Source organism: Rhamphochromis longiceps, linkage group LG20, assembly GCF_057381845.1.
Source record: "Rhamphochromis longiceps isolate RC_006_pf linkage group LG20, R_longiceps_female_GT1.1, whole genome shotgun sequence".
NCBI lineage: Eukaryota > Metazoa > Chordata > Actinopteri > Cichliformes > Cichlidae > Rhamphochromis > Rhamphochromis longiceps.
Window position 1 is genome coordinate 28,064,767 of NC_140576.1, and position 57,423 is coordinate 28,122,189.

General features: G+C 39.2%; 2 protein-coding genes across 2 annotated transcripts; one reads left to right on the forward strand and one right to left on the reverse strand.

The window, feature by feature from the left end:
• Window positions 1-1,630: 1,630 nt before the first annotated feature.
• b4galt5 (UDP-Gal:betaGlcNAc beta 1,4- galactosyltransferase, polypeptide 5) lies at window positions 1,631-34,351 on the reverse strand. The gene is made up of 9 exons (XM_085393659.1): window positions 33,823-34,351; window positions 13,593-13,712; window positions 12,917-13,030; window positions 12,348-12,475; window positions 8,252-8,368; window positions 7,904-8,091; window positions 7,690-7,812; window positions 7,136-7,237; window positions 1,631-5,887 (listed from the first exon to the last, which is right to left on the reverse strand). Exons 1-9 carry the CDS (start codon window positions 33,926-33,928, stop codon window positions 5,740-5,742), a joined length of 1,146 nt encoding a protein of 381 aa, XP_085249785.1. The 5' UTR covers window positions 33,929-34,351; the 3' UTR covers window positions 1,631-5,739.
• Window positions 34,352-35,143: 792 nt separating this feature from the next.
• Window positions 35,144-54,587, forward strand: slc9a8 (solute carrier family 9 member 8). The gene is made up of 16 exons (XM_085394233.1): window positions 35,144-35,496; window positions 35,873-36,057; window positions 37,197-37,277; window positions 40,162-40,220; window positions 44,653-44,736; window positions 45,197-45,298; window positions 45,589-45,623; window positions 46,593-46,736; window positions 49,795-49,936; window positions 50,039-50,144; window positions 50,244-50,360; window positions 50,447-50,529; window positions 50,614-50,725; window positions 51,920-52,140; window positions 52,866-53,015; window positions 53,581-54,587. Exons 1-16 carry the CDS (start codon window positions 35,258-35,260, stop codon window positions 53,692-53,694), a joined length of 1,974 nt encoding a protein of 657 aa, XP_085250359.1. The 5' UTR covers window positions 35,144-35,257; the 3' UTR covers window positions 53,695-54,587.
• The last annotated feature ends 2,836 nt before the right edge of the window (window positions 54,588-57,423 follow it).

Sequence of the window (57,423 nt, forward strand, 5' to 3'; positions counted from 1 at the left end):
GGTTGGTCAACAGATTTATGAATGCTGGAGGGTAAGGAGATGACATAAAGGGGTGTTAGTGTTACTGTAATGTGAACTGGATAGACTTTCCATTGAGGGAAAAAAAAGAGGTAGAATTCTGTGTGAAATATATCTGTAGCTATATAAACAGAAATATCTGTTTGCTATTTTTATTTGAACTCTGATAAAAGTAATAGAACTGTGACTTTTGTTTGTTACAGTGGCGGTAAGGAAGAGGTTTCCCAATGTGTCAAGAGGGGCTTTGGGGATTGCAGTGAATTTGAAGCTGGAGGAACTGAGACTGATGGAAAAGAAAACAAATTACATTTTAAGTATGTTGATTTATGTTCACGCACGCACACACACACACACACACACACACACACACACACGGACTGCTTTTACACAGCAGGAGAGAAGTAAGTATGTTTTTTGCATACTTCCAAGCACATCATATAATAAAGCACACCCCTCTCCTTGTGCATGTGTAGTTTATGGGATCCATTGTGAGAAGTGGTGCACAAAGTCCGTGGAATTCACTCTGAGTTCCTTCCCTGCCTTTTTGCATTTCCTTTTCTGATAAGAAAATTCAATATCAGATGTCGCTTGTGTTAACCGCTGGAGATACTCAGCTAAATGTGCTAAACGCCATAGGGCTGGAGCGGCTTTGATTAAATGAGTCTTAAATGACCTCACTGGGGTTTTACTCATTTTGTTTTTGTTTTTTCCCCCCACTGGGTGATAGGTCAGAGGGTCTGAATAAGGATCATTTTTGTCTGAGGATCCAGTCTGTACAGTATTAACTGACAGCAGAGCATTCAGAGTGACATCAGTGGGGAAAAACAGGACTGCACTTAAAGAAAAAGAGGAATCTGGCCCCAGCATACTGGAACTTTGTTGTTAACTGTGAATAACAAGATCCACAGGCCAAAAATACAGACAAAAAACCTCTGTTAAGGAAGGAGTTTTAGAAGGAACAGGATGCCGTTTATATCCCCTGCTGTCAACGTAGAGCCCTTCTGTACTTGTGCATGCATTTATGTTTTTAGTAAAATTAATTAAGGAGCCTAGCAGAGGTCATTTCAAGCTACTGCATGCAACTTCCAGCTGAGCTCCAGTATTGGCTGCTCTTGACCGACTTGGCCAGTTTGTGTTCTGCATCTTGTTCAAGTGATGAAATATAAACTGAAGGTCTCTTAAGAGCAAGCGTGTCTGCGTGTACGTGTTTACACTGTGAAGTAGTCGTCGTGTGCGAAGTGTATCCTTGTTGTGATTTATAATATTTAAGAGTCACTGACCACACTGGGAAGAGGCAGCCGTTCCAGTCAGCACACAGAATGGAGATTGATCTCAACACAGACAGAGAAACAAACACACAGGCAGGCAGAAAGCTATCTTTACAAGTTTTACTTTTATTGGTGTATTCTGACAATAACAATGATGGTATAAAAGAAAAATCTCCATCATACAAATTTCAATAATCAAAAGATAATATGCCGATACACAAACAGATCCACATAAGGCTGACATCAAGTTTTGACAAGTGGCTTCAAATGGCTTCAGTTCAAGGAGATCGTCTCTCCTTACAATCAGAGGAGATAAATTTTAAATTTAGCTGTATTGTTTCTCTTTCTTTTTTTTTTTTTTAATAGTTAGCTTTCATACAAAAAAATAATTTATGTGGATTTTGGAGTGGATTGTGGTCGCTGGTTTGGGTGCCTGTGTTTCATTGCATTGTAAGCATAAGGTGTTGTTTTTTTTGGCTGAAACACTGCTATCCCGCAGCGCTCTCCTGTGACCTGCGCCTTATCTCAGCTGCTGTCACTATTATAAAGAAACATCACGTGCAGACACAAGGACAGTTAAATTCATCAAAGGATTTTACGTCTCCGTCTGCCACGACATGTGCCTTGCATTGCGACAGCGCGTTAAAATACAGGGAGGTCTGCGGGATGCAGAACACCTCTGAGATCGTGAGAGGAATTGAAAATTTGTGAAATGAGGTTATTCTTTCCATCAGAAACAAAAAGTCTGTGCTGGGAAGCAGTGATGTAAAAACATTGATGTCACTCTGTAAGCTTTACTAGCACTTAAATGGCACCGGATAAACCCACAAACCAAACCCTCCCGAAGCCTTGTTCTTTAGCATCTGTAGTGAATTAAGACCTTATAGAATTTCTAAAACACTACACACAACAATATTTACAATGATAATTATCTTGATATGCACTTTTTTCAATTTAAATATTTTTGCTTATAAAAAAATAAAATAAAAACTTGAATGGAAAAAAAACAAAACAACAAAAACAAGAACAAACCCAAAAAACACTGCAATAAATTAAGAAGCTTTAAGGCTGCCAGTTTTGTCAGATGCCCAAAGAATGGTCCCTTCATTTAAACTGGCACAGAATGGATGAGGTGAGATAATGGAACAATGAAGACTCGTTAGTGAGCAGCAGTCTTGGTCTGGGTCTGGACTGACACCAGGTTTATTTTATTTATGTAGATAGAACTGGAACAAGACTAGCCAACATGCTCTTATCACCAAGTGAAATCAATCTACTTCCTGTTTTAGATAAAATCAGAAGTACTGACTCACTTGTCCTTGTTGCAAGGTCACAAAATAGCCAAAGCTGTGTACTAGTCTCCTCAAAGATGGTGTTGGCTTATGAAGCTGCTCATTCTTCATTGTGGAGTATAGAGCCTAATACTGACCCTAACCAGGCCTCAATCAGAGGGCCTCTTTGTATTAAGAGGGCCCGTGTGGTCCATCTCTTTACCTGAACACTCAATTTAAAACCATTTGGCTTTTGCTATAAGTCCACCTAGCTTTTAATTTAAAGCAATGAAACATAAAAAAGATATAATATACAGTGCATTATGTAGGTATCAAGACCTAGAATAATAACCTACCAGTTGTTCACAACAAGGTCACTATAAATAATTTTGTCATCAGTGCTGCAAAACCAAAAGGAAAAAACCCAAAACAAAACAGAAACTTTGAAACCTAGGAGGATAGGTAGACCTCGGAAAGGTTTAGCCATTTCACTCAAACGCACGTGGAAAAGAAAACTCAACTAAAATGCTGCTACTGTCTGTGACTTCCACTGGACACCTCCTGGGTGATAGGCTAGGAAGTAAACGTGCTTCTGCTTGCGGCAATTTGGATCAACTTTAAGGTGGAAAGGCAACAGGCTTACAAATGTATGGATGTAAACATGCTCAACATCTGCTCCTGTAATTGGAATTAAAATATAAAGTTTGAAGGATGTTTTGCCTGTCAATACCAGCCTCTGTGATGTTGGGATTGGTTCCAGTAAGCACGCAGAGAGAGTCCCTGGAAGGGACCTCTGGAAGGTCAGCACCATTGATCATCAATTAGTATAATGGAGGTGATCAGTGAAAGACAGTGACCAGTAGCATTGTCTGATTCTGTGTCTTGCTCTTCCTGTGGTTGTCACACAAAATGGCCTCCTCCAATATGTCTGCTCATGAGATTACAATTTAATACCAGGCTACAGGTCCCATTCCATTTCATTAGAAGCAGTTATCTATCTATCTATCTATCTATGCTTTATCTTAAGAGGGAATCTGAATCTGAATGAAATGGAATATACCTCATTTACACAGACCTGAACCTCACCGTCCCGCACAATTACGCATGACTACATTTCAGTGCATCTATATCAGTTTGTGTCACCTATTAAACTGTCACATTAACTGCAAAATAAAATAAAAACTGAACAATTAAGGAAAATAATCCAAAAAAATAAATAAAATGAGGTCCAGCCTCTTTGCTCCATATTTCATTGTGGGAACAACATTAAGTCAACCACCAATATTTTCCTCAAAAAGGTACATGTTAAGTAATGCGTACAAGGCGATTTGTGTGAAATGAAGTAGCTGCATGACTAGAGGACAGACAGTGAGGACAGTAAAGTCTGTACGATATATTAAAAAGGAACTTCATTTACAGTATTGGGATTTTACTGAAATCAACACTGTCAAATACACAAATCAGAGAGGAGCATTACACTTCTATGTACTGCCAGAGTCTGTGTCTAATGCACAGTGAAAGGCTGCATGCCACTGAACATAAACCTCTGTTTAGAGCAACTCCCTCCACCAAAAGAAAAATGAATTTCACAAGAAATCTCACGAGCCAAAGCCTGGCCACAAGCTAACAAAGCTAATCAGTGGTTATAACCTGACACTTCAGATAAGGATTGAGACAAGCTGTATTTTTTTCTCCCCCAATCGAAATGTTGATAAAGAAAGAGGTGTCATTTAAAAAGTAAAGGCAGCCATCGAATGGTAGTTGTATTTTCACAGGGCCCAAAGTGAAGCAGGGCTGGCTAACAGTATTACAAAGACTACACAATCTGCAAAATAACAAAGCAAATGCTTCTGTAAACACCAGTGACAGTTACAGCAATCAAGTATTTTCTAATTCCAATTCTCTTTTGTCACAATGAAGGTGAGTAAACATTGAAGACACGAAACCTAAAAATAAAAAACGGCAAGCGTTTATCTCTCCCTGGCCCGAATTCACACCCGCATGCCAAGTGAGGTCTGCAACCTGCCAGTCAAAGCTTCAGAAGCAAAGGGACCTGGGAGGTCACCCCGATTACTTTGAACCGACAACGAGATACATACAGGCCATTTGCATAGCTCTCCCTCACTTACACACAGACACGCAAACAGGCACACACAACTTCTGAACAGGGTGGCATGTTTGCTTAGGCAAAGTTGGGTTGAGTGTGAAGTTTGCATACGCAGTCACTTCTTCTCTCTAGTCCAATGAGGGCATGCTAGCACCCGCGCTATTGCATCTGTATAGTGAGGAAGTCAGGGCTAAAGTTCTGCTGTCTGATATTACAGCTTATTGCTAACAGGATGAACATTGCACTCCAACATACAGCCACTTGCAGGCAGGCAGGACATTCCATGCAATTACGCAAACATCAGTCTTTAAATCGTGTGCTTGAAAGACAAAACACAAGAGATGGTTAAGGAAACAATATTCTCTAAACTCAGAAAGAAAAACTATTTCACATACAACATATAACCACAGCCTCTAACTCCCTATGTCGTCTTCTCTTGCTCTCTTTTCTTGTAGATTTGGCATACTGTATGCAGAACCAGCTGCAAGAGTCCACTCGCTTAAAGTTGATGTGTCGTGTTATGTGTGCATGCAAATGTTTTCACAGGCGTACTGCATTTATGAAAGAAGTGCAAGAGAAAAAGTAATTAAAAAAAAAGAAAAGTCATAGCCTTAGGACAATGTCAGCACATTTAAGCCAAACTCTGCGTGCATGTGTGGTGTGTGTGTGTTTATACGTGCGTGCACTTAAACGTATGTGTACCATAACCTATCGAAATCATCGAGCACAGAGGTGCCACGTGGAGCTAGTGATGGACAGAAGAAGAAAATGAATTGAGGAATGAATGCTGAAGGCCAAAATGGTGCAAAAGGCATGTGGAGACTGAAGTCTAGATAAGCCCAGATGAGAGGAGTGATGGACTGTGGCACAAACAAGTGCAGCATTTATCCCTATTTTCTTATATGATTTATCAAACATATGCTTTTGATTCTCCTTTTTTTTTTTTTTTTTGCATACAACCAAAATAAACAAAGCAATAAATCTGTAAACTAAAAAGTCCTAAGCAGTGTTGCAACTGGTGAGATATGGCTGATGTCCCAAAGGACTTTGATTTTGCAGTCCAGCTCTGCCTACGTCAGTAGTCAGTTATTGGTGCAAGCTTTCTGCTCAAGCTGACTGTGATGTTGGTGTAGAGAGGCCTTCTGGACACTAGGGGGGAGTAGTTTAGGTTGTTAAGACCATCCACCTTCTGTCTCTCCTTTGAGTGACGGAGAAGACTATACCTGCAGGTGCAAAATGAGAGGAGAAAACAGAACACTGTAAGAAGCACTTTTCTCTCATTACATGTGAAAAGGATGGCAAAATGTAAAAAGTCCAGTGTTTGTGCCAAATGGAGTGATTCTTGTCTAAACAGCCAAAAATACCTTATTTGTGGCCCAGGATTGTAATCTACTACTTATGTACATCACTAAATGTGCGAAGCTACAAGTTTGACAAAGAATGAGCAGTTGCTTCAACAAAACTAAGCAAGAGCCCACTGCCTCTCAATCAGCCACTGATTCTAACCACAGCGGTTTTTTTAAACAACTCTAAAATATCTCAGAGTTGGCATGGGGGGAGTCTGCTTCAGGCCTAACACAGACTATATATACACCCTTGGACTCTTTTAGTCTCCTGCTATGTTGTACCATCGATTTCATACATTTTTCAACAGAAGAAAACTTTTGCATACTAGATGACTAAAAAGCTGGAAAGTGCTTTGGATCAATTCATATCAGGGTGTGATATGAATAAAAGTTACTCGACTTCATTAATGGAAACCACCCTTCACATTCAGGCGAGCTGCCAAAGTACAGCTCTGGACTGCAGAAATTCCTTAACAAACAGCTGCACTATGTGACAAATATCCTCATTCATGTAAATTAAAGGAGCATTGTGCTGTTTCAGTGACATTTTCACGCAAAATGATCACAGACAGTTCAAGTTAGAAGTGTCAGAGTAAAAGTGAAAGCTGACTAAACTGAGGCAGAGGGCTACACCCCTGCTGCCTCAGTTTAGTCAGGCAAAGTGACCACCAGGCTGGGCTTAGAAGAAAAAAGCGCTAAAAAATAATATTTCAAACAGGGGGGGATAAAATAATTTGACATAAAATGTGCAAACGTATTCTAGTAGATCCCTAAATGATATGAGTATATGAGTAGCTTAAATCTAAGGCTTATTTTAAAGTTAAATAAGTGAAAAATAAATTCCACTTAGTACTGTGGTACTATGTAAAACTATATGAAAGAAACATTTACTCTTTGGGCCATTTTTAAGTTACTCAGGAATTTTGCCCTGAAGCATAGAAGCATATCACATGCAAAGTCTTTAAAAGAGTGGAAATTCTATCAAAGGTACTGCTTTGGCTTTTCATGTGACTGGCTTACATCACATGAGTCTAAGCCTCATTGCAATTATCAGCTTCCTCCTTTGGTTGGGAGTGTGTATTATGTACTGTTTGTAAGTGAGCTGTGAAAACCTAGGACACCAACCTGCCCAGGAACTGCACTTCTCCACGATGGTGATGTGGAATGGACATGTAGCGTCCCAGGTCTCCTTGTGGTCTGCTTACTGTGTAATTGGCAAACTGCACCCTACGGAAACATTTTTAAAATTTTAATCCATATTGTACACAGTTGGGAGGAAAAGGCATTGTGTTTATGATCCTGCTATAATAATTATCACAATAATGCCTCTGATAGCTGAGCTATAATATTTCAAATAGTCAATAACATGCTCCAAATACATCAGAAAGATTTCATAGTAAAGGCAAAAAGGAAGGATTTCATGGAAACAAATATACAAGAGAATCAGTATTTACAGTACACACAGATTTACTCTGTGTGTACAGCTGCCTGTGAGTTGTGTAGGTGGGGGAAACGCTCTGGGCCGAACTGGGAAAAAACAATATAATACAAAAGCCTTCTATGTGCCAAATGGCTTACCTCATCACTTGAGGATGCCTAATGTCAACACTACTGTTAACAACATGCTGCAGCTCTATCAGAAAGGCCAGTGTGTGTTTGTCTGTACAAGTTGCCCTCACCTGTTCCACAGGTCATCGTCCTCTCCTCCCCAGCCCCAGAACGCATTGGGAAATCCATTAATCTTTTTGAACTGCTTAACCATCAGGCCACTGACACCGCCGAAGAACTCATTATACGGCAGCCTTTGAGGGACAGTTATACATATTGAGATTCATTTTTTGCGTCCGAACACATGTACTCTGTAATTCCCCAAAGACAATAATCAGGACTCACATGTAAGAATACTTGTCCAGTTTGACCGCAAAGTGTCGGGGCATGTCCGTACAGCCGTAGTAGTTTCTGTCATTCTCCATTAGATGGTCTACATCATGGAAGATCAGACAGTCCCAGTTCAGGTCCTTCATAGCCTCCTTGTAGCCCACATTGAACAACATGGCTCGGTTAAATGGCTCTGTACCCGCCTAAAGAAAAAAAGATGATACTTTGGTATAGCTGCCTTTTCATAAAAAAAGGGGCAAGATAATGGGTTATAACTTCCATAAAACAGTGGCTTGAGATGAAATTCATTTAGTTGTTTACCTCTGAATTCAATTGATTGATTGTGAAAATAAGTGAACCTACTTGTTCTATTATATAAAAGGCAAAGTGGAGTCTCTGTTTCTGCAGCACTGGCACCAGGTGTCTTAGGAGAATGGGCAAGTGTTCATGTCGGTTCCTGAAGGGAACTAGGATTGCCACCTAGGTACACAAAGGAGAATAACATGGGACTTGAATAAATTGCAAAGATATAGGGATAAATTTAGAGTAGAGTTAGAGTTAGAGCAGATAGCACCTTTACATGTCCAAATCAACACTAATACTGAAACATGTTTCATTATACTACTTTCCCCAATGTCCGATGTGGACATCCTGATCAGTATCTTAGTGTGTGCTGTGTGAAACCACTAAAATATTCCAATTAGCACCTGACTCATCACAAGATTGGCGGATTTGCAGAGTGTCATTTCCACAACGAGAAGTGACATGGATCAGTCCAACTCCCCCCCCCCAAAAAAAAAAAAAAACCCCACTGAGCAGCTGAATGACTGTGTAGCGTTTATTTGTAATAATGGTTGTTCTTGTTTTGCACTTTCTTTTGAAGATCAATAAAAAAGTGAAATATTCACAGAATATAACTGGCTAGGATACGCTAAGAAAAGAGACAGGTGTAAAAAAAAAAAAGAGAGAGAGAAAGAGACAGAGAGAGAGAGAGAGAGAGAGACTGCTGGCTAATGAGATAAACAGGGGAAAAAATGCTGTCAGACCATACACGGTCCTTTGGGGCAAAGGAATGTGAGAGAGATACAGACAGATGGAAAGCAAGATCACTCTACTGGGCACAAAAAAAAGTACTGTTAGGCTAAAGATTAAAGACTGAAACAATACTGCAAAGCACAAACACGAGCTGTAATTTAGGTTACTTCCTGTACTTTGTGTTTATGTGTACTTTTTCTGGAATTTGAATGTCAAATAGAAGAGCTCCATCAATCTTATTTGCACAGGGAGCAACAGAATAAAAGAAAGGGCATAAAAGGAAAGGTACACAGAGGAGAAATTCTGATAATTCCTCTCATCATTTCCTTCCCATGGTGAGATTGAAGCCCTGTTGAGGTAGAGAATAGGGCTGAACGATATATCGCATTTGCGATAATATCGTGACATGATCAAGTGCAATTTTCTAACCGCAAAGGCTGCGATTATACTCTGGACATGTCCAAATTCATGGGCTGCATCCTCCTGAGGCCGCATTTGTAGACCGATTACGTCACAGCGACGCGCCGAAGGCTGTCCAAATTACTACCATATCCCAGAATTCATAGCGCGGCCCAGCCAAACTCCAGTTTCCAGCAATGGCGGCCGCTACTAAGTTTTAAAATTACTCATACTAATCTTTCTGGGTCACAAAATAAACTTTTAACATATTTTCAGGCGAGAAAGTAGTTGTGTAAACATCAAATATCTGCTCGGTTTATCAAGATATCCCATATTTGCAAAAGTGCTTCGACGTTTTCAGAGGCGTCTGCTACCCACCAGCTCGACAGCTAGCCGGGAGCTCGAGGGTTACTGATGCGGCCGAGAACGGCACAACTCCCGGCACATCATTTTCAGATCACCGCGGAGTTTCGCTGCTCGGGTTAAACGTAATATATAAGTCACTTAGACAACCTAAAAATGTTATTGTTGGGCTTTTTTCAGTGTTTTGTTTGTTCGTGAGTAAATCGGTTTGGCTGAGATTAAAGTTATTAGATTAGATAAAATAAAACTTTATTAATCCCCCGGGTGGGTTCCTCATTGGTTTTCACACAGCTGACTAAACGTCAAACAGAAAACTTATTAAACAGAAGTATGAGACAGTCGAGAATTTACACCAGTGTCTGGTTATATTTTAGATAGCAAGAAGCAGACGGCCGAGTTTATTAAACTCCACCGAGACAGCGGTGACGCTAATCAGAACTAGACCGTCCAATTTCACGCCTTTAAACTTTAAAGGCGTGTTTGTGTGTGTGTTTATACAATTGCTATTATGTTTGCACTTTATGTGTAATGTTACTGACTGCAGAGATCAGTAAGATGTGTGTATTTTTTATTTATTAGTTTTATTTATTTAATATTATTTTTTAATTGAATGACTGTCTAGTAGTTCACAGATGTCGAAAAACTGAGTGTGGTAAAGCCACTGATTTTTTTTATGTATATTTCTGCAATCTGCACATTGCACTGACTTTCATTTTAATGTTTACACCAGGGTTCCTTGTCAGCACTTTATGCTCAGATGTTTGTAAGCTAAAAATAAACTATTGTGTATGTTCAAATATACTGTTGTGATTGAAGAAGTTAAATAAAAATGTCAGTCATCAATTCATGCATCACCTCATGTCATCATAACAGAGGTCTGTCTTCCAGGAAAGAACAGTTTAAAATTAATGTAATATAGTATTGGCCATACTATATGATGTATTGCTTGTCTTTGTTTAATAATACAGAAGACAAAGACCTTAAAAAAATAATCGCATATCGCATCGCAATCGCAATATTGGGGCAAAAAATCGCAATTAGATTATTTTCCATAATCGTTCAGCCCTAGTAGAGAATATGTTATTGTGCTGTCTTTACTACTGTTACAGTGATAGTATTTATTAGGGGTGGGGGAAAAAATCGATACTGTGTAGTATCGTGATATTTTGTTTGCTAATAATGTATCGATACAGGGACAGCAGAAATCGATATTTTGTTACAAAAAAAGTTTTTGTGGACTGGAACATGCTCTGACTTCAGAGCATGTTGATCCTTTTTCTGAGCAAGAATCCTGACATTCCTTCACTGTCCAAATGTGTTTAACTTTTTTTATTGCAGCAATAAACATGACAGTTTGCTTATTTTAATTTAAGACATGTTTTATTTTAATTAAGTTTAAAACTTTTTTATTTAATGTAAAATTATATTTTGTTTTAATTTACTTTCAAATTCTTCAGTTGCTGAAGGGGCTGCATAGTTTTCACAAATTGCATAGTTCAGAATAGCTATAATTGTACCAGATGGTTGCATTCAGTTAAGTTGGACTAGACTGTAATACAAACCGTTCAGTTTGTCAACAATAAAACTGACTGAAATGAGAGAAAGACTGAGTGTGAGACTTTGATATTAGATAAAATGAATATTGATAAAGTTTACCTTTATGTACAGAATCTGAATATCGCAAAATATTTTTAAAAATTGCAATAATATCGTATCGTGCGTTAAATATTGTGATAATATCGTATCGTGGGATGTATGGTGATTCCCACCTCTAGTATTTATGGCTAAGCTTCACGTTCTTCACAGCTTCAAATCAGACATGCCGGAATCAGTCACAGTACTTGACCGATATTATGTGTGCTAAACACACGCATAGACGTCAACAGATCAGACCATTATTAAACTGCTATTGCTTATTTATTATACATAATACTCATTTGCTGTGAGATCGATCCTGTCTCAGTGTCTGATAATTTATCATAAGTAATTTATGAAGTAACTCCTGCTATGCTATGCTCTGTGTATAAATAAACACACCTTTCTCGTGTTCTCATGGAGAGTTTCTGCTGCTGTCTAATGCCCCAGAAACGCAGAAAAAAATGAACTTTTGTGGAAACAATATTTTTGTCTTCATTGCAGTTTTAAGGTTTTGCTGTTCATTTGACATTGCTATGCAAACTCTGCACTGAAACACTGAACACTGAGAATAGAAACTCTTGCATTACTATTGCCAACATTACTTTTAGCAACGTGTTAAAAAAAACATAGCAACTAAGCATCCACATATATCGGTGTTATTGTGGGGCAAAGGCGGGTTTTAGCAGGTCCAGCGCTACAAACCTAATGCTGCTGCACTGTGTGAGAGGCATGTTTTATATACAAAATGGAAAAAGTCATGCACAACCATTCGACTATCTATAAAAAGGTGACAATTCAATAGAAACCCAAGTGTGCAGAGCACATGCATGTTATAACATGCAGGGCTTGAATGTCTCTTTGCAATGTCACAGGAGGGTTAAGCAACATTCCTCAAAAAGTTCTGTTTGATGTGCTTTTGCTGAGCCATACTTTAACAATATACAAACCACTCTATGAAGCCACTCTATTTCTTGCTTCACCGGCCACATTACGCACAAGATTGTTTTTTTCAGTGGGCACTTACCTTCCAGCGAGGTAAACAGTCTGTGGGCTTCCAGTAGCCTCCAGGGGCAATGTTGGGCTTTCCCTCCAGCAAAGATCTTTCCACTTCTTCAAGAGATATCTCACTCATATTCACTTCCAACCTGCCCTCTGTGCGTGGGGGAAAGAGAGAGTGAGAGGGAGTCAAGCAACAGTCATGAAGCAAGAAAGGTCAAGAGCGTGGGGGAGAAAATAAGAGACACGGTGTGCGAGTAAAGAAGAACAGTAGCGAGAGGAAAAAGATCATAGGAATGTGACTAAGAAAATGTCAAAGCCTGCAACATTTGAGAAATCTGGGACATAAATTGCCTGCTTGTGCTATAACACAGTACTGTATTTGATGCGTCATCAATCAAAACTAATATAAAACATATTCTTGGAACAGTTTCACAGCTCAATACTACAACAAATAAATACAGAGGCATAAGGAACATTTCCACTGAGAGCCTTTTTTTTCATTTGTTACCTACTTGTTGTTACAGAATAAGGAGTTTGGTTCTAAGGAAAGAATTCAAATTAAATTTAAAATCACAACTTTAACAGTGCACTTACTCATGGAGGGCAGCCTCTCAGGGCAAACTTGTGAGGGGAGGTAGGTGAAACCCTCGGGGAGGTATGTAGTGGGAAGAGCATCGCTTTCGCTGAAGTTGAAGTCATAAGAATAATCTGAAAGTGAAAAAAAAAACATGACCGGCTTCATGCTTTAATGTACAGCGTGTATAAAAAAAGAAAATGATTTCAGGAGGTGGACATTTTCTAAAGTAATGTACACAGAAGCTAACAGTAATTTATACAATATGAATACATGTCTTTATTATAGTCAAACTTGTCCCATACTTTGGTGAGCATGTCTGGAGTCACTAATGCCACCAAAAGGCAATCACGTGAAACTTACAATTCCCCTTTTTCCAACAGCACGTGTTTCAGTCATTACCAGCAAACAGCTGCAGAACTAAAGGACTTTGAAATTGATTGATTCTTTTTGATACACCCTGTATTTTACCGACAGCTTTTCATTGTCATTCAAAATATCTTTTCTAGTAAAGGCAAGCATGAGTCACTCACTGGAAAGCAAACAGACTTAAATGTGAAAACGCCATAGCGCTTTTTCTTTTACTTCCTTATTTAAACATTGTTTGACACTGCACTCATTCTCTTGTAAGGATATGAAAGATAGCATTTGTGCTAAACATTTCTAATAAACTAGTGTGCATGGGCATGTTTTTACCTGTGCCATTTATGCTGTAAGCCCCCCTCACTACTTGCTCCAGAACCTGAGCTCCAATGTTCTTCACGTTCTCTCTGATCTGGATCCCTCTGGCCTGGACCATAAACACATACTCATTCACTATGGAAAGAAGAAAAAACAGGCGAAAAAAAGAATTAATACACTTTATTATTAAACACAGACTCGAGGCATGTATTCGAGAAACCCAAGCACAGACATGAATCATATTATGTTAACGCAAAACGACTTTTAAAAATGTTTGAAATGTCTGAGAATGCATATATTCATTCTCAGACCCGTTATCCTTTCACTTCTTCTTTCTGATAATTATTTCAAACAATATTCATGTTTAAGAAATGCGGTTGCACTAGGTATTTTACTAAGCTATTTCCAGTCATAAAGGTCTGGAAACCACTGAGAAAATGTGACGGGGACATATAGGATGTGGGTGAAACTACACAGCATAGAGTAGTCACATACAGGAAACAGGAAGTAGCAAGAGATTCTAGGTGAATGAGAATGTGCCAGTCTGGGATTGTAGTGAGATTTCTATTGTACCAGCGACATCTCATCAAGCTGACACAATATTATGTAGTAGATCTGTTTGCTATAACAGTTCAGTCGATTTATTAATAACTATAATTGGGAACTACACCAGAGAGGCTTAGTGAGAGTTCCAGTCAGCATGGAACTGACCTAAATAAACACCACAACAGTGGTTAACCTGCCAAGCAATGTAGTGGAACAAAAGGGGGTTATGTGGTCTAACTGCGAATAGCTGAATACACCTAGTGATGCATGCACTCTTTGGTGTACAGTAAAGAAGTATGACATACTATGTGCATAGTAAGAAGCTTTAAAAACATTCAAAAAACATTTAAAACACTGAATCAAGTTTCAGAAGTCAAACAAAATAGGCAAAAACACAGCTTGTAGAATAACTTCTCTGCCTTTGTAGCTCTGTGTCCAACACCGGCAATGTCAAGATGATCTGCATTATTGCGGACATTGTATCTGTGTGGATGGCATGTATACTGCTGAGCTAGAAATCCCCTGGATGTGATTTGTCATGGTAATTGCGTTACAGTTTCCATCACATTTATCTTATCTTATACAAAATGCCAGGCTTGCAGGATCAGAGACTAGTGGCTGAGCGTTAGCTGAAATCAATGTTCTCATTTTACTTCTGCAGCACTCAAATAGTACAGTGCAGCTGGAACCGCAGAAGACGACAATGGAACAGACAACAGATTCTCTTCACTTGCACTGTAGCACATGTAGAGGAAGAGCGACACGCACGGATGTTCAAATGTGCGCACAAACACGCACGCACGTGCATTAACTGATGCCCTTCTGAGGCACCATATGGATGGAAAAAGGCTAAGAGGCGTCTGGAGTGTGACCCAGTGCAAGCCACCAACATATTTTGACAAGTCTTTTTCTCACGCCTGCCAAGCATATGAATATACAGTAAAAAAACAAAAAAGCCAAAAAATACCACAACATAATATGCAGGTGTATATCATAGCAGATTTTAAATGAGCTAAACAATGTCAAATGAGAAGACTCTCAGATTGTGGTGAAAGCACTTTGGTCCACTCTTCTTTACACCATTACTTCTGTTCACTGAGGTTTATGGACAGTCCGTTCTTGGGATCATTGTCCTGCTTTGGCCAAGCTTTAGCTATCGTACAGATGCTTCACATTTGCCTCATACTTCAATATATAAAAAAAGTTTGCGGTTGACTCAGTGATGGTAGAATTTAGGCCTGTGGCTGCAAAACAAGCCCAAACCATTACCCCTCCTCCACCATGCTTGACATTTAATATGAGGTGTTAGTGTTGACATGCTGTGTTTAGCTTTCACTAAATGTGTTGCTGTGCATTAAAGCCAAACATCCTCACTTTGGTCTCATGTGTCCAAAGGATGTTTTTCCACAAGTCATAAGACTTCTTTCTGGAAAAAATGTCCTTTGTAAACCTAAGCAATACTGCCATATTATTCTTTGAACTTAGAAAGAATATCTTTCCCATGCAACCTGTCCAAGTCAGAACAAGACTAAAGAAATATCAATGTACTCTTCGTGAACTTTAACTAGCATTTACAAGCCAACTGATGCCTTTAGAATCTGAGATATTGTTCCTGGGTTTTTTTTTTTTGCATTTTCTCGGAACATTGCATGGCCAGCTCTTTGGATGAATTTCCTGGGTATCTGTTCACTCCTGGGAAGACTGGCAATGGGATAGTACTTACCCTCCTAATTTCTATGGAAGCAGTAAATATGTGCCATTTAGAGACCTGTTGAGTACCAGATTATCATTATACCCTGATATTTAAGAACCTGAAAGAGGTGAATTGAAAAAGGGTGTACTTTCATTTTACCGTGAGTGTATTATATATTAACTACCCTATCATACTGTACCAAACAGCAGCATATGAAGATTAAAGCAAAGCTAAGAAGTCTTTTCTTTGGTGTAAAATATATATATACATATATGAATAAATAAAAAAGAGGGTCAGGTTGACTGAAATTACAAACTAAAACACAGCCATGTAGCATCTAACATGCACTCTAGAGGCTGGATTAATGGTTTACGGTGAGGTAAGCAAGGTTATAAACTGTGACAAATGCAATAGCCATGAGAGACCTTGGCTTTAGAGGAAACTAACATAGCAGGTTACAACACAAAGCCATTAACACTGGACATATCAGGACAGAGGAGGCATGTATCACCACAGAGCTTTGTCAGTGTGTCAGTGTCGGCATATACAACTATATAAATGAGACATGGGGACACGTAGGACCCCCTCCCCAGCCAAACCCTTCCAGCTCTTAATCCCATCAGCACCACTCACTGTAACCCATCAAGCACGACAGGCAACCTTGAATGACCTTGTCTTCTATAGCTCTCAGAGAACATCCAGCCGTCACGCCAAGCACAGCCCACCTATCCTTGTCTCTTTCTCCATATCACTCCCACTTATCTGTCATTTCCTCTATCTCCCTCTTCATCTAGTTGTGCTGCCGTCTCTGTGTAATGTGGTTTGTATCACTTTCTGTCAATTCCGTTTGTTGCTTTCATTTTAAGCAAATGAGCTGAATGATGGATTGCAGGGTTATGGGGACAATTCCAGGCACCGACCCTGCACCATATTGTAGTGCAAGAGAGGTTAATCGAAAAAGAAAATGGAAAGAACTAAAAAAAAAAGTAAACACACGCACATACCCCTTTGTTTTTTCTCTAAAAAGGCAATTAACTGCACACTGATACAGCTCAGCAGTGGGAGGTGATTTCTCCTGTTCTGCTAGCTAGGCGATAAGAGCTGAAAGGCATTTTTTTTTCTTACCTCAGACCAGAAAAGCTTTCTGCATGTATGCACCATAGTCACTTTCAAAATGTTCATTTTAATGCCGCTGTATATCACTGACACCTACAGAGCCACGCCAAGAAAACACTATGTTCACAAATTCATCATATTATTCACACATATTAATTGACTTTAAAAGTGGATTAGGAGAGCGTTTGTATTGTTAGAGTGTTTTCTACACAGTTTCATTTGAATACCTCACGGTAAGGAAAATGGGCGAATACTCTAAGCAAAAACACAAAATCCCTCACAATGAACTGGAACAACTATTGTAACTTGAGTGCATTGATCAACTGATAAAGGTTTGGGATTTGCACATGGTGATGTGTAACTTGACCTTTTTAAACACAAACTGGATATTATCTGAAGGGACACACTTGTTATCACCTTGTTGGACTGTTTGCAAATGATGGTGAGAAATACATAAACTACAGTGGATTGACACTCACCACCCACAGCCATGCCTCAGTCAGTGAACCCATGCAAATGCACGCACATGTGAAATGAACAATGCCGTGTTACCACAGAGAACATTCTACATCCTCCCCCTCCCTTTACCCATTGATAGGTGTGACCCCCCCCCCCCCCCCCCAAAAAAAAAAACCCAAAACAAAAACCAAAACCAAAAACCATGAAACAAAAAAAAACCCAAAACAGAAATTCAAACACCAAACGGTGGACATAATTGTCTCACGAAACAGACTCCTTATTAGCCCCATCTGTAATTCCAATTACAGTTTTTCAAATACGCCTGTGCGAACATCAAACATCAAGACAGGTGCTTCCTGCACACAGTATTGCTTTTATTGTTTTATCATTAATAATACAGACAAACTGACTAAAACCACATTTTGAGTCTCAAAAATGTCTTCAAACCCGTGTGGACTGGCATTTTGTCCCCATAAGTCACTGCTCGTCCCCACAACTATAGTGGCATACCAAATTTCTGTCATTACAAAGATGCCTAAACATGTACACACAAACACACACACTGAATGTGCTTTTGTAACTAATGAGTTGTTGATGGGGCATTTCAGAGTTGCACAAAGGTTGCAAAGCAACGGCAAACTTTGTTTTTTTACCAGCTGAGCCACGCCTCAGTGAAGTGCTCCAAAACATGCCTGCACAGCTCTGGTACTTATAAATGTTTGATTTACTGATTAAGTACTGTCTCTATAACAGTTGTGCTTACAATGACATTTATGTTGTTGTTATCATGGTTAACTTCAGGTTACGCAAGCAGCAGTGTGCAATTATTCTCCAAGGGTCTTTGCTGTGCTTTACTTTGGTTACTTTGGCTAAATGTTTTTATTAGTAGTAATAGAGGCAGGAAGGATATGATAGATTTTTCTGTTTGTTCAGTGTCTGTCTGTTTCTTGGGTTTGTCATATTCACAGTTAGCAAACCAGGCTCTCGCATTCACTCATTTATGACTTGTTATTGCACTCAAGAGTCTATCCGGCTGTCAGGGTCTGGACAATCTCCTTAATGCATGACACCAGGGCAGGAAAAAGGGATTAGAAGCAAGTTAGAGAGAGTAATAATGGTCAATCTTTTTCGTTTTTTATCTGACCAACTGTGCAAATGAAAATGTGATTTTGCTCAGAGAATCTGAAACATACCAGCAAGAACAAAGGGAATGCCAGCTGTGCTAGTTACGGCTACGTTACACTTCGTCATAACTAGATCAGGAAGCTTCCACTAAACTTACAGCTCCCCTGCACACACACACACGCGCATGACACACTGGTGAGCATGCGCGCGCGCACGCACGCACACACACACACACACACACACACACACACACACACACACACACACACACACACACACACACACACACACACACACAGTCTGTTTCACATTACATCTAGACTAACTCCAAATAGCGCTGTGTATAAAAATAAAATTACAGGAAAACCATCATGCGTGCACTGACCAGAATGCTCGTCACGTGCACAGGAATGCAGACCTGCTCCCAAAAAAAGACAAATGCCTTAAAGTCTACATTCTTAGTGCACCCCACGCCTTTTTTTTCCTTCTTCTTTTTCACAAGATCAGTACTCTTTTACCGTAAATTAAATGACGTCAGTACTTATGTTCATGGCTGTGTGCCCACTTTCTAGGGACGTGGGAACCACCCCCTTGCCTTCTAAAAGCTTCTAACCTCCTCTTGAGACAACTGAATTCAATCAATCATTGTTATTCGCAGTATCTCTGAAATGTTGCCTCCCCATCCACAATGTCTCTGCTGGTGGTAAATGCCTGCTATGGAGGGACGTCTGGAAAAGTAAACTACTCTTTTGTTATGCCACTGTTACTGTCAGTGAAAATATCAGTTTCATACTGTGTGTGACTTGCATCAGAAGTGAAAGCAGTGCATCCTGCATCGTGACCTATGAACTTCTAACCCCTGCGAGTCAATCGTACAGTTTGAGCAGGAGCTGAATCGCGCGACTGAAAAAATCGCACAGTGTAAGCCCAGCATTATGAGCAGATATGAGCATACGAGAAACATAAATCCTACATTCAGTTTTTTCAGATAAAAACAAATGGGAATACCTACAGAGACTAGACGTAAGAGTGGATTTATACCCTCTAGCAAAATCTTTACCATTATATTTTGTTTTTTATTGATCTAAAATTGGAGGTGAATACTGATCAATGATTCATGTGCTCAATGACTGTGACCACAGGAAGCAGAGTAAAAATGGGGAAAACACCAGTTTTAAAAAGGAACTCGAATTTAAAGAGCTTTAAATGTGAATGTTTGATGTGAGAGGACTATTGCTTGAAACTCAAACCTTCTTACAGAAACTGCCTCATTCTTGACCGCTAGGTTCTAAGGTTGCTTTGAACTTCCCTCTTTAGTCACCAACTATATTTATACGATCACTATAATTCTGAAAATGGATATAAGGTGGGTCATGCAAACAGTGTTTTTTTTTAACTTGGACATTTTGGATGTAGCATTTTTGGATTAAGACATGATATGTGAACATTACTGGGGCTTTAGAACCACTCTTTGGAAATGCCTGTTGTATCCCAAAGTTTGCAAAACATCTCATATCTGTTTAGTGTCAGCTCTGTTTGTGCTAAAGAAACTAACCAGCAATTTGCAAAGATGGAGGGGACATAAATGCCTGAAACTTTGTGGCTGGAAGAAGAAACACACTTCTTGAAAGACTGCAGGAAACAGGCATGCTATATTATATGTATGAAATGTAGAATAGAATATTTTATAGATGCAGGAATTGACTGTACATAAAGTGTAACTGTAATGGAAAAATCATGTCTATCTATTTAAAAAAAAAAAAAAAGCCACATAATGTAATCATGCTCAGACACAGTATACACTAACACATGCCAGCAGGGACAACATGAGGTGCAGTTTGAGTTCATTATTGGTTTTGCACTAGCCATTCTGTCCCTCCATCTGTTCTGCTCTCCCAAATGTATGGATGTGTGTGTGTGTGTGTGTGTGTGTGTGTGTGTGTGTGTGTGTGTGTGTGTGTGTGTGTGTGTGTGTGTGTGTGTGTGTGTCTGTGAACATGCTCATATCAGCCTTTTTGTCTGCATATCTGACCCCCCCCCCCGACTCGTTATGTCTGCTGAGCCACTACATGGCAGAGAAGCATGGGGGACCAGAAGTGGCAGTGAGAATTACATAAACGACACAGTGGTGCCAGGACCCCTTGTTTTCACCCTGCTGCTGGCAAATACTGGAAAACAGATCTAAAGGAAGGACTATGAGAGAGGAAAAGAGTGAGATGGACAGATTGTTGATATATATGGATGTTAGCTCAAGATGGAGAGAGATTCTCCCTTACTAGCGCGCTCCCGTTCTCACCCTAATGGGACATTTTTTGTAAGTGATAAGAGCAGGCAGGATGAAACGGAAGGTTGTTTCTCAGTTTGTTCACTCAATCATGACTATGGGAAATGTTTGTTTATAAATGGTCCAAGATTTTGTCCGAAAAGAGTTCAGATCAGAATGAAAGAAATGACTGGGTGTGTGATCACAGGGTGGCAACATGACATGAGGAACAATGAAAGTACTGAGAAGTGAGAAGTGAAGGAAAACCTATGGTTCCTCTTCAGATCAGTTACAAAAAGGAAATAAAGAGCTCATGTGTATTTTAACTAATGTTATACCAGAGAGTCATCTGCTGCCGTTGATGACAGTACTTAACAGCCTCCATTAAAAAACAACAAATAAACAAACCATTGCTTGTTGCACGGTTTAATAAACATACTTTTTTTAAGTATTAAAGTGTTAAGTGTACCCACATGAACTGCACTGCTTGTAGTGATAAACATCTTGAGAATAATCACCTCGAATCTGCAGCCCTCCTCTGGTTTATAAAGCTTTACAACAAATTCAGCTCCTTGTTTATCTAACAGGCGCACAACTGCAACAAAAGTGAGAAAGTCTGCCTGATGCCGGGATTCTGAAAGCTGTTTTATTATTGCTGGACAAGCTGACTGTTCGTGCAGAAAACCCTAGAGCCACCAGGAAATGTTCTGGTTCTCCTGATAGGCAGTTTTATTTTTAGCTCTAAAGTAAATTGGTGACTTCATTGCTAGCTACAGGGAAGCCTGTGCCCAACTATAGGTGGATTTCTATGACGTTTAAGAGTCACAGTTTACAGTTTTATAGTGTTTCAGAACTGCTCGATGCCTAAATAAAAAAAATAATAATAAGGATGCACAACTATTAAAAGCACGACTTCATTAAAAATAACAAATATATACTGTAGGCCACAGTTTACAGAATTTCTTTATGTAATTCCCAGCATAACAAAATGGAATATTCAGCATTCAGACTGAAGTTTAAGTGCCAGGACTCAGAGCAATAAAAATATAAGTTTTATCATTTTAGAGCATGTTTTATTTCCAGTTGCTGTTAGCCCTCTGAAGCAAGTCTGCTGCCAGTTGGAGAGCGCCCTTCTCCTCCTTTCTCCTACACTTTTTTTCTACTGTAGTATGCCAATAATATCTCAAGTGCCTGTTTTGTGAACAACAAAGCAGTTCCTGCCAAATACAACTATGCAGATCATTAAACCAGCTCAACATGACTGGGTCCTTCTCACGTAGCTTTTGGTCTTTTGCCAGATGTTTCTGTTTTTCTCTTGTATTTCACCAGCTAACCCGACCTGCAACTTCCTTTCTTGCCTCTTCATTTCACAAAATCTGAAATTGTAGAGTTTACTTATTTTGCACATCTAACCTTGGTAGAACCAACTGCCCTTCCGATCTGTATGACGAAAAAACTGCTCTTCAACTCTTGTCAAGTCACAATATGCAAGACAGTTGCAGTGTTGCTAAGACAGGGCATTGCTTCATTCCTCAAGTACACCCACAGCTTCATCTCACCCCTTTCCTCCTGCTTTTATATTTGGCAGTTGTCCAATGCATTCCTGTGTTATTGCAGTGGCTCTGAATAATGGGCAAACAAAGGACATGCACAGACAGGTACACATGGACCCCAACCCCCAAACATACACTGTACTGCACATTTCCTGCTGCTTGATATTTTCCTACCAATCTCCCCCTCCACAAAGCTGAAGTCTCTTCACAGCTGGAGGTTACTCCTGTTGACTGAGCAATGGGCCAGAGCGGCAAGCAAATGCTGCACGCTGCACAATAGTAGTAGTGACATATAGTGGAACAAGATGCAGAATAACGCAACCTTTCCTCGTGATATACACATTCAACTATCTACAAGGCACGCTAGAGCTACCATTTGAAATCCTTCAAAATACATAAACTGTGCACAGCACCGAGGTTTCAATGCCCACATTTGAGACACTCTTCGATATTATGGTTAATCACATCAATGCTAAATTAAAAACTCTATTTGCTTAACTGCAACATAAACTGTGTAATGATTTTGGAAAACATATGAGATGATATTCCAAGATAATAATATGGAATAAATAATGTATGTGCTATTTTATACTGCATGCATGTGTATGTATGCATTAATTAGCTAACATTAAAAAAACTGCTAAGGCTTTGGAGCTGCATTTGATACATTTAATATTTCATGAGAATAATAGTGCTTCTGTTTTAATGCAAATGATGCACATGGAAAAAAACAATTCTCTTTACTCAGCCATGCATTTCTACTTAACTTCATGAGAACATTTCATTGTTCAGATGGAACCCTGCAAAGATAAAAAAAAAACTAAATTTTTTGTATTTCCCCTACTGTTCCCGTGTCTGAGCCAAATGAATGGGGAAGAAGGAAGTGGTGCTGGATAAACAGACAAACAGGTGCAGCTGTACTGACTCACTTTGCACTGACAGCAGATTAAACAGATGATTAATGCTGAGGCATTTTTTCATTTTAATAATAATACCGGTAATGATAATAATAATAATAAATATAATAATAATATTAAAAATTAAAAGAGAATTTTATCACCTTTGATAAAATGGGTTATTTAACCAAGAAATACCAATTCATTACATTTATATTTATGTATGAATTATGTTTATCTTCTAAAGATAGAAAAGCAGTGTTTAAGCTGAGCCTTGTGTTGCCTTACATGTGAAAGATGACTCCAAGATCTCACAACGAGGAAAACAGCTTAATAATTTAATACTGTTACTGGACTGTTATTTGATATAAACAGATACCCGAACAGGAAAAAGATGAAATGGTTTATCTCTAAAATCATTACAACTTTTTATTGTTAAAATGCAAATCACTCCAAAATCCAAGTAGCAAACAATATTACTGAACACTGCAGCTATAATTTTAAATCATGCTTTTTATTTGTTTTTGTTTCTAATGTCTCTGTAAAGCACTTTGAACCACCTTGTTGTTGAATTATGCTATACAAAAAAACTTGCCTTGCCTTGCCTTGCCTTTACACCTTTGCCTACTTTTCAGTCCCTGCTTTAAGGTATTGAGTAATGGCCAGAAATGTGGTTTTGTATGACATGATGTGAAGCTGTCCTTTGACAATATACAATTTCATTATTTTATCATAAATTTTCAGATTGCGCATGAAGTGAATGAATTGGAATCTTGACGGTTAAATCCCCCTAATAAATATAGTTCTGGTTCACTTCATACTGGCAGACATTTTCATGTACACTTATATGACACAAGCATTTGTCAGTGTCATGTGTCAGTCAGGTGATTCATTTAGCAAAAGTAAGCAGATTTTTCCAATAATTACACGCAGCCACTGAATCCAGTAATCTGTTGTGGCCAAGAGCACCCACAGCATGAAGCAGAACTACTTTTTAAGGATAGAACTGGACAGCTTGCTGTGACTCTATCATTACTTTTACCTCACCTTTATTTTTGTGTCAAGGTATAGAAACTAGTCCAAATGGAATATGCTTAAAGCAAATAATGGTAGATGAGCAAAACTTTACAGTTTAATGTCTCCGTGAAACAAAACTGGAATTTCCACTATGTTTTCATGTAAAGCTTAGACAGCGAATATTTGCTTTCAGTAAATGGCTTTTGTGAGCAAAGTTTAAAACCAATGCTGTCCCTGCAATAATGATCCCCTAGAATCAGCAGTGCGTCACTCATCACCACACTGTGTGCATTTGGATTATGCCTCACCAGCATGTTTGACTGCCCTCAAACATTTGACCAAAAGTAACCACGGTAACCGTCTCAAAAACAAAGGGAGGCTCAGACCAGGTCAACAAAGACTGGGATTCTCCCCCAGATGATTAGGTTACATAAATGATTAGTGCCCCAACACAAGACCCTCAGTAAGCCTCTAAAATAACTCACTGCCCTCCAGCTAAGGCCTTAATTATACTTTCTTGTTTCTGCGAGTCCGTTAGGGTCTGAGCAACTGAAACTTCGTCATCATACACTGAGTGCGAAGGTCCGTACGGACATGCGCCTGCTAATTTTTTGAGAATGCTTGAACTCCACCCCAGGGATTTTACATTACAATACATCAACTGTGCATGTGTCCCAGATGCAGTCCCAGACGTTAAAGAAGAATATCAGGAACGACTACTTTCTGTGTCTGTCTCCAACTGTCCGCAACAGAGTATAATCAAGGTTTAAGAGGAATGACTACTCTGCTGTACTGTCTCTAGCTGTCCGTGTCCATAACAGACTATAATCAAGGTGTAAGCAGTGGTATACCAACACTGACCTCCACTAGCTATCTGTTGATCAAATATCCAGGCAGCTAAGGAGTCATTTTACAGAAAAATGATTGAGCATATGACTGTGCATGCTATGCCCTACTTGTATCTCAAAGAAGCTACAAGTAAAAAAAAACCAAGAACAAACCAATAAAATAAAATGAGAAGGACATTTTAAATTTGAGTAAATCAGAGTTTAAGAGTTTAGATTCTTTATCATAATTTATTAAACCAACACTGCTGAGATTAAGTGAACTGTTCAACACTTTTCACTTCAGTATTAGATTCTCTCTACTACTACCAAATAGACCCTCACCTTTATTCTTTGTGGCCTCTATCAAAATCAAAGTGCTTTTAACCATTCCTCTGAGATTCTGATCCACATTGACATGATAGCACTACACAGATGTTGCAGATCTGTGGGCAGCGCCTTCAAGTTACTAATCTTTTGTTCCCCCACATCCCAAACACGCTCTTTTGGATCGAGATCTGGTGATAAACAAATAAAATAAATGTATACTTTATTGATCCCTGTGGGAAAATTCCTCTCTGCATAAATGGGCGCCCGGGGAGCAGTGTGTAGGGACGGTACCTACCTCAAGGATACCTCAGGGTAGCCATTCAGTGGATTCGAACTCCGGACCTTCCGGTCACGGGGCCACCACTCTACCTATTGAGCTATCCCTTCCAGTTGGTTATTTGATCACAGGGAACTCATTCTCACATTTAGGCAACCTGTCTAAAATTAAATGAGTACATTACATTACATTGTACATTATTATTTATAGCGCATTTAATTACAACAGGAGCGTTGACCAAAGTGCTGTACAAGAATACAACATACCTAATAAATTAACTTAGAGTACTGATAGCAAACACCAAATATGAATTAACAAATAACTCTCATGCTGTATTAAAAGCCAGTAAATAAAAATGCGTTTTAAGCATACATAACTGTTCTCGTGCTGATAGCAGTCATTAGATGATGCTAGCTCTGTGTTCATAAAAGAGCAACAACAACAACAACAACAATACTCAGGTAGGTTGTGCCAGTTAATAATCATCAATTTCTACCAAACCATTACTCTACTTCACTAGTTACTCTACTTTGCCTACTCTCTGTAAGTCCTAGAGAGGTGTACATGAATATCTTAGTAGAATATCTGGTGACATATCTGGAACTGATGACTGGTATTTTCACACTACTGTCAGCAACCCGTATGTAAAAGTTGTATTTATCGATAAAGGAAATTAGAAAGATCAGGAATGACCAGTAGTAGGCTGGACACTGATTGTCAATATATTTATATTTATTATATTTTGAAAACTTCACTCAAACATGCCATGTAAAGAATATCACACAATAAACATGTATCAGGATACACTGCGCTTACAGTTTAATCAATTTAATCTTGTTTACTGCTTCCTGCAGTGGCAGAGTTTTAAGTCACATGTCCTTTATCTCTGCACATGCATTTACACATATGAAAATAAACAAAATTTATATGTGTTTATTGAAATATTGAGGCAAGCGCTCTTCTGACCCATCAGGGTTACTTTGTTTTATTTATACTAGTTCTATTGAAGTTTACTGAGAGGTCCTATCTATACAATCTCAATCCAAAAGAGATGTCTCTATCAAAAATCCCAAATTACTATAATGGCTGTATCAATGAGGATTTGTCATCATACAGACCATCATGGGAAGCAGGATGGCATGTCTCTTTGGTTCCTGTGACATTAAAAACTAGTCAGTCCTGGATGGGAACAAGTCCTGAGGGAACCATGGCAACTGCAGTGAAAATGTCAAACACCAAAGTAGAGGAATTTTAGTGTCTGGACTCTCAGGCATTCAACTTTGTGTGTGTTTAGATTTCATACAGTTTTCTACTTACTATTAAATCAGAGACATCCATTTGCAACTGTCTAAAGAGAGTCACAAAAGTTAAAGCTACATAATTAATCCCTATTCAGCACGCTTGTCTATTCACAATGAAACCCACCTGAGGCAGCTTGGCACACAGTTAATATTTCACCCTGGCTCTCTCTAGCTTCTGGAAATTAGCCTGAGGTTGCTGGCTAATTCCAGCAACTTCATGTAGCAGGAGGGTGTTAGAGGGAGTAAGAATAGTACTACATTGGGCCTCTAGGACCAGGATAAATTGCTTTAAGAGTGCCAGAGAAGCACAGGCATTAACATTGAGACACCAGCATCAGCACAGAAGTAACCGACCCATCAAGCACAAATGGGCTCCAAGTATTATGACACACAACAGGCCGCATTTTCCACAGACAACTCTACTCACTTGCACTTAAATACACACGCACATACACACTCACTTAACACTGCAGTGCACAAACACTGTTATTATTACAAGTGGATCTCTACTGGAGTACAGCCAATTTTTAGTTCTGTGGTTACCATCAGCCATGCTTTTAAACTCTGAGTATAAACACCAACAATACAAGACTTAACAGAGGCAGTTTTACTACAACTAGTACTTATTTGGATTTTAATTCTTCTAGTGGTACTTAAAATGCTCATCAATTGCCTGTTTGTTCTTAGTCAAAGTACCGATTTAACAAATCCATTAAGCATAATGAACTAAAGCACCTTGACAAAATTAATGATTTACCCCATTCAGACTAGAGTAACAGGGCTGCATTTGAACATGTTGTTGTTGTTACAAACATGTACTATGCAGACCTAATGTGAGTTTCCCTAGAAATTCCAAACTGCAAATTTAAAAATATTATCTGTCTTATCATTATAAGAATCTTCCTCCCATAAACCTTCCCACCTCAGAAGTAATTTTTTACTCAAATTAGGATTCAAATGATCCCGAAGTAAGGTAGAAACTTAAGTTGGAAACTTTTCCAGGCTATAAGTGGCTGCACAAACAAATAGATGCATATAAGTGAATCATACAAGTTTGCACTTGCAACACATAGTGGGCGTGGCCAGAGGAAATGGAAACTGCTCTGGGAAAACAGCTTTCTCAGAAACACACTGCAAGCAGCATGACAACATAGAACTACCCTGATGGCTCTGCCCGTAAAGTGATGAAAGGGCACAATGCCAAGCAAAAATTCAGAAGGTGGTCCTTCTGCAAGTAATTTCTTGAGACAGGGTGGGGAGAATGCCATCAGCATTTATTTATCATACTATAGTCGCCAGTGTGTGAATGTGTGTGTGAATGGGTGAATGACTGAATGTAGTGTAAAGTGCTTTGGGGTCCTTAGGGACTAGAAAAGCGCTATACAAATGCAGGCCATTTGCAGGCCATTTATAGTACTACTGCAAAGCGATCAAGGATGACATTGCGATTGAAGTTAGATTATCAACTGCAAATGCATTCTGCAAGTGGTGATCTATTGTAAGAAAATAAGCTACAAGAAATAGATTTTTTTTTATTACATTTCCACTGACATTCACTGGGAAAAATTCTATAGCAATAAATATATACGTTTTTAAACACACAAAACGCCACATGTTACATAATTTAAATGTGTAGCCATAAACTACCAATATGCTGAAATTCAAATATGCTAAAATGTGTTTTGCAAATGAAAGTTATGGTTTTCATTAGCACAAGATAAGAAATTGCTTGACTGATGTCATTACATTGCAAAAGATATGATTCAAGATTCACACCTAATTCATGACTTCTTTTATGAGTTTCTACGAGTTTTTAAAAAGAAACCTTTTATGATTTGCGAAGCATGTTTCTGTGAAAGAAAAGATTAATCCTGCAGATATTGCTAAAAAACAACAAAAAACAAAAGAAAACAAAAAAACATATTTTTTATAGATTATTTTAGCAAATTCAAATTAGATTTGACAGTCTACACTTAGAAATTCTAAATACTTAGTTAGGGCAAGACAAATATTTCTTGTGCAGCCGAGAGGATGTGTGGTAACCACATAGCTTGAGTGTGTGTTTGCTTTGTAGTAGTCAATTTAAAAATTGCAGGGGCAGGAATAGCTCAGTAGGTAGAGTGGTTGCCCTATGATCGGGGGTTCAACTCCACTGAACTGCTACCCTGAGGTACCCCTGAGCAAGGTACCGTCCCTACACACTGCTCCCCGGGCGCTGTATTGGTGGCTGCCCACTGCTTCACTGGATGAATGGGTTAAATGCAGAGGAGTAATTTCCCTACGGGGATCAATAAAGTATACCTTATTATTACATTATAAAAAAAACATGAATGACACACACTGTCAAGGTGTGTACTATCATAAGGGCACACCTAGATTTGAATCAGGTACAAGGTAAAATGGAAATGTCATTACATAAGGAGTTTCGCCTGCACTTTTCCATATTGATGGAAGGGTAAACAGGGTCTCCAGTGTCAAAGAGAGGCACCTGGTTTCTTGTCTTCCTTGCTCTCCCTGGATATGGAGGTGTGTGTGTGCGTCGGTGTTCAAACCTATAAATAGAGGCTGTGTCTTCCCTAGCGCTCGCTCCAGTGGGATCCTCACATGTTTTAATTAAATAAACTGCTTCTATCGGGCCCAGCTGTGCCCTGCATCCCCAGTTTGCGTCAGTCAGCATCCGTGGTCAGGGACAACATAGAGGATGTGGTATCAGTGCATATGAGTACATGCAGACAGAGAAACTGAGGGAGGGAGAAAGTGCACAAAGAGAGAGAGAGTAAGCTGTGAAATTGGGGCATGGTGCACTAAAGCCACCTGAGTATCATAGGAAGCCCTGTTCAGGTGCTCTGGATGGGTTCCCCAATGTGCAAACCAGCAGAAGGAAAGGAGCTCAGTTCAGCTCTTTCATCCTCCCCTCTCCATTTCCCCTCCTAACCCTCTTGCCCTTTTTAATTGTGAAATTTCCTCTCTATACTCTGAACTATTCTGATTTACTTTTCAGTTCACATTAAAATGTGTGGCAGCCCAAAATGATGTATTTCATACATTTATCAAGGGGTGGAAAGATGGTCATACGTGTTGCTTAATGGTACAGGATTTTGTTGTTTAACTTATTAAACGCACATTGCATGCTGGGAGAAAACAACTGCAAAAGTAAAGGTACTCCTAAGTATTTTCTTGGATTATTTGTGTAGAATGTAGCAGCCGTCTCACAGAAAAACATTCTGAGAACTGCATTTTCAATGTTCAAATCTTTAAAATGTGGTCAAAGCTAAGGGAAGTTCAGACTACAATGTGGAGAGTGTGGTCACAGTTTATCAGATCAACACTAACATTAAAATGTCAACCCGACAGTTTTTAATACTCAGAGTATACACACCAGGTAACAGCATTTTGTATGTCTGATTGCTGATTTATCATTCAAACTTGTCTGTATCATATTATTATCAACTTATTTTAGGTAGGCACGTAGGTCCAAGAGATTAAAGCCATTCAAAATGATGCATTCTGTTGGGGAAACTTCATTCGAACTGTATCATTGTGTCATTGTTTCAGATGTTCAATTTATACTTATGTGTAAGCTCACTGATGCATCACTGACCACAGAATGTGAAACTTCTGCGTATGTCTCTGAATCAATAACACTGCCAGTGAGTAAAAGGTAAAAGATCACAACATATGATTAAAAATAAAGAACAAAACCACTCCCTTTTTAAGCACTATCGACAAACCTTCAGTTAAGGTCTGCTGCCAGAGCTCACCCAGGCTCCCCAAGTGTAAAAGACTAAAGTGAGGCTTTTAGTAACAGCAGCAAAGCTGCCTTGTTTTCCTGGTTACCATCTATAATTAATAGACTGGCGCTTCTGGTTCTTGTTCTGCTTCTAAACCAAACCCCATTAATCCATGTGACCATTACAGCCACACAATAGCTGACACCTAGGAAGATGAATACAGGCATGTGCAGCTCTCTGTCAGTTACCAGACACCATCAATGCTCGAGCTGGAAAATAGTCAACTAAATGAAGGATTTTCACATTTAGAGAAATCATTGGTCTCTGTTACTCAGACCCAACACAGGCTATTCCTGTCAGCAATGTTTTCTCCATATGAGAATTGATTTGATTATTGATTAAGTTGTCCAAAGCTTGTAAAAAGCGTGAATAGATCAATATCCATTTAGATGAGGAAGAAGTAAAAGCTTTTTCTTTGATGTTTTAGAAAGGCTACAGTTGGATCACATGAATTCTATGTCATCTTTTTTTTGTGCTGGTTGTAATGTTGGTGGTAGTGTTGGTAGTGGAATTAAGATAAGATAAGATAAGATAAGATAAGATAGAACTTTATTAATCCCTCGGGTGGGTTCCTCTGGGAAATTCGATTTCCAAAAAGCACAGCACCGACAGAAGTTACAGTTACAGAATATTATTTATATATATATATATATATATATATATATATATATATATATATATATATATATATATATATATATACATACACACATACACACACACACACACACACACACACACACACATATATAAATACAGAGACAAATATAAATAAAATATACGAAGGGGATAAATAGAATAAATAGGAATAAATATAAAAATACAAGTGAATTGCACATTTCAAGTATTGAGTCTATTGCACCATTGACTATTTACAAAAAGTATTGCACAAGGTATTGTACAGTGAGGTGAAGAGGCACTACAGCTTAGCTTGTCTTTCTATTTTAGTCAAACGAGAAGAAAAAACCCCAAATAATTCTGTATCATATGGAAATTATCTATGTATGCATAGCCATGCTGTTGCTCCTTATTTACACATTAAACATGCAAACGCCTCATGTCATCCTGTCTTGACTGTTTTTTCTTTTCTTTGGCTGTATAGTTTTGTGAAAGTGATCATGCGCATGACTGCATGTATCCATACATACGCAACAATGTGTTTTGTAATGTTGCTGCAACCCTGTGAGCAGTGACATCTCTCTCACCGTCCATAAATCCAATTAGTGGAACAAATTGGAGACAAAGTCCATATTTTATTAGGCGAATATCGATGTCGTCAATTTCACTGCACCCTGTAAACAGTGACAATAAATGCTTCTTATCATATCCGTCAGCGTTTTAAAATCCAGCTAAAGGAACAATTATTGGCAAGGTCCATATTTTATTGGGTGATATTAAGGTTTGTCAATATTCTTAAAGCTAATTAGTGGAAACTTATAATAAGCAAAGACAAAAGTCCACTACATTCTATGCCATCCTCTTTTTTGTGGTGGTGGTGGTGGTGGTGGTGGGAGGGTAGAAAAACTAATTGTCTTGCGATTTTATTCAAACACGGAGAAAAGAAAGGAAAGAAGCTGTTCTTCAGACAAACAATCTCTTGGTTTATTTTGGCTCAGATTGATGATTTGTGACATCTAAGAATAGAACTAAACCAAGCAGTTACTACTTCACTATGCTTTAAGAGAGCCTGGCTTTAACTACCAGCACAGTTAGTCCAAACAGGACATCCAGTCAGTAAATAGCCAAGCATCAAAGTATTTCTAACTTTTAAGCACTTTTAACTGCAGTCTTGACTTCCTCAAAAATGTCTGTTTACTTTCCTCTTCTCCTTGTCTAAATATAGAATAATATTCAAAGCCACGATTTTGCTCCTCATTTACAAAAAAACGTTGTATTTTAGCCTGCCTTTTCTGTTTTTTTTTTTTTTTTTAATCCCCTTATGCTATATGGTTTTGTGACAGGCTGAAAATGATCGTGTGTATGATTGGGCATAGCCTATGTATGGATGGATGCATGCATGTGTTTTGTAATGTCACTGTCAGAGCACCTGCAATTTCACTGCACCCTGTAAACAGTGACAATAAATGCTTCTTACCATATCTGTCAGTCCAGCTAAAGGAACAATTGTTGGCAAGGTCCATATTTTATTGGGTGATATTAAGGTTTGTCAATGTTCTTAAAGCTAATTAGTGGAAACTTACTGTAAGCGGAGGTAAAAGTCCAAATTTAATTAAGTGTACATCAAGGTAAGCGCGAAAGAATTAACTAAAATTAGGTAGCTGGTGTTAGTCCAAAATAGCATGCCTAGTTATCCAGGCTGATAGGATGAATGGGCCACGGCTGAAGCTACAAGGCCCTAAAATAAGGATGTGCCAGATGCTGAGGTGACGGGGATGTCCACACACACACTCAGTAAGGCACACAGAGAGTAAAAGAAGAAGAGAAGGGTGGAGATGATGGGAAACGTTAATGAATTAATTATAGGAGGTATTCAGGACATGTGATATTACACAATTGCATGTGACTAACAGGCGGCATATGATCTAGGAATGACTCGCTTGTAAGTGATCCCTATGCTCAGGTTGACACCGCAGATGTCATTAAGGCTCATGTATCCAAGATTCATAAAGTATATCAAAAAAAGAGAGAAAGAACTGTAAAATTAATATGACTCGGCGTTGATAAGTCTATCAGTGACATCAGGGTATCTGAGATGAGGGCCAAAATATCACATTTTTTTCTGTGGTCCCTGACGATACGATGAGCAATATAATCATAGCCGTTAGGCCTGCTAACATCGGGATGAATATAATAGACACGCTCATCAGTAATACTATTATTATAGTGTCCAGGTACATGGATATTATAGTCTGAGCTCCAGCAACCCAGATGGCCATCATCATCATCATAGATTGGAAGATGAGTACAGGCGCATGGCAACGTCTTTTCTCAGCCAAGCTGTCACACATGACCTAACAGCCCATACAAACAACCTCACTACATCTTCATCACCTACAATTTTTGGAATAAATTCATCAATTTGACTTGACTTACCGATTCCGGGGGCGGAGTAGATGAAATACAGTGCCGAGGTGGACAGCGTAAAAAGGAATAAAAGCCCAAGGAATGACCTTCTCCGGAACCGCAAATGTGTCGGCATTATACAGGCAACAGAAGCACACACAGGCACGTTCGCGTTTCTAAAACAATGGCAGATCCTTTTCGATGTATCCAGATGCCAGAGCCAGTAGTCCGGTGGCTGTGTGGGTTAAATGAGCCGAGTGGAGTGGTAGGGCTGCGGCAGCGATGAGCCAGGCGTCTAGGAAGTCCGTCTATTTCCGCGGCAGGGCGAGTATAGGACCACCAATTTTCAGGAAATGCACTTAAATTCCATTACTGTTTTTGGTTTAGGTTCGCTGCGGGTCCAATGAAGAAAGGTCTGATAACGGCAGCACGCTTTGAACTGGCCTGATACACTTAGTGTGAGACCATCATCTGGGTTTCACACTAGTCGCCGATGGTGTTGCCGCTCCTGCGTTTTGCCTTGCCTCGCCTGCCCAGCCCTATGAATGGAGCTGTCCCTCCGCAAAAAAAAAAAAAAAAAAAAAAAAGCAGCAGTAGCTGAAGTGGGCGTTCACAACAGCTCAGCTCTGGCCTAGCAAACATGTACGCGTCCGACGTTTACCGACGTAACACCGGCGAGAAAAAATTCGAATAAGATGCCCGCTTCGATAGACGTTGCACCCGTTATGGCGTAATGGTTAAAGAGCTTTTCACAGCACTACTTGAGCTAGACAGTTGGCTAATTTATTAGCAATATTGGGATTTAAAAAAAAATCATAGGGGATGTAAATACTGGATGTCCACTCCCTCCTTCCATGAGTATACTGTGACCACTGTTTGGATGTAAATACAAGACTATTTTTAACCTAGAAGCCCTAAAGTCTGTCCATTTAAAGCACAGACCTCTATTACGTATTTGAGCAAACCATTTATTTATTTTTTCTTTTTATAGATAGCTCAATCTTCGCAGGTATCTTATATGACTGACTACAAGGTGGAAGGTGTCTTAGTGTTATGTAATACACATCTGGTACTTCGCAAACAGCGCATGCCACAATAAAACTACAATACCCACGAAGCACCAAGAAGACGGTTGACGTTAGATTACAATGGCTCATGGGAAAGTGGAAATACAAGAATTGTAAACGCCAACATTTCGTATGTACACATGAAAGTTGAATTATTCACGGGACCAAATATCTATATCTATCTTTTTAAAACGAACACATCAACAACTTTTGAATGTTCCCTTAACCTTAGTTAATACCGCCTTGCCCGGTAGCTAAAAAAACTACAACTCCCAGCAAAAGATTTAACCGGAAGTAGAGTCGAAATGTCAACAGATACATGGAGCTGTCGACATGAAACAGACGATCTTTTTTTAATTACAAAACGTAGCTTTAATGTTTAAAAAAGTCGGTTGAGGATGAGAGGCGTTATTGTTAAAGTCTTGTCCTTTTTTCTGTTGTTCGTAAGTTTTTGTGCGTCAGAGCGAGCAGAGAGGGAAAACTCACTTGCCTTGCATGAGAGAGATGACGATGGAGGAAATGTGAACCAACAGGACAATATTATAGCCGAGGAAGGGCAGTCAGTAGAAAACCATGAAACAGAACATGGTTCGAACCTCGATTCAAACGAATTACAGAAGGATGGGTCATCGGTCAGGTCAGAGACGGCAAAAACTAATTTCAGTACTCTCTCTGGATTAACTTGGCATATTGTACCTAGCTAGAAGTAGTTTCAGTAGTTTGGCTTGTACACGGTACAAGCCTAATCATTTTTTGTATGGATGCCAAATAAATATTATACTTTCTAATATTACAAGTACAAAAATACATAGACAAACATAATTTCACCAAAACAAAATCTGTATCCCATCTGTTTAAACTGGGTAAATGTTTTTATGTGCTCCATTCAGCTCTACCTAACTTAAACTTAGACTAGATCAAAATGGCAGCTGTTTAAATGCAAGACGTAACTGAGCCATATTGAGATAACTGACATAGTCACCTCTGAATCTAATCTGTCTGTCGCCTTGCAGTAAGTCCAATGACACCACCGACAACTACTACAATGACACCCTTCACTCAACAACAACTACTGTCAAGCCAACTACCCCGGCACCCCCAACAGTCAAGCCCATTCTGCCAGTGCAGACAGGGGTTAAGGCCCAAGAAGAAGAACAGTCCAGTGGGATGACCATATTCTTCAGCCTGCTTGTTATTGGTTAGTGTGTTTTCACCCATCACCGAATAAGTCTGACTCCATATTGTCTGTCAAGATCACTGTTTGTCTGAGCAAACAGGATAGACCAAAAGAAGTAAATTGTTTTACAGCAGGAAATCTGCATCTTGTGGTTAACAAAGCATGCATAATTCATCCCGTACCCATAATAATGGAGAACCAATTTAGTGTTTTATTAAATCAAGTTTGTAGATGGGGATCTAGGATGATACCAGTGCATATAGAGGATGTGGTTACACACTGAATGGACATGAAGTACCATCCAAAGTAGCCATTATGCACATTAGTCCACTATCTCGCTGTCAGATTATAAACCAAGATACTATCATGAATGACACATGTACTTACTATTTAGACTGATTTACACTGCGAAAGCATGCAGTTTTAGTTGTAAACTAAGAAAACATCTCATTGGTTTAAAGAAACATATGGAAAAAAATGTTTACTAAACTAGGAAAATGGAAAAATTATCTCAGAGAGCAGTTTAGAAGCCACATAGTTGTATATGTTGTAACGTTGCCTCTCATTACCTTGCTGCATGAATGAATTTGGCCTCGGGGTGATCGTGGCTCAAGAGTTGGCAGTTTGACTTGTAATCGGAAGATTGTCGGTTCGAGCCCCGGCTTGTACAGTCTCGGTCGTTGTGTCCTTGGGCAAGACACTTCGCCCGTTGCCTACTGGTGGTGGTCAGAGGGCCCAGTGGCGCCAGTGTCCGGCAGCCTCGCCTCTGTCAGTGCGCCCCAGGGCGGCTATGGCTACAATGTAGCTTGCCGTCACCAGTGTGTGTGAATGAGTGGATGACTGAACGTGTAAAGCGCTTTGGGGTCCTTAGGGACTAAGTAGAGCGCTATACAAATACAGGCCATTTAATTCAGCATTTCCCATATGACTAATAATTCAGGTTTAATCAGTAAATCTCTCCTGGATTCAGTGTCCAAGAAATTTAATTATTAAGAAATTTAATTGGAGCTCAATGGTACTCTTCGTCTCTCATTGACATCCCTGTGCATTTGGTTACTGGAAGGAAGGCAGCTTGAGAAAAGATGACAATACTGTAATATTTGGGAGACGGTGTGATTTTATTAACATGGATGTATGTTTCTCTTAACACTCACCCCCAGGTATTTGCATCATATTGGTGCACCTGCTCATCAAGTTCAAGCTGCATTTTCTTCCAGAGAGTGTGGCTGTTGTGTCCTTAGGTAAGTACTGCTTATGTATTATATTTGTAATTGCATTTGGCATCATACTAAAATTTTAACATCATAAGTGTATTTGTCCAAGTAATTAAAGTAGAATTTTATTTCTTGTTATCTGTCATATTTATGTTTACATTAATGGAGGTTCACCAAAAAAATTATATTATGTCAACATATTTCCATTTAATTTAAAAACCACCAACCAGGCCAGAAATTTGGGTGTAGTGATGGACTCAGACCTAAACTTAGAAAAACACATTAAGACAATATGATGTCTCAACAGGACCTGGAAAAACTAGTCCATGCATTCATCTTTAGCAGGCTTGATTACTGTAACAGCATCTTTACAGGTCTACCTAAAAAATCAGTCAGACAACTACAGCTCATTCAGAACTCTGCTGCTCGAGTCCTCACTAAGACCAAAAAAGTGGACCACATCAGTCCAGCTCTGAGGTCTTTACACTGGCTGCCTGTCCGTCAGAGGATAGACTTTAAAGTTCTGATGCTGGTCTATAAAGCTCTGAATGGTTTAGGACCAAAGTACATCAGTGACCTCCTGACCCAGTATGAACCTTCCAGATCCCTCAGGTCATCTGGATCCGGTTTTTTATCAGTTCCCAGAGTCAGAACCAGACACGGAGAAGCTGCATTCAGCTTTTATTCTCCATATATCTAGAACAAACTCCCAGAAAGCCTCAGATCATCTGAAACATTCAGTTTATTTAAATCCAGTTTGAAGACTCACCTGACTCAGCTGCATTTGAATAAAGCACCAAATTCGCATTGTTTTATTTTTAAGCTTAAATTTCAAAACTTATATTTTAACTACTGATTTTATGTACTGCTCCTTTTTTTCATCTTAAATCATCCTTTTTATTTGTTTTTGTTTTGTTATGTCTCTGTAAGACACTTTGAATCACCTTGCTGTTGAATTTTGCTATATAAATAAACTTGCCCTGCCTAATTTAGATAAAACACTTAGCCTTCAGACTTATCTGAATTTTAGCATTTTACAATGAACGTTCTGTAAGGAACTTTATTATGTCAAAGAGGGTAATCCTCAATTGGATATTAAGAGCTCATGGCAGTGCAGCCTCAGCCATCTAATGTTTGAACCTTCTGTTTGTGAGGAGCAGCCAAACAGAAGTAATTTTCCTTCAAATCGGTGTGGCCTTAAAGGCAGAAGAGCAGAAATGGCTTATTTCAGACAGTAGATGAATTGCACCAAAGCATATGGATTGTTTTAAACGTTGAGATGTCTTTGCATTCTTGTTAAAAACATGAGTCAGTAGCTTGTAGAAGAACCTTTCCAGCAAAAACTTGGAAGTAATTGATTTTTGTATAAATGAACAGTCTCTCGTAGCATTGTGGAGGAATTTCTTTACAACGTTGCTTCAGCTCATTGAATTTCGCTGGAATTTCTTCACGCACAGCTCTGTTAAGGATTGCAATCAGGTTGACATCTGAACTTTGATTGGGCCATTGCAGCGCCTTGATTCTTTTTTTCTTTTTTTTCAGCCATTCAGTCCTTTTCCATGAACCAATTTTGGCCAACCTTTAACTTTCATGTAGATAGCCACATATTTAAAGCAAAAATACTTTGGTAAACAGAGGAGTTCACAGTTGACTCCACAACAGCATGGTACCCAGATCCTGTGGCTGCAAAACAAGATCAAATCATTTTTAAAGAGAAGTGGCTTCTCCTGGCAGCTGTTAAAAGCAAGCGGTATTTGTTCAGTCTTTTTCTGACACGCTTCACTCAGGGCTGTAGTGTCTGAGATGTAGCACTTGGGTTAACATCCCAGGCTTCAGCTTTTATAGAGGTAACACACACTTGCTGATAAACAGTTAATCAGACATATTACCTCTTTTGTTGTACATGTACAATTACAGTAAAAGTCTATTCTATTCATTTTTATGTTCATTCTTATGGCAGCATTAAGGGGGGGGGGGGGGGTAATTCGTTTTTCACAAGACTTCATATATTACTCATATGTTCTATACACACAGAGAGACTCAATTTTCTTCTGTGTTATGCAACAAAATGAAACAAAGGGTAGACGACCTAAGGGAAATCATTTTTCTTTAGGTTGTCTGTGTGATTTAAGATGAGCAAACACTAACTCATTGGTGCCATTTGCAGCCTTATTCAATATTTAAGAAGTACTTAATTTAAAAAAAAAAAACCAAAAAAAAAAAACAAGATGTATTTCATTTTTCTCCTGAGGTGCAGCTTTGCTTCCTCTGTGCAGTCGATTTAGGTTAATTCTCGTTCTAATTCTCTCCACCAGCTTCCTCTTTACATGTCTGTGCAGTTACACTCGCTATAATTCAGTGACACCCATCTGTCTTCACCCTGAAGGCCTTTTGCTTTTGCACGACCTGCTTGCTGCATATAAGACAGGCCTCGTCACAGGGGACTCTGCTGAAGAGAGATAACACACTGCTTACAAATCAGAAAAGGCTGCTTTTCCTTCCTCATCACTTCCTTTTTCCCCATCTATTCTTTGTATGTCTTCCTCTGCACTATCACTCTCCATCTGCCAATATATCTAGAACTTACACACAGCTTTGAGGCTCGTGTTTAATTTCTGTCTTCATCTTATCTATCTCCTTTTCTCGACTCTTTACAAAGCTTTGTGTTTCATCACCCTTTTAATTAATGTTCTGCTGGGTTGTGTAGAAAGAGAACTGAAGCCCCAGCAGGATGTTCTCAAAGACAAAAGTATAACCATAGCTCTTTTAAACAAGTTATAATTGAACTATGATGACATTTATGAGGTATTTACTGTAAACCACTAAAATAGCATGTGTTGCGTGATTTTCATGAAATTAAGTAGTAAACTTTTTTTTTTTTCAAACACTGGTATTTCCTTACTCTTTCCAGGGATTCTAATGGGAGGCTTCATTAAGATCATTGAGTTCCAGGAACTGGCCAACTGGAAGGTATAGTTTTACTGGGTTTCAACATGTTTTTTTTCTTCTGTCAGCACTGCACTTGGTCCAAATTTAAAATGTAGCTTTTTTTGGTTTTGATTACTTTAGCATTAGGTAAAATAATCACATTTGTCTACACTGCAAGCACACAAACAAATACACATATGCAGTGCATGTCCACAGCTTAACCCATAGCAACCTTTCTTATCTCCACGCTGCACTCACTGCTCTCAGATTCAAAATGTGTGGTTCTTAGTTTTGCTTGATTTTCTTAGAGTGGAGTAAAATAATTACATTCCCACAAACGCACAAAAAATATACAAAAGTATTCTCTAAAACCTTTGCCCATTTTATACTTTGGATAGATACAGTGATTGATCATATTTAGTGCAGTTGCATTCCTACGTAATGCACAGTCTTGTAACTTGTAATGCAACAAATTCCATAGAAAATCCCTTCCCACACCTGCCCAAAACATCTGCTTTCATTTTTCATCTTTGCGTCGTATTTCTTTCTTCTCTCATTCATTAATTTCCTGGTTCCTGTTGTCACAAATGTCATCATTCATATCATGCAAACTTTGTTATCGACCTGTGACATGCACCATTTTTGTGCTTGGTATGCCCCCCCCCCACAAGCCTTTTCCCCCCCGCAGTTCTCGGACCCTTTAATTAACATTCCCTGTTCTCTGCCAGTGAGTTAGAAAACAAGTGAACAGGAGAGGCACAGGGAAGGATATGCAGAGTGAAAGGGAGGCAGGAAAAGAGGACAGGTTATGCCAATGTTTCTTGCACACAGGGTCCCATTGTCTTTTAAGCTTGGAGCCCCCAGGGTATTGCTGAGTCATCTACATTAGTAACCAGAGCCCCTGGAGCCCCTTTCCACACATTGCCCCAGTCCTGTAAATCTCTAGACTGCTATGTCTGTATTTGTGTTTAAGTTGTAGCAAACAAGCCTGCTCTCCTGTCTATGTCTAGGCAGCAGTGACTTCAATAGTAGTAAAGTAATATGAATTACACTATGGCTTGCAGCTGCTTCTTTGCTGGAGCATGGATATGCTAAGTGGTTTATAGCCCATTTGAGACCTGAAAAGACCTAGGACACAATGCAAATGAATTATGTCTGACCTATTTGTTTTTTAAAAAGCTTCCGTGAAGCACGATGAAACCAGTTTGAAGTAAGATTGCCAGTGGCAGAACTGGGCTTCTGTAAGCATTTTTTTTTTTATTGTTTACTTTTAATTGCAGCTGTTTTGAAACTGTACATTTGTTTGTAGGTTTGTGCTTTATTTTTATAATTAATTAAAGGGATCTGTTCTCCCTGATCAATGTCTTTTGGTAGCTGCCTGTAAGGCTGGCGCCACCTCATCCAACTAGAGCATTTCTACAGCTGGCCCACTTGGTTAATCTCGCCAGCCTGGAGGACTGCCCTATACCCTGCCTGAAGGGTGTACAACTCCCTCAGGCAGCAGCATCCTGTTATTGCTGGATTTGCTCTTTCCTTTTTACCACCGATCTGCTGTCTTTGCTTTTGACAACTGAGCTTTCTATCTTCAGTGCACTCACTACAACCCACCATACAAAGAGAGCCTTTTCCTGTGTGCTTTTTTCTAGCACATGCAGGGAAGGCCTCTCTGTTTTTTCCTTATACTTACCTTCATCCCCCCCATCTCTCCCATGTTTTCTGACACAGATTGTGGACGTAGCATGCTGGTATTAAGTATTACAATCGTAGAAATTTGTCTCATCGCCAAAACAGAGAGAGATAAACAAGAATATTTGTACTCCAAACAAGACCTCTCTCTCTGTTTAAGCTTTTCTGTATTGTCCTATCTGGGCTTGTCACTTTGCTTCAGTGGCAGCAGTGGTGTGTTTTAGCCCCAAAGGGCTGCACATATTTTATTAGATGTCTCCCACGCCACGGAGAGAGAGAGCGACAGAATGAGAGAAGTTTTAATTGTGGTTTTAGGGGCTTTTTTGTGCTTTTTTTTATGTGGTGATTTCACCGGTTGTCAAAATCAAGCCTCCAGGGACCCTGTACTATAAATGAAGGTCTCTTCAACATCTGCACTCATATTTTTTGTTATCTCTCAACTCTCTTTTAACTGTGTTCTCTTCATCTTTGGCATTCATCTTTTCTCATTTAGTTCAAGCTCTGTATCAGCTCTTCTCCCGAGTATACCCATCGTCAGCTTTCTGGTTTTATCCATTTCATCTTTCCTTTCAGCTTCTGAAATCTCATTACTCCTCATCAGTCCATAACTTTCTCCAGTTTCAGGAGGAGATTGCAGTGCTATCTTGCCTAAAGTCTAGTGCTTTGTCAGTCAGTGTAAATGTAACGCCCAACAACATTTGTTTGTCCCAAAATTCTAAAGAACAATTCTTTCTCCTTTAGACTGTTTTATTTAACAATTTATTTAATTGTTTTATTCATTGATAAATATTATTTATTGCACTCCACTTTTAACCAGTCTCTTACCTGCAAAGTAATGAGAATCCTTTGAGGTATGTGTAGAGAAAAACCAATGTGTACTTGTTCAGTCCTCCCAGTTGGCATTTTTATTAGCATTAAAGGAACACGTGCATTGGTGCCTTGGGAGTACAGTGGTAGACGTCAGGTCGCAGTGCACGCATGGCATACTTTCATGTGTCTCTGGTGTTAATATTCATTCCTGAGCACCTGGCCTGAAGACTTCTGCTTGACCTAAATGTCGAGAGAAACTGGTAACCTGGAAGCAAGAGTTGGTCTACTTTTCCTGAAATTTGAATGTTTTGGAAAAACAAAGTAAGCAAGGGCATAGCCTTTTAGCATAAGCATACAGTACATCCTCCGCAGGCTGTCCTCAGTGCTTGACCCTCTGTGCTTGTAGCCATGGTTTTGTTGATATTGAGAAATTTACCGTCTGAACTAAAATGACTGCTCCTGCACCCACACGTTTGGTTTCTTTTTTTGTGGTTCTGTCTCATCTTATATCACTCCAGTTATACTCTTTTAATTCTAAATAATTACTTAGAAAGGGAAAAAACAAATACCTAAAAGCAGAAGATTATGCAAGAAGTTATGCCAGCATATTTTCAATTAAAATATGCTGGCATATTTTAATTGAAAAGTTCTTAAACCTTTTTATTAACTACTTAATAAAAATAAGTAGTTAATAAACTACTTATCGTGTTTGATAGCAAATTCTATAAAAATAGTGTCTCAAATGGTAAATTGGAGGATTGTGGAATGGGATTGTGTATGTGAGAAAAAAGTTACGCACTCAGGTGTTGCCGGCCTGTTGCAATACTTTCCAGGAAAGCCACATCAAGTGTGGAAATAACTGTCTAAACGTCCATCTGCTAATGGGGTTGTTGGGATTGAAATTCAGGTTCAACCAGCCGTCATGACAGGCTTTCATAATACAAAGAGGGAGATTGTTGACTGAGTGCTGTAAATATGGCTCTGCCTTTTTCAAACTTTCTAACAGAAGCAACCGCCGTGTCAACCGCTCAGAAATATAACTTGTGCATGAACATTTATTAATGCATACTGTGTGTTGACACACCCGTCCAAACACACTTTGGCTAACACAAGAACACACGGTGCATGATGCACAGACACATTGGCAGCTAGAGCGTAAGGCATGGGCACATGATGCCTGTGCCTGATCTTGGAGGCTGGCCCAGTTAGCTGAGAAGCAACAAAGATTGCATTATTTTGCTGAAATAATCAGAGAGCCAAGGTCCCTGTGTGTGTGTGTGTGTGTGTTCTTGTTTATATGAACGATGAGCTCACAGCCTGTTTACAGCATGTTGAAGTGAGCATGTTTAAAAGCTTCTATAGAATGGTGAGTTGCCTAATAGGAAGGCAGGGCAGGCGGTCCTTAGACAAATACCTGTTGTGTGTGTGTGTGTGTGTGTGTGTGTGTGTGTGTGTGTGTGTGTGTGTGCTCATTGTTGAGGAGTCGACATCCAAATTTGTTTTGTCAGATAAAGAGCTGTAACTATAACAGCTCAGGCAGTCCCCCTCGCCCTCACCGTTTCTCCTCCCCCATGACTCATTAGGTCAGCTGATGGTCACTGTACCGGCTTTCATGTGTCCGATGAATAATGTGGAGTGTTTGTTGAATGTGTAACCACAAGTTAGTGTTTTATCATTTACTGGCATGTACATACTTTTTGCGTTAACAGTATTGCTAAGAATTCCTGTTTAGATTAACAATGTCAAATGTGTAACAGTCCAAATTATTTAAGTGCTGTTTTTCTTTGACTAGCACAGTTACATTTCCCTTTAACGTTTTCAAATGTTTTCTTTAAATTTGAAACTATGACTCAATGCTTGCACATGTCTCACTTTACAGTAATGACACTTGCAATTGTACTTGTACCTCATCAGTTTGTTACTATTGACCTGCAGTTTATTTACCAATAAAATGTTTTGTTTTTTATTTTCCTAAAAGGAGGAGGAAATGTTCAGACCCAACATGTTCTTCCTTTTGCTTTTGCCACCCATCATCTTTGAATCTGGATACTCTTTACATAAGGTACGTGTGTGTATGAGGCTGGATTTACACAACCAGCACCCTCGTGTTCTTAGAACAGTACAAACCACCACATATATTTATAAAGGACAAAACTGACCTTTAGGCGTGACGGAATAAGATTCATGAGACCAAAAGTCTGAGCAACCCAGCAATAAGCTGGAGCCTTTTAGTATGTGTGTTACATTTACAAATGCAGTACCTACAAATCATTCAAAAGCAGCAAGAGGCTTAAGCAGGTCACCTGTTTGTGTTTTCTGTTTTGATAATTGAGTTTTTGCTCCCTTTGTTTTTATTTTATCAATATTTTATTTATTTTTTACATTATTAACTGGCTTCATTTTTTCCAAACAACTAAAAGGTCACAGTCTTTTTAGTTTTTTACAACTCTCTGTGAAATTATGCTATAATTTTTTTTGCTGGCAGTATCTAATACTTAACCTGCATGTTCTTGTGTCTTCAGGGTAACTTCTTCCAGAACATTGGTTCCATTACCCTCTTTGCTGTGATCGGCACAGCTATCTCTGCCTTCATAGTTGGAGGAGGCATCTATTTCCTTGGCCAGGTGATGTTTCTATTAATCTAGTAATCAACACAGGCCCGTGGCACACAGCCCTCATTCAGTTAAAGAGTATGTGACCTCATGATATAATATTTTCAATGTTCTGTCAAGGTTTTGTTAGTACAGGAAATGTTTAATGGGATATGCTCAAAAATAAATTATTGCTGCATCACCATTATCACTTTCTTATTGTACAAATCTGTAGCACTGATATCGACGTAATCAGATGTTTTCTTGCAGCTTAACAATCTGGGGTTTTGTTTTTTTGTTTTTTTTGATAACCCTCCTCACAGGCTGATGTTATCTATAAGATGACCATGACTGATAGGTGAGATTTTTTTCTAAGCATTTACTGTGAGCTTTCTTACTTCATTGTGATGGAATTTTTCTGTGTCAGATAAAACTTGGCTCAGTTTTGCTGACAGGTGTTAAGCCTAGTCTTGGACTAAACATGTATTTCACTGATGAAATCACATACTGAGCTGAGATCATTTTCTGCTAGTGTGAATTCTTTGAATTTACCATTTTTACATGAGCCACAAAAGGTCAAAACTTACTCACTAGTGTAACTTACTCACGTGGGAAAATTAACAAATTTCCCACGTGAGGGACTAATAAAGATTATCTTATCTTATTCTTTTTTTCCCCCTCTATTCTTAATAACACCCTCTTCCTACTTAGTTTGAACTGTGCCCTCTACATCTGAAGGGTTTGTCTTTTAGGAGTTCAAAGTAACAGGATAATCCACCTACCAGAGACATATCCAGTACAAACACAGCATGTTACTCCACACCCATGTGTTTTTTCTAGCAACTAGCACATTCCGGCAGTACTTTAGCCTACGTATTTTATTTGTTTTTGAATGAAACAAAGAAAATAACTCAGAAATAACTTAAAGGAGTTTACATTTGGGGGATTTTTTAGAATGTAGGGTACATAGCTCAATAGATTTTCTGATGGAACGTCCCAATACAGCCTCTTGACTTCTTGAGTAATTGCTCCATTTTTACACCTGTTTCTGCGGTTTTTTGTTTAGTTGGTTTTTTTGTCAGTTTTTTTTCCCAGGAAACTTTTGATAATCTTTTAATGTTTTATTTTCCTAGTACTAAAGTGTGCTACTTTGTATGCATTCGGACTCCTTTAAAGTCAGAGAAAGTAAAAATCATATTTCTTGTCTCCTGCTTCCTCTTATTTATTTTGGAAATGTTTTTCCTCTTTTACTGCCCACATGTGTTTGTGTCTTAATTTCTTTTATGAATGAAGTAAATCGTTCTCATTCCCTTCTACTTTGCTGTAGCTTTGCCTTTGGCTCACTGATCTCAGCCGTGGACCCTGTAGCTACCATTGCCATATTCAATGCACTCAACGTGGACCCAGTCCTTAATATGCTGGTGTTTGGTGAAAGCATTCTCAACGATGCTGTCTCCATTGTCCTCACCAAGTAAGGACACTCCTTCATGACTTGAATATTCTCCATTGCACACACTGGCACATTTACATTTTCCCAGTCTTTATCAAAAAGTAGGCCTAAGGACAGCATGCATAGAGTCTGCACTCTGCAGATGTTATACAAGGGTTAGATGTACAACACAACATAGCGTCTTAAAATCTAACAGCAACTGAGGCCAAATCCAAACTTCTGTTTTCATATTAAAACAGCTTTTTACATTGATCACTGTACAGATGAGGTTTATTTAATAACCTTGGCATGTAGGCACTACTAGCATGATAAAGCAATAGCTGCTGCTGGCATTGATAAGTTCAGCAGTCCCTGTAATTCTTTATCCATGCTGAATTAACCACTGTTAGTAGAGGGCTGATTTAATGTGTTTCTACTGGAAAAGTTCTATGTGACAGGGGCTTCACAAATCAAGGTATGACGAATAGTGAACATGGATGCTTCTAAAACTCTCTTTTTCTGTTTGTTCAGACTAAAACAATTTCTAGCTAATATGGGTCAGCAGGATTTCCAAAAGTCTCAATGTTTCAATTCTTAAAACACTTGACTGGATCCCATGTTTAATTATAGTAAAAATTGTTTCAAATGAAAACATATTAGTATGCCCAACTTGCTTGACTGTGATCACCTCATTAAGGTCCATTAAACTAGACACATGGGGGATAAGATATTTCTTGTGGCATTTTGTGGTCTGTAATAGACATTTACTGTGGCAGTCATATAACAACAAATAAAGATCCCCAAATGCTCATAGAAATCAGCAAAAAATTACATGTTTCAAAACATCACAAGTACTACACTTCTAAGATTACTTTCTTTCAAAGTAATTCAACATTTGTTACAAGCACGGACTGCTATTAGTTCATTCAAATTGCTTTTACAGGTACCAGTTAGACAAAATGCAAACAAATACTAGCTATAAAGTGGGATCAGAATAGCAGTACCTGCTTTTAGCTGAAATCATATTAGCCCATTACAGCACTTACTGAACTGCAGCTCTCCTGATCAGTTTAATTTTATTCAATCATATTGTTGGTGCATAAAATAAGCTTAACATTTTTTCCCATTTTGAAACAAAGGCCATTGAGTTCACGAAAGAAGAGAAGGAAATGCGATCATTTTAAAGTAAACGGTGGCATTTCATTTACAAGAAGACCATGAAGTTAACAGAATAAACATAAACATTAGCCATTGTTTATGTTCGGACACACTGGCAACCTGGCCAAGGTGTACCCTGCCTCTCATCCTATGGCCACTGTGATAGAGGCTTTAGCTCCTCCGCACAACCCTGCATTGGGTCTTGAGAGAGAATGGGTGGTGGATTAGGTAATAATGCAGTTATTACTGCGAAAATCTTCACAAGCATATTTCAAACAACTTGCTCTTACATCCTGTAAGAGGATGTATGAGCAAGTTGTCATTTTTCTAAATTGGGTGGTGTATTGCACTTTGAACAAAACAGGAAACAATAGCATGATCTGCCAACCACAAGAGTTACAATCTATATACAATCTATACAACTCTGTGAAAAATACATCATTAAGTAACACAATAAAGATCTACTGATGTATATGTATAAAATGCCTACATTTTCAGTATTTTTTTTAATTAAATTTCAGTTCAGTTTTCTTTATATAGCGCTTCATTCATAACAGCACTCAACTCAGGATCTCGGGGCATATGTATTTGTATAGCCTGCTGTCTCACGTTATAGTAAATACTGATGTTTGCAATAGTGAGGAGAAAAAAAACTATTCTAACAAGAAGAACATTCTTGAACCAAGCTCAGATAGGACAGCCACCTGCCTCGACCAGGTTACATGAGGAGAAAGCAAGGAGAGAGAGAGAGAGGGATATTTTTCATATTAAAACATATACTCATGTGCTCTTGTGCTGACTTATATTGTCCTCAAGGCTTAATTATTTGGTTGAGTGCAGTAGACCTCTTAAACACACCAACAGTAACACACCGGTGGCTTAAAATTTTGATGTCAGGCATTTTCCAACCTTTGAACTTGACCTAGTTTTTGCAGATGACTCATTTTGCTTTCATGGGTAAGACTGAAGAGGATAGAAATAGCAATATATTTTGATTTTATAGACATTAAATTACTGGATGTGAGCAGGCTGCCATCAAAATCGGGAAAAGGATGAAACCCAGTGGCTGGACGGCTGAAAGTGGTCAATGTCTGAACTTATCACTGAAGTTTGTCTTGGCACACCTTTAGATTTTCTTCAGAATATCTGCTACTCAGAATGTTTATCTAGTTTCTACTGTTATTATCTGCTTACTGACTACCTCAGACAGGCGACAGAAACTTGACAGACAAGTTTGACAGAAACAGTGTTCGGGTCTCCTGTTCACACACTAGCTTCAGTATCTGCACTCCCTTTATTGCTCCTTATCTCTCCTACTCACTACAGGATAAATGTGCAAAGTGATCTTAAGTATCCGGGTGTCTCTGAGGTCTAAATGAGTGCATAAATAATAAATAGGCTGACTGAGCAGCCCTGGCAGTGTGCTTATTGTTAGCACCCAACAAAGTGGTTTTCTTAGAAAGCAATCATGTAGTTTGGCCCAGCCATTTCCAAACGCCACGCAGAAGCTAATGCTTTACCTTGGAAGGCTGTTAATAAACATTGTGATTATAAATAGGATGTAAACTGTGAATCCAGCTAAACTAATATTTATGAAATACACAACATGCAACATTTTTGGTGCCAGCACCAAGATAATCATTTGTCACGCTATAAGAGATTTTGGTGTTTCTGGTAATCACAGATCACAGTAAATGTTTGGGAACTTTTGTCTTACAGTTTGTTTCTTATTGTGATGAAAATAAAGAAACAAGTTGAAATGTATGGTACAAATATCTCAGTTGAACCAACAGGATAGTTGCAGTATGCCTGCTCTCTCCAGCTCCTAATTTTGGTGGAGTGTTTCTGCCCTCTAGTGTCAACTGAAGATATTACGAGACTAAATGCATCACAGTGCCACTGAGATTTAATTTGTTACTTTCCTCCCTTTTTTGTTTTTCAGCACAGCGGAGGGTTTCTTTTCCCGCTCAGACAACTCCACGGTAACAGGCTGGGAGACTTTTCTACAAGCTCTGGGTTATTTCCTTAACATGTTTTTCGGTTCTGCTGCACTGGGAACCCTCACTGGACTCATCTCAGCTCTTGTATCCAGCCGCCATTCTCCTTGCATGTGTTTGTACTTTATATGTGTGAGAATTGTATTTTCTGGTCTGGCCTTATTTCAATTCCCTAACTTACTGAATCAGTTTCTGAAACACTTTGACCTGAGGAACACGCCATCGCTGGAGTTTGGGATGATGATCATCTTTGCCTATCTTCCCTATGGACTGGCAGAGGGAATCAAATTGTCTGGTGGGTCAATACAATCACATGCACATAATGAATACATGAATAGTTTTGTATGTTTGACTTTTCCTCTGACCTCCATCTCCCATCTGTTTCCACCTACAGGAATAATGTCTATCCTGTTTGCGGGAATTGTGATGTCTCACTACACCCATCACAATCTATCTCCTGTCACCCAGATCCTTATGCAGCAGACACTGCGCACTGTGGCCTTTATGTGTGGTCAGTAGATTCTCGCTTAGCATCCCAGTTCACCGCTGGCTGTCATTATCAGAAGTTTTCACTGCTTTCTTAACTTCTTTCTCCAGAGACGTGTGTGTTTGCGTTCCTCGGCCTCTCCATCTTCAGCTTCCCTCATAAATTTGAAATGTCATTTGTAATCTGGTGCATAGTAAGTTGTCTTTTATTGATGTCATTTTAATCTGTCTGCTTATTCCCACGGTAATCAGGAATGACAGCTGTTCTCTCTCTGTAGGTCCTGGTTCTTCTTGGCCGTGCTGTGAACATCTTCCCTCTGTCATTTTTGCTGAACTTCTGCAGGGACCACAAGATCACACCTAAGATGATGTTCATCATGTGGTTTAGTGGTGAGATGACATGACTAATGTGTTTCGTTAATTACAGGGCGTCATCTTTTTATTGGTGTCTAAACCACACTCATTACACTAACACAGTGCGCACATCTCCGGCTGCAAATGAAAGTAGAGTTTGTGTTATTCTGCAGCTGTTGTGGAAAATCGGTTGCGTTTATCACATTTTTGATAGAACATGGACTGATTTTAGCTTATCCTTATCAAAAGAATGTCTGATTTCTTTTTCTCTGCTTTATAATATAAAAATGAATTCATAATCGATGTTTTTTGGCTGGGTAAAACTTAGTGTCCCAGAACGCTGCTACATGCTGCATGTGAGATGCATCGTCAAGGTCAGAGGTCAAATTTTCTGAAATTCTTGTGAATGCGACAGCTAGTGAAAAAAGAAAAGCATCACTGAAGCAGCATTTTCTGTATTCAAAGATTAATATAGTCACTGACTTCTGTGTAGTTATTTAGAGATCAAATGAATATTTTGCTTCGACTTTATTTTTTAACTCGCAACAGAAGTGAATAAACCTGTGATTTCTGTGAGGTCGGACAATAAAATTTGTCGACTGCATCAAAAGTGCCTGTAGGAGTAACAAAGTACTGCTTAACAAGATGACTTCCAGTCTCAAGACTCTTTAGCAGCAAAATATTTTATCGTGATAATTTTGCAAAGAGTTTCTGAAGAATTGAAAACTGACCAGAACAAGCAGGCTGAGTGTTGTGGAATGCAGTCGGGGTAGTTGAAAGAGAGAGTTAGAGGAACACACCACTACAGCAAAGAGCATCTGAAAAAACGTCTCTAAAGATAGTCAGAAAATCTCTCCAGAAATTTCTGCTATGATGCTATCTATCGTGCTGAGGAGGTCTGAGTCTGTCATTGAAAATAAAGGTGGTATGAAGCACTGAAGCAGTAAACTTTTTTAGCAAAGACTTCACACTGTGGTGCCTGTTTAGTAAGTCTAAACTTCTAGTTTTTGATATAGCAGACAACCATTGTCCTACTGTTTTTGAACACAATAAACATCATTTAACTAAACAGAGACGTGCTCCTGTTGTATATCTTGTGCATTAAAACTAAAATGTGGAAAAAGTCAAAACACATCGAGCTTTATATGATAACCATTTCTTGTGAAAGCCATTATGCTAAATGTTTTCTTTTTCCATTCATTCTGCTTTTTTTCCCCCCTTCTTTGCTAGGTTTGCGAGGTGCTATTCCCTATGCCTTGAGCCTTCATTTGGGTTTGGAACCCATTGAGAAGCGTCAGCTAATTGGCACCACCACCATCATCATCGTGCTCTTTACCATTCTTTTCCTCGGGGGTGGCACCATGCCACTCATCCGCATCATGGACATTGAGGATAGCCAGTCACGGCGTAAAAACAAGAAGGACGTCAATCTCAGCAAGACACAAAAGATGGTAATGATTGAAGCACCCAGGGTTCTAGCACACGGGGGGCACACAGAGAGTTTGTTGTCTGTATTGGTACTAGCTGCGCCATCCTCTCATCTGCCATCGGGCTCTTTCTGCGCACTTCAGAGGGAAAAAACATCAAAGGGTTGATTGTGAAGGACACTGAATCAGTGAGGGGGAATGGACTGCTATCATAGAGATTCACACTTGAAAACACCAAACCTCTGACAGGCACAAATAGACCTTAGCCAGTGGCACTAATAAATTTTTTTTCCCAAATCAAGCTCTTGTGTTTAATATTTCAGTTAACTGTATTAGCTCTAGCTCAATATAATGGGTCATTCTTTTGAAGTAGATCCTATTATTGAGGTCATTTGAAGCTAATGGTGGTGTGTTTTCATGACTTGCATGTATAGTATTTGCATGTTTGATGTCTTCCAAAGCTAAGTGTTACCCCCTGAGGTGCTAGCTGCGAGATCTATCAAATCCCCATTTTTCCTTACGGGTCTCCAGCCCTCTTTGATGTAATTCACTCTTTGGTCCCTTTGCTCTTTCCCTCTCGTCTTTGTTCCTTCTGTGTGTGATCTTGACTCACCAGTCTCACCGCTTTTCTGCCATTTGAACTTTTTCCTGCGTTCATCTTTTTCTCCTCCTTGCGTTGTTGCCCCCTCTAATTTAATTGCTTTATATGTTTATATGACTTCAGCCTCTGTGCTCATCTTTCTCTACAGGGTAATACCATTGAGTCAGAGCAGCATCTATCAGAACTGACAGAGGAGGAGTATGAGGCTCAAATCTATCAGAGGCAAGACCTAAAGGGCTTCATGTGGCTGGATGCTAAGTACCTTAACCCCTTCTTCACTCGCAGGCTTACACAGGAGGTAAGCGAATCGGGGGGAAGTCTTTTGTGTGGCACATAAAGCTTAAAAAAACGATCACAATCCTTTGTTAATACTTTGTTATTTTCCAGTTGTCATGCTTTGTCCTCAGTCATTGGGATTTATCCACAATTAATATATATCTCACATTATCATGATGTATTTATTCATTGCGAGGGGCGTTTTGATTTGGATGAGAATCTGTGTCGTCAGGAAATGTGTAAAGATGCCTGCATGAACATTTCTGCCCAAGGGTTTATTCCTATATTTATATTTATAGTTTTCTGGGGGGGGGGGGTGTCATGTTATGTAGGGCTTTGTTTCTTGTATCAAAATGAAACTGTCATGTTTAGACACAGAAACAATAATCTAATAGAAATATTTGAGAAATATGTCTGAGCAATTCTGACAACTACTTGTGGTGAACAAGTGTCTAAATGTTTTTGCTTTAAGACTTCCAGATCTTTTGTTTTGTCCAGTTCTCTGCATCTTTGTGTGATTATTTCTGTATGTGCATGTTCGTTCTAACATATTGCCAAATTTTTGTGTGTCTGATGTGTTTTAACAGGACCTGTTACATGGCCGGATCCAAATGAAGACTCTGACCAACAAGTGGTACGAAGAAGTTCGACAAGGACCGTCGGGCTCTGAGGACGACGAAGAAGAAGCCGAACTTCTCTGATCACTTTCACTGTTTGTTTTTTTTTGTAAGCCAATTTATGGACATTGTGTGGGCTGTGGTTTGTGTGTCCCTCTGTGAAAATGAGCATACTTTTCATTTCCTCCACAGGAATGTGTGGAATGTGTCAAGTCACAGTCCGAGTAAAACTCACATTTAACACTGTAAAACTGAATGAGAAAAAACATGTTGTTACTTTGTAAAGAAATTGGCAGGATATCTGATTGTATGCACCATTGACATGTTGAACAGCAGGAAGAGAGTTTTGCTGATTCTCAGAAACTTTTCTCGTGTTTTTCTTTCTTTTTTTGAATGAATCTTTCAATCCAAGGGAAAACTCAAGTGATACTGTGATGAAAATGTTCAGTTCTAAAGCACCTTATCATTTCTATTTGTCCCTTGCTTAGTTAAAAGTACAATGGAAGTTTTAAAGATTGTGAGGGGGAAGATACAAAACAATGGCGCCAATGTTTATATACTGCCAGAGGTTTGAATAGCTATTCAACTGGATTTAATTCTCTCCAAGTCTCCACATTTTTGTTAATTAATTATTCTGAGTAAATTTTAAGCATATATATTGATACATATGTAATAAAGATTTTTAAAAAGGACCAAGTACCGGGCAACAAAAGAAATGCAGGAGAGAGTTAAAACTAGTTTAGCAGGTGGGATAAAACTAATAGTTAAATGCTAAATTCTAGACTATTGCTCTGAAAAATGGGAAATTGCTTTCATTTCTATGTATACTTTAGCTCTAAAAACAATTAACTTCCATGTGTTTATGCTGATTTGTGGGTAAGATTTCTGTCTCTACACTGTCTAAAAGTGGACCTTGTTCACAAAGTATTTCCTTTGATCCCGGGCACCAATGAATGTCAGATGGCAATGTCTTTTTTTTTTTGTATTTATTTGAAGAATATTTATGTGCCGTTTATGGATAATGGCTTCTATACAAGCTCTGTGAGTACCACAAGAATATAAAAATAAATAAATATCTCTCTCATATATATACACATATATATGTACACATATGTACACACATACATATAATATAACATAATATAAAAAATACATTCCGTTAATAATTGAATGCATTAGTACTGGAGTTAGGCGACCTACAGGGAGTGCAGAATTATTAGGCAAATGAGTATTTTGTCCACATCATCCTCTTCATGCATGTTGTCTTACTCCAAGCTGTATAGGCTCGAAAGCCTACTACCAATTAAGCATATTAGGTGATGTGCATCTCTGTAATGAGAAGGGGTGTGGTCTAATGACATCAACACCCTATATCAGGTGTGCATAATTATTAGGCAACGTCCTTTCCTTTGGCAAAATGGGTCAAAAGAAGGACTTGACAGGCTCAGAAAAGTCAAAAATAGTGAGATATCTTCCAGAGGGATGCAGCAGTCTCAAAATTGCAAAGCTTCTGAAGCGTGATCATCGAACAATCAAGCGTTTCATTCAAAATATTAACAGGGTCGCAAGAAGCGTGTGGAAAAACCAAGGCACAAACTAACTGCCCATGAACTGAGAAAAGTCAAGCGTGCAGCCGCCAAGATGCCACTTGCCACCAGTTTGGCCATATTTCAGAGCTGCAACATCACTGGAGTGCCCAAAAGCACAAGGTGTGCAATACTCAGAGACATGGCCAAGGTAAGAAAGGCTGAAAGACGACCACCACTGAACAAGACACACAAGCTGAAACATCAAGACTGGGCCAAGAAATATCTCAAGACTGGTTTTTCTAAGGTTTTATGGACTGATGAAATGAGAGTGAGTCTTGATGGGCCAGACACCTTCTTCAAGCTGTGGTACAGGAAGAAGTCTGCATCCTTCAAGAAAAACATGATCTTCATGCAGGACAATGCTCCATCACACGCGTCCAAGTACTCCACAGCGTGGCTGGCAAGAAAGGGTATAAAAGAAGAAAAACTAATGACATGGCCACCTTGTTCACCTGATCTGAACCCCATTGAGAACCTGTGGTCCATCATCAAATGTGAGATTTACAAGGAGGGAAAACAGTACACCTCTCTGAACAGTGTCTGGGAGGCTGTGGTTGCTGCTGCACGCAATGTTGATGGTGAACAGATCAAAACACTGACAGAGTCCATGGATGGCAGGCTTTTGAGTGTCCTTGCAAAGAAAGGTGGCTATATTGGTCGCTGATTTGTTTTTGTTTTGTTTTTGAATGTCAGAAATGTATATTTGTGAATGTGGAGATGTTATATTGGTTTCACTGGTAAAAATAAATAATTGAAATGGGTATATATTAGTTTTTTGTTAAGTTGCCTAATAATTATGCACAGTAATAGTCACCTGCACACACAGATATCCCCCTAAAATAGCTAATACTAAAAACTACTTCCAAAAACATTCAGCTTTGATATTAATGAGTTTTTTGGGTTCATTGAGAACATATGGTTGTTGTTCAATAATAAAATTATTCCTCAAAAATACAACTTGAGAGGTAAGTGACGGAAGTGATGTTGTAGGTGACGTCAGACGCCGGAGATTTTGGCGGAGAAAAAGCAAATGGTAGCATAGAGTTTAACAAAGGTTTTCCAAGCTTCAGTATTACCAAATATACTAATCAATTGTCATATAACTAACAACATCTATTTTATCATCTCTAACACCCTGGAGGACAACGGGGAGAGTTTAGACGCTCTCCAAGATTACATCGACCGCTGTTTTCAAGATTTAGTAATGCATAAGGCCCAGAGTGCATCTTCCCCGGCCAAAATCGAGACGCCGTCATCGAAGAGAAGTCGCCAGGCAGACTCCCCCGGTACAACATCGCCTGCCGGCAAAGACATCGCAGAAATCCTGGAGTCCATCGACAAGCGATTGTCCAGTTTCGATGCGAGGCTGTCCCTGGTGGAGATCTTACACCGGGAATTTAAATCTCTGAGAGAATCCCTGGAATTCAGCCAGCGGCAGGTGGAAACGCTTGCCGCTGAAAATGCCACGCTACGGGAGTCGGTTAAATCTCTCACCGATAACGTGACCCAGCTAAACATTGAAAATAAAAAAATAAAAGAGTCCGTTATCGATTTACAAGCCCGTAGCATGAGAGATAATCTTGTGTTTTCTGGTATTCCAGAAACTGCCGGAGAGGACGCAGAGGCAACGGTGAAAAACTTCATTAAAATCCACCTGAAGCTGCCGGAGGACACCGTAAAGAACATCGACTTCGATAGAGTACATCGCTTGGGGGGCGCGCGGTCGCGGACCGGGAGACCGCGGACCGGGAGACCACGGCCTATTGTGGCCAAATTCAGCCAATTCAAACAAAAGGAACAGGTGAAGAGTCGCGGCAGAGAGCTGAAAGGAACGGACTTCAGCGTGAACGACCAGTTCCCCAAAGAGATCCTGGAACGACGCAAGGTCCTGTTCCCAGTTCGACGTAGCTTTATCCAGAAAGGCTCCCGTGCTGTCATCGCTGTGGACCGGCTCTACGTGGACGGACAGCTGTACCGCGACCCCGGCACCACACCGTGGTTATACTGACTGCACTCCAGATAAGAACCCGCTACACTCTTTTCTTATTCATTCACACTTTCTCCTTTAAAATGTGTTTAACCTAGTAATATCAGTAGGATGTCATAGCAGATATAACACCGTCACCCTCCGTCATTGCTTTAATTGGAATGTTTCCGTTTCGTCTCTTTTTTTTTGTTGTCGCTCACAGTTCATGTGGTTTCTTTCTTTCTCTTGTCTTTCACT

Bases quoted from the DNA above. Each gene is read 5' to 3' on its own strand.
- slc9a8 (XM_085394233.1), top strand. From the start codon at position 35,258: ATGAGAGGCGTTATTGTTAAAGTCTTGTCCTTTTTTCTGTTGTTCGTA. The intron at 46,737-49,794 runs GTAAGGACACTC...TTTGTTTTTCAG, and splicing joins GTCTCCATTGTCCTCACCAA to CACAGCGGAGGGTTTCTTTT. The intron at 50,145-50,243 runs GTGGGTCAATAC...TTCCACCTACAG, and splicing joins AGAGGGAATCAAATTGTCTG to GAATAATGTCTATCCTGTTT.
- b4galt5 (XM_085393659.1), bottom strand. From the start codon at position 33,928: ATGCCGACACATTTGCGGTTCCGGAGAAGGTCATTCCTTGGGCTTTTA. The intron at 13,031-13,592 runs GTAAAAACATGC...TTTCACTTTCAG, and splicing joins TTACAGCATAAATGGCACAG to ATTATTCTTATGACTTCAAC. The intron at 8,092-8,251 runs GTAGGTTCACTT...TTTTTTCTTTAG, and splicing joins CCTTTTATATAATAGAACAA to GCGGGTACAGAGCCATTTAA.